Source organism: Sinohyriopsis cumingii, chromosome 10, assembly GCF_028554795.1.
Source record: "Sinohyriopsis cumingii isolate HCF-2022 chromosome 10, ASM2855479v2, whole genome shotgun sequence".
Lineage (NCBI taxonomy): Eukaryota > Metazoa > Mollusca > Bivalvia > Unionida > Unionidae > Sinohyriopsis > Sinohyriopsis cumingii.
Window position 1 is genome coordinate 16747177 of NC_142970.1, and position 72089 is coordinate 16819265.

Consider the following 72089-nt stretch of genomic DNA (forward strand, 5'->3'; position numbering starts at 1 on the left):
AGAATATAAACTTATATACAAAATGGTCCTCGAAAAGTTGTTATTCACTTAGCACGTTTATGAACTGAAAGCATTAGAATGAAATTCATGCAGATATTTTCCAGATTGGAAAAAACAGAACACTGCCTTAATGTAAAAAGTAATTAAATAAAAATGTTTTCCTTGTGCAGTAGAGCTGTAGAATCTATCTCGATCCCATCTAAGAACCGCAACAATGACAGTAAAATTATAATTTTGACAATCATGAATATATCTTGGATGAATACCAGTTATATATTTTAATATCTAATGTATATGACCTTATACTGTAATTAGGACATGGTTGACTAGAACATGCTCGGTTGTGGTCTTAATATAATGTAATTAAATGTTATTAAGCTACTACTTAATACCAAAGCTGGTAAATTATATGTCAACATAATTCGATTTTTGTTGATGATATTCGCTGAAGTCGCGAACTGGAAGATGTTGTCCAAATCAGAAATATTATGCCTAATATATTTGCACCTGACAATGAATTTTATATTTAAGCTGATCTAGTGTTTCAAACCTTTTACAACTATTCTCGGTTGCACTTTAATATATTTATCCCACTCGATTGCTCTTTAATCTATTTATCTTACTCGATTGCTCTTTAATCTATTTATCCCACTCGATTGCTCTTTAATATATCTATCCCATTCGATTGCTCTCCAATATATTTATCCCACTCGATTGCTCTTCAATACATTTATCCCACTCGATTGCTATTTTATGTATTTATCCCACTGGATTGGTCTGTAATCTACTTATCCCTCTCCTTTTCGTTTCAATGCTTGCCAGATATTTTACTTTATTTTACTATACTTAGTTGTAATTCCAGTTTATAGAGAGGAATTATTATGGTTTCCAGAATTCATTAAAGTCTATTCATATATTATCAGAGCAACATACGTTTAATTAAAGATTGTTATCATTCACAAAATGTTTAGTCGCAAACATTTTCATTTACATTATGGGATAATCTATTGATATTGTGATCTGTAAAAGTACAAATGTTTTACAATGCATACTTTCTGAGAAGAGATCATTCACAAGAAATGACCCTAATTAGATGAAACCGATAAACATGAGTGTATGTTTCTAACCAATAGCATACCTAAATCAATATTCATCGATATTTTATGAATTAAAATCATACATTATTTTACCTTTATTTTAAGGACGTAACATTTATCAAATACATTATTCAGAAATAAAACCGTTTAGTAAATTCTTACCCATGAGGATGAAAAGTTTTTTAAAGAATGATTTATTTGTGAGAAAAATCTTACAATTCTCCTATGCATAGTCCAAAATACCGTATATTTAGACTCTAATACTTAATGGAAGTACAATGTGAAAATCATGGTTATGGTAGGTCCTCATTTGTACCAAGTATCAATTACATACGATCCGTTAGAAAAATATGGTACTTTATGTTTTCCAAGTATTCACTACATATGTCATCATCGTTACAGTGTGAGGAATGTAGAACTTTATCAACATATGCATATAGCAAAGTTACCCCTCCATCAATTTAAACCTTTCAATGGATCATAGAGACCCACTTATGATTTATATAATGACCTATGGTCAAAATTTAGCGAAGGCGTGAATTATTTGTGTACAAAGATATTGACCAAAAGGCAAATATATCACTATATAATCCTATCATTTTGTTGCTGGGTACACCAGAATCACCCACCTTATCTTGGAACCAGAACTTCAATAAGTCATATGATGCAATTGTGTGTTCATTTTCATGGGAAGAGCAGGTCAGCTCTTCACTCTCTTGCAGTCGCAAAACGGGGATAATGGCTTCCAAACATTCTGCTGGGGATTGGGGGCACTGTATATACCTCTCGAACGTCAGGTTTTGGCACATGTATCCAATGAATGTTGCCAAATTATCATCAATGAATTTCTTAATTTGAATGCAAACATCGGATGATGGAAGCTTGCAGATTTTACTCATCCTTGTCACTCTTACGAAAATAACATAGTCCTTCAAGTGTAAAGTTAGTTTATGACAAGGGTCGACTTCAAAAACGCAGCATCCACAGAAGATCAGATTCTCTGATTTCTTCTTAGCAATAGGCCATTGAGACACACAAGCAGCAAGGAGCCTATGGAAAATTGGAGACGGCAAGTATTTTCCAGTGAAGACGTAGCAAAGGACTGACGAGCTCTCCATTTCAGGATGGCGTTCAGGGGAGATAATATGTATTGGTGTTTTTTCGCTAAGCATGCACGGTACAATGAAGCAATTCTCAACCTAAACGTATAAAGAAAAACGAGACAAGATTAGCATTATGTTAGGGTATTGCAATCATAATGTTGCTATATCAGTGTTTTAATCTGAGAAAGATACTTTGAGATGATGTGTAGTCTAATGAAATATATTTAGATGGAGAATAAGACGCAAACATTTACTTGATGTCACACACCATATTCGCATCAAACAAATAGCATTATGCAAGAGACAATACAAAAATTGTATACATGGTCAGTAGCGTGTATAATATCATTAATAGTTAAACGAGGTCTTCATGAAAAATTGCAATCGTTCAACTATAGTAAAATCCTATTCTGTTCAGCAGGTTCCATTGTGTATTGAGATAATGTAGTTCAATGACTTCATTCTACAAACTGCCGACATTGTGGAAAGAGGAAACAGTGAATATAAAATATCCGTTTATGAACATGTAAGAAATATGCACTTAAAACGTCCTTCTGGTTTGCATATTTTCATATCGAATAACTGACACACTGAAGAAAAACGTATAAATAGTTACACTCTTATTTTGATGTTGTTTCAACAGTTTTATGTATGATTCGTTATGGCATCCTCATACAAGGTTGCCATTTACAATCAGCAACTGAATATATCGTACGAGCAGTTTCTTCGTACTTCAGTAATGTAACTAGTAATAACCTAGACACGTCCAATGAATATAAAATTGGTTTCTGATGGGTATATATCAATGCGTTTCCTTATTCGTTCCCATTATTATGTGTGGATGTACAGTATAAACTCCAAACATAGCAATATTAGATATTGCGTTTATGGTTATAAACTATCACCATAATTTCAGAGCAAACACTTTATTTTCAAACTTTCAGCCTTCATCTTTGAATTGGAAATGGACAAATCTGAAGTAGCGAAGAACACAGCATCTTAGTCACTAACAAAGTCTACCTCCTAACAGGTGGAACAGGACGTCATTGATTCGCTTGCGTTCCAAATGCGGGATCTGATCGACTATCGTCAGGGTCAGACACAGGTGAATGTTTTGAATTACTAATGCCATGACAAGTGCAACATGGTGTCCTTATTATAATCACATTGTCTCTACGGCAATATCCGGTTTCATCCACTAAGTTCCGTATATCGAAATTGAAATAGCTGAGGGTGAAATATGCATTGACCTTTGAACTGTCCAGCTAACTAATGCAAGTGATATGAACTCCGAGAACGTCAACGAATACAAGGCATCCTTCATAGTCTCTATATACCCAATTAAATACAATACTCCCTGTACCTCCAGAAGCAAACATCGAGATTGTCTTGACGAAAATAGCAGAAGGTGAAACATGCATTGGCGTTTGAACTGTCCAGCTAACTAATGCAAATGATGTGAACTCCGAGAACGTCAACGAAAACTAGACCTCCTTCATAATCTCTGTATATCCAATTGCATACAATACTCCCTGTCCCTCCAGAAGCAAAGATCGAGATTGTCTTGACGAAAATGATTCTGACATACAAAGTGTACTGAACGAGAAACGTCAGATCTAAACCATGCTTAGATGCCAAATTAAATAATGAACGAAAGCCATCTTCAATTAACACTCAAAGTACTACAAAACTGGAAGAACGTTTCAACTGTATCGTCAATCAACAATCATATATCAGTTAAGAACATTTGTACCATGCTGAAGTCAATATATAGTTATGCTGGCCTCCGATGAAGATTTAACTTTGAAATACAATTGTTATGGTGTAGATAAGCAAATCATCCAAAGCAGATTATATGCTAGCATTTGTCTACAGAGCCGTAGCCTTGCACGAGGCACACAAAAGGACCGCACCCTGCCAGTCAGTATGGACTGAAACAACTATACCGCAGGAATATGGTAATCGATCAGTAGTCCAAGTATATATGTGTATAGCAAAATGACAACCATGCGACAACCAACGATTTCCGTGCTGTTAAAAAGGCAGCAATTTAATTGCTGTGCATCACATAGTACAACGGCTCGGTCCTGAGTACATGTATGGCTACATGAAAGTACGAGGTACCACAATCAAGATGTTTGCGCCTCGTCAGATGCATAAGAAATTCCAAAAGCACATCTCCATCCTGTACATGACATTCATTGACCTTGCAAAAGGTATTGACTCAGCCGATCATAAGGGTGACTGGAATATCATGACAATATTTGGTTATCCCAATAAATGTATCATACTGATTCAACAAATCTATGATGGCATGCTCACGTGGGTCATAAACGACGTCGAGTCATCAGAACATTTCCCCGACACCAAAAGAGTTGCGTCCTGACTTAATTCCTCTTTACTATGATGATCTACGTCATACTTACTTATGCCTTCCATGATTATCACTCTGGAAACTAAATAAGATACCATATTGATAACAATCCTGTCAATATAATGCGACTAATTGTGGAGACACGCTTCCATGAAGTGAATGTTTATGATCATGCTCCGCTGACGACTGTTTCCTGGATGCCAGATATGTGTCTGACACACAATAGAGTACGTACCAGTTCTCTTCCGTTTATATTATTATGAGACAGGAGTAATGAACCAGCTAACACTAGAACAATCTAATGTAGAGCCTACCATCACAGTGAATGGCAGAATCCTCCAGAAAGCGGACAAATTCATATACAACGGCAGTACACTGTCACGTGCGTTCCCTACAGATAATGACACCAATTGTAGATTTGCCAAAGCAAACGTAACCTTTAGCTGCCGACCCCCATATTCGACTCGTTAAACCATACTGGAGCTAGTGCCTATGAGCTTTGGAGACTTGAAGAAGCACATAAGCATAAGTTGCGTAAATCCCAGAATTGGAGCATAACCTATACTGCTAAAGTATCCGCAACCGATATATATGAACTATATTTATGTTTTTATCATTGGAAGCCATATGCGTCATAAATAGAAAACATTATAAAACAAAGTCCTTCAGTTTGGATGTTTTCTATTTAATTTGCGTTAAAGATAAGGGTAGTGTAACGGTCATGATTACATTTTGCATGCAATTATGAGGAGGATTTTATTGATATAGTCTATGCAGGGTAGTCCTCTGGGATGGAATATTAACATCACTTCTAAATAATTCAAGATATTATTTGACAGAAACGGCAGTGTTATATTGTCAAATTCATTTGATAGTTCGTCCCAGAAATCGTTTTAATCATGCGTAGTTATAATGCACAAATTAGGACGTATTGGCCTAGTGAAAGGTCTAAGTTACAATTTCCTTTATTTTACTTGCATTCACACATTTAAATCTTCCGACCATAATCTTTCTTGCCAATTTCTTACTCTACTTCAAATATTGGTATTGCTTTTATATTTATCAAGAAATTAGTAAATATTCAGCCCGAAGAAAAAATGTAAAATGTCCTCTTTGTACATGACATAGATCAATGCCCTATGATCCATTTAAAAACAGACCCTTACGACTGAGACTTTGCAAATTCAGATAATTTCATAATGTTACCTTGACCTCATCTCCAACCGTAATGATTTCCCTTGACCTGGTAATTATATTCAACTTTTCCATCAACAGTAAGAGCAGGTCCTTGTTGTCGTGAAAATCAGAATTATTTTCTTTTGTCCAGATGGCATCTAGAAGTAGAACATGTCATTGCTTAAATTATATTTTCTGAACAAGACTTATCTTAGAAAATAACATGTAAACATTTTCTGCCTAAAGAATACATTGCTGGTTAGTTTTAAATAGTAACATCCCTCCTCACCACATTATTCTCCATATATGCATCAGTCGTATACTTTATATCACTCATAAATCAGTCTATCTCAGTCCCGCTGACTTCAATACTATCAGTGTATAGAATCTATTCCACTCTTGATGTCTGCTACATTACGACTCACTGTGAGTTCTGTAACATGTTAAATTACTACACTGTCTGACAAGGTCCCGCTCACTGCAATATTATTATTCTCTGCAAGAGAAATGCACATATTTTGTAAATGTTATGAAGGTGTCTCGATCGATAAAAGAGACCTTAGAAAGAAGACGTCTATTGATAACGGAAGCAATTAGCGTGTTTAACATTATAAATGATGCAATGAATGCATGATATACACTTGTCCCACGTATAATAGTTTTTGTTCCTGTAGTTTAGCATGTATAGGACACGTATGTCACTGAACAGCATCGATTATTAATAAGAACAACATTGACAATTAATTTGTAACCTGTAAACACATGGTTCTTTCTTGCACACAACGCGAATTATTTTAATTTTTAAAGATGGAGAAAAATGCAAATTGTCATGTAAAAAACATTGGTTCCTATTTTTATCATTACAACAATTAGGCTAAATATAGCGATCTATGTAACTTATTACACTTGTATCCAACGAAATTTGCCTATTATGCAGACGCTGAAATTAGCGACTTGTCCAGCGATGCAAAAAAAGTAAATAAATGAATGCATAATTAATGCGAAAATGTGTAAAGATCTATTGGCCACATTATTTCTGGTAGTTGTATCTGAATATAAAATATAGATGTGACTCGTCTATCACTGATAATTGAATATACATATTGATGTGACGTTGTTCTAGTAGTTGTATCTGCATAAAATTATGTATGTGACGACATTATAACTGGTAGATATATATGCAGCGATACAATATCGATATAACGACGTTATTGCTGGTAGGGGTGTCTGTGTACAAATATTGACGTTACAATATTAGAACTTGCATTTGTATATGCATATAAATGTTAGTGTGAAAATATGATGATTGGTAGTTGCAACGGTATAGAAATATCGATGTGACGACCTTATCAATGGTTTGGGTGTCTGTATGGAGATATCGATATGGCGACATTATAACTTAAAGTTATATCTGCATATAAAAGCTATCGATATGATGATATTATCACTGCTAGTTCATTCTCCATAGAAATACCTCGATAGTATCGCTGGTAATTCTATCTGTACTATTAAAGTTAAAACCTTCAACATACTGATAAAAAATGAGCAGTCAAATACTATATGCACCGACATATAATCCATGTCATTACAAATAGTCCATGTGCTGACATATACTGTATGTGCTGATACACACTCAATATACTGACACAACTATGCTGTCATATACTGTATGCGCTGATACACACCCAACATACTGGCACAAATATTCTGAAAAATACTCTATGTACTGATTTTTACTCAACACACTGACATAAACCTCGTCAAAAGTACCCTATCTGCGCTCATAAATGCTATATGTGCTGACAAATGCACAACACACTGACAAAAATGTGCTGTCAATTAATCTATGTGCTCACAAAGACTCAACATGCTGACAGAAATATGCTCTTAAATACTCAGTTATGTTTACATGTTTTTAGTTCCTGTTCTCATTGGTCTGAAACAAGTTCGATCCTGTTTTTACCATTTGAAGCAATTGACAGTCAAAACGTGCACTTGTAATAAGGAAAGAAACCAAAACTATAGTTCTCTCCTTTTACAACTAAATCTCGTTTGTGGAGAATCCGACTTTCTTTGTTCCATTATTTTCCAAGTTGTTTCAACAGAGCGAAAATAAAGTGAAGAATCTATAAAAACATTAAATGCAAATCTGAATGCATTTCGGAGCTCGAAAATGGAAACATTAAATTATGACACGATACATAAACGGAAACATAAATTGAATGCAAAATTAACGGAAATATAGCGTATAAGCCTACAAACGAAATGGTTTGTAATTACTATATAAAATGTTTGTATTGAACCCCATTTTAACTTTCGGCTGATCAAATTACCAATCAAGTCTTGCTTGAGCTTTCCGGTTTTCCTGAAGTCACGCCACATTTGAACGACCTTGGGCTTTTTTATTTTCTTCAAGATGAAATCCTCAGCCGTGATAAGGGTTCTCAAGGCATATATCACCCATTGCGAGTCAAGGATGATCTGTTTCTTCAGTTCTTCTGTCCTGAAATTGACACCAATAATTGAACATCATTGAACACCTTTTAAATAAATACGTTAGGTTTTACTGAATATATAATGAAACAATTGAGTATTTGAGACTCAAACTAATAGTCCTTGGTATACTTCAATATTTATGCCAACGTAACCAAAGTTTAGAACTAATGTAGCTTATAGTTGATAAGACCTTTACATTGATGTCAATGTACACTAGAAGTGCATCTAGTTGGTAAATGTAAATGCAATGTCTTAGAAGACCCACCATTTATCCAACTTTCAACGGATATGTCAACACATAATTTTAGTAACAATTAAGACCTGTACCATGTATTATTTTTTAAAATTACCTGACATTAAATATCCTTCCTAAATCTATAAATCTTTCCTATTATTGCTACTGCATTCACTTATAAATTAGCATACCCCCTCCCCAACTTTAATTCCAGAAATGCCCTCTTATGACCGCCATAACTCAGTTTATTATAATATAACCCCACTGAGAAGAGAAGTAGTTATAATGATGATCTCACATGGACAATAATAGGTTAGTATGACACTTGATTATGTAACTATTCACAGCATACATTCGTCTGGTGCTATACCTTTGGGAAACTAAACAGCAAGACCGAGTACCCAACACATAACACATGACCAAGTATGCTGATTAATTACTGCACCCAACACATGACACATGGCCACGTATGCGGATTAATTATTGTACTCAACACATAACATATGACCAAGTATGCTGATTAATTACTGTACCCAACACATGACACATGGCCAAGTATGAGGATTAATTAATGTACCCAACACATAACACATGGCCAAGTATGCGGACTAATTCCTGTACCCCACATAACACATGACCGAGTATGCGGATTAATTACTGTACTCAACATATAACACATGACCAAGTATGCGGATTAAATACTGTACCCAACATATAACACATGACCAAGTATGCGGATTAATTACTGTACCCAACAGATAACGCATGGCCAAGTATGAGGATTAGTTACTGTACTCAACACATAACACATTAGTCTAAACGAATGATTCATTATTTTTCCTAATCGTTGAAGTACTTCAGCTTGTCACTTATTCTAATAAAAACAGCTCTGACATCCACTAAAAAGAAATTTTGTAAGAATATTTTAAACTTTAGAACATATGATGTTAATTATTTACTCAAATAGTCGCCATCTTGAAAATATTGTATTCTTATAGTTAGTTGTACGGTTCTATCAGTTCAATATATGGATGCATGTTTTTCTTCTAGATATCAGCTTAGTTGTAACTGTTACATTGCTAGCTAATTTGCATAAATATAGACACGGGTATACATTAAAAATACACATCTGCTGAAATATGTATAATTACATGCAACACGCCTTTCTATTTCAATGAGGTATTATAACCAATATAGAATATGCCTCTTTTGTGTTTAATGCATTTGTATGTAGATAGTAGCAGGGCATGGCTAAATATAAACAGTACTGACCATGACACCTGTTGTTTTTATTTGTGTTTCTGAGAATGTTTGTCTAACCCACCAAATGCAGCTTATTTCCATCTCTTATTGCTAAGTTGTCAAGCTGTCTAACCTACCATCGATAGCCTGTTTTAATCACTTATCATTTAGTTGTCAAATTGTCTAATTCGCCATCGGTAGCTCTTTTAATCCTCTATTATTTAGTTGTCAAGCTGTCTACCCCACAATCGGTAGCATGTTTAAATTATTTATCATTTAGTTGTCAAGTTGTCTAATTCGTCATCGGTAGCTCTTTTAATCCTTTATTATTTAGTTGTCAATCTGTCTAACCCACTATCGGTAGCCTGTTTAAATCACTTATCATTTAGTTGTCAAGTTGTCTAGTTCGCCATCGGTAGCTCTTTTAATCCTTCATCATTTAGTTGTCATCCTGTCTAACCCATCCTCGGTAGGTTATTTTAACCCCTTATCTGTTAGGTGTCAGATGTCGATCCCGACGCCTTAGCTATTATCCATACCTTAACATTAAGGTGTAAGCTGTATAACCCACCATCAGCAGCTTGTCTCCATCTCATAGCACTAAACTGTTATCTGCCTAACCCATCGTCTGTACCTTATCTCCATCTCACAGCATTAAATTGTCGGCTACCTAACCAGTCGTCTGCTGCTTGTCGCCATCTCATAGCATTACATTGTCAGCTCTCTATCCCACCATCAGTAGCCTATGTCCAACCATTAACATTAAATTGTCAGTTGACCATCCCACCATCCGTAGCTGATCTATATCCCTTAACATTAAGTTGTTATCTGTATAAACCACCTTTTGTAGCATATCTAGTTCCCATTAATTTAAATTGTCCATCTGTTTAACCCGTTGTTTGTAGCTTATCTCTATTACTTAAAATTAAGTTGTCCATCTGTTTACCCAACCCGTTGTAGCTTATCTACACCCCTTATAACTGAGTTGCCCAGCTGTTAACCCTACCCGTTGTAGCTTATCTCCATTCCTTATAAATAAGTTGTCCAGCTGTTTACCCACCGATTGTATCTTATCTCCATCCCTTATAATTAAATTGTCCAGCTGTTTATCCGACCGGTTGTATCTTATCTTCATCCCTTATAATTAAATTGTAAGCTGTTTACCCCACCGGTTGGAGCTGATCTCCATCCCTTATAATTAAGTTGTCCAGCTGTTTAACCCACTGTTGTAGCTTATCTTCATCCCTTATAATTAACTTGTCCAGCTGTTTACCCAACCGGTTGTAGCTTATCTTTATCCCTTAAAATGCAGTTTTTTATCTGTTTAACCCGCTGTTTGTAGCTTATCTCCATCCCTTATAATTAAGTTGTCCAACTGTTAACCCCACCAGTTGTAGCATATCTCCATTCCTTGTAATTAAGTTGTAAAGCTGTTTAACCCACCAGTTATCGCTTATCTCCATCCCTTATAATTAACTTATCCAGCTATTGACCCCACCGGTTGTATCTTATCTTCATCCCTTAAAATTAAGTTGTCCATCTGTTTAAACCATTGGTTGCAGCTTATCTCCATTCCTTATAACTAAGTTGTACAGCTGTTTAACCGATCGTTTGTAGCTTATCTCCATCGCTTATAATTTAGTTGTCCAGCTGTTTACCCCACAGGTTGTAGCTTATCTCCATCCCTTATAAATAAGTTGTAAGCTGTTTACCCAACCGGTTGGAGCTTATCTCCATCCATTATAATTAAGTTGTCCATCTTTTTACCCCACCAGTTATAGCTTATCTCCATCCCTTAAAATTAAGTTGTACAGCTGTTTAACCGATCGTATGTAGCTTATCTCCATCCCTTATAATTAAGTTGTAAGCTGTTTACCCCACCAGTTATAGTTATCTCCATTCCTTATAATTAAGTTGTAAGCTATTTACCCAACCGGTTGTAGCTTTTCTCCATCCATTATAATTGATTTGTCCAGCTGTATAACCCGCTGTTTGTAGCTTATCTCAACCCCTTATAATTATGTTGTCCATCTTTTGAACTCGCTGTTTGTAACTTATCTCCATCACTTATAATTAAGTTGTAAGCTGCTTACCCCACCAGTTGTAGCTTATCTCAATCCCTTATAATTAAGTTGTCCAGCTGTTTACCCCATCGGTTGCAGCTTATCTATATTCCTTATAACTAAGTTGTACAGCTGTTTACCCCACCGGTAGTATCTTACCTCCATCCCTTATAATTAACTTGTAAGCTGTTTTCCCCCACCGGTTGTCGCTTATCTCCATCCCTTATAATTAAGTTGTACAGCTGTTTAGCCGACCGTTTGTAGCTTATCTCCATCCCTTATAATTAAGTTGTCCATCTGTTTACCCCGCTGTTGTAGCTTATCTCCATCCCGTATAATTAAGATGTAAGCTGTTTACCCCACAGTTGTAGCTCAGCTCCATCCCTTGTAATTAAGCTGTCCATCTATTTAACCCGCTGTTTGTAGCTTATCTCCATCCCTTATCATTAGGTTGTCCAGCTGTTTACCCCACCAGTTGTATCTGATCCATATCCCTTATAATTAACTTGTCCAGCTGTTTACCCCACTAGTTGTAGCTTATCTCCATCCCTTATGATTAAGTTGTTCAGCGTTTTACCTCACCAGTTGTAGCCTATCTCCATCCATTATAATTAAGTTGTCCATCTTTTTGCCCCACCAGTTGTAGCCTATTTCCATCCCATATAATTAAGTTGTCCAGCTGTTTATCCCACCGGATGTAGCTTATTTCAATCCCTAATCATTAAAGTACGAAGCGTACTGTGTGATAGTCATGTTTTCATTATCTGAATCATTGTAAACTATACGTTATTTGTGCATATTGATAGGCTTCTTTCTTACCTATATGTGTAAGCCATGAAATCTTTTCGATGCTAAATCTTTCAATAAAGTTATTGTGCAGAAATCCCTCATGATGTTTATTACACTATGATCCTGACATTTGATCTTGATATCTGCAAATCAATAGACTTCTTTCTGAAGTAGTTCATGATGTATTTGAAGCTCTGAGTGACTTTAACATTTGCCCTCTTCATCATAAGTGGAAGTCAACCATCAAAGTTATCGGATGTATAATGTATAAAGGATAAGCTATCTCACAGAACTCAATATCTCCTGCCAGTCACGGTAACTTTGACTTTTATATTTGGGCCTCAAAATCCATTACTTCGATTCTTCTTTCAAACCCCAACTATCGATACAGTTTGATAACTTATCATGGCCATCATCTTAATTCATTATTTGGAAAAAAGAGAATGATTGATGAGAAAACATACAAATGAATGAAATAGAATGAAACACTTTATCCTCTATAATGCATAGAAAATCAAAATGTCCATAATAGGATTAATATATTTTATAAGCTCATCTATTTGGAAACGTATGCCATGCCTAGCCATTTCGACTACCTGCCCTAATTTGAGCCTTTGACAAATTGCATAAGGTTAAATATTGATGTCTATAAAAGCCATAAAAGGTGACCACTACAGGAATTTACATCATTCCCAACTTCTAACAATATATCTTTCTAGTGTCTGTTGTTTTTCCCCACAATGATTAATGAAGGACATTTTCTTAACTTCAAAGAATAATAAATGTACACGAATCACTCAATAATTCGCGATGAAAATGATCCTTAAAGTCGACAGCAGGCAAGAAACAAATCTGAGAAGGTGACATAAAGTAAAGTTTTTGTAATCACTAAATATTTGTGGAGTTGAGACTTGTACTCTCAACATTTGTTGATACATAGGAATTATAAACTCTTTCTCATACACGAATATTTATTTAATGAATATTAAGACCCAGTGACACAAATAAAGCTAATATACATATGTATAATTTATATGAATATTAAATGCATTGTTCTAACTGAAGAACACATATTTATTACATTGATCTAGGCGTTGAAATATAACCCTAAAATGAACTAACGATTCCTATCTATAAATGTCAGAGTTAAGCCCATTCATATGTTTGCACTGCTTCATTCCTCTGCCAGTGGTTTTCAATGTTACCTTACGCGTCTTGATTCGTAGAACATTTGAATGATCACAGTCTAACTCCATGAAGTTTCTACCAATAGAGCCTTTATATGACAACTGTAATGCCCTGGAGTACTACATATGGATAACATAATAGAAAAAGGAAAGACAATTTTTTATGGCGAGCAAATCAAAATGATTTCTACAGCTCCTCATTACAAGCAATACTGCTGCACAAAATTACAAAAGGTGTTTGACTTCATTAACGTTCTACCAATCGTCACGTGGGGCTACATATGAGGTTGTCGTTGTTGCAGTTGTTTGGTTTTAAAGTCATTTTACACATGATGCATAGTTACCAGTGTACTTGATGGAGTAAAAAACAGGAACAACATTGGTAAGAACCACCGACCCACGGGATATTGCTGACAATTTGTTCACATACCATCACTGGCCGAACCAGAGCCTCGAACTAAATGGGACGAAGGTGAAATAATAGTCATCGGTAAAAGCGATTGCTTTAAATCCCTCAGCCACCCGGCGACTGCAAATATGATCTATCTGACTATTTTATTTCTAGTTTGATAGCAATAACATTTGCAAAACCCGGAAGATTGCATATCAATATGCACCCACAATAACTTTAGCAATGACTTGAGAGTAATGTTTTCTAAGCTAGACAACACTTTTAATACATTATTCCAGTTCAATACTAATCCAAGTTGCAATCCAAGAGCCCCTCATTACCATAATCTTCTTTACAATTTGGCAAACCTCTGCGTTGAATTTATGTATTTCGTGCCTGTATTGGACTATTTACGCCTCCAGCCACCACATAGTTATGAAGCTGTCTGAATTTGAAGCATCAGACACATACATCTCTCCTTCAAGAAATGATTTATCTTACCCAAAATAAAGGATATTTCCAATATCATGCTGAAACCTTAGAAACAGATTCAATTCCTCTCTCGACTCTATTTTCACGGCTCCTTCATGGTTTATCTTCTCTAGGAGACTGTATGCAATCACCTGTATATGAGAAGACAAACATTCCTTAAATTACTATTCACATATGTCTTGAAAGTTCTGGGACACAAACATTACTTCGCTACCACTTATTAATGTACGATTACATCAGAAAGATACGAGAGAACGTGTTTACTAATGTCTGATGTATCAAGCATATTCGGTGACATTTTGCCAACCGAATAATGTCACAAGATGGTATACAAGTTGAAACATGGTTTTGAGCTACATAGTACATTAGAAAGTTTGATGCGTTTCCTATTGTAAGCCAGGTTCCCAACTTACACAACATTCTGGCAAACGTTTCGTTTAGAAATATTTTGTGATACAGTGAATATTAACTATCCACTTATCTCAGATATGAAGAAGACAGGACCCCTGATAACAAACTTAAAATATAACGTACTGACAGACGACGGACAACAAGGCGTTCGATAAACAGCCGCGGTCTATGACAACTAGACCTAAAAGTGGAAACAATGTTTGTCATTTTAAAACAGATCTAGAAACTCTTTCACCAGATTTTTTTTTTAAGAATAGGTAAACAAAAGTAAATTATAACAAGTTGGTTGCAGTTCTAGTAAATTTAGACGAACATTTTGTATGGACTATTGCTGGATTCTAGTAAATTTAAGACGAACATTTCGCATGGATTATGGCTGGATGGATGCAAGGTACTTATTCATTTGAGATACATATCCCAACGGTCAGGTCGAGAGTATGAAGAATGTATCCATGTATTATTAGCATTATTATTACCAATAATATTAGAACAATGGTTAGCCTATCGCAAAGCTACAGAATCTATTTAAAATATGTAATGGATATTATTATCTAATCTATATGACATATACCACTACTAATGATAACACATGTGGTCCGTACATACATACATACATACATACATGCTCACTTACATACATAGATACATCCTTACTACCATAATACATGCATATGTGGGAGAAATCGTGAGTTGCAAGAAATGTGAAAGGAAAGAATGGTCTGTTGTCAATATGTTAGTTGCAATAATGACAACGTGCAACTATCTGCACACCTAACTACGTCCGTATTACAATAACACTTCAGTGGGTATACTGACAGACTATAATTATCCTGTCATCCTATCACTGTCACCAATATAATGCCTTATCAGTGGCTATAATCACAGATTGCAATTGTCCTGTCATCCTTGATCGCGTCAGTATTATAATAGTGTATCAGTGGCTGGAAGACATAATGTAAGAGTACCTATGCCTCAATCATGTCATAATATAATGGTGATTATAATGACATTGTTTCATTGCCGATATCCATTTTCCTCTTTTCTTGTTTTTTCTTCTGTTTGTACTATGCACGTTAGTTGAAATTATTACTTTCTTTCATTTGTATTACAAGTTGAATGATTAAATAAAAAGTTGATATCATGTATGCGGTCATCATATATACCTTGACTCCTGCATGCTTAAGTCTCATCAGACGCTCCTCCAACAGGAGCCACCTCGCTGGAATTTTTTCTCCCCAATATGGCTGGTTAGATGCAAGCTGTACAATTTTCTTTTTTAAATCATCCAACTTTGGGTCAATCACGGTATTGTCCAGAGCAAAGTCCTCATCAGCAAGGTGAACTATGGTTGGCTTTATACCAAGATATTCACATCTAATGTTCCGGAAGTATTTTTCACACACCTCTTTTCTTGAGTCCTGAGATAATGAACATATTACGCATGGATAGCATTATCGTAATGCAAGTAAATATTGTATTTATGGTAGCAGACACCTAATTAATTATGGCTACAGTGTCAGCATTTTCATTACGGTATGTTAAATACCCTGTTTCAAAGAAATATGATCGTTGATTGCCTGAAATATAATTACTGAATAAGTTAGCGTGGAATTCACGAGAAGCCTATCTGTAGGAACATTTTATCAAGTTGTGCCCTTAACCTTAAAATGGTTTTCTTTCCATTGCTGTCGTCCCAAAGATACTACTAGACGTTGGCAAGAGACACCACAAGTTTGGATTTTAGTGTGAGCACTTACAGGGGCATTTAACAAAATGCGGAAAACACACTGCATATGATACATGATTGTCAGTGTTTATGTTTTTAGGTCATTAATAGAATGTGGACGTTTACGACAGAGATAACAAATGTGAGTCATGATAGCATTCACACAACCCACTCATCACAGTGTTATCGGTCATTTAAAGAAAACAAAAACAAAACGTATTAACAAGCACCCAAACACCCACTAATAGCTTATTAGACTGTTTTAAGACTTTGAACTGATATTTATCTACAAGAATTGAATTGGTCCCGTTTTTCAAAAAGGGTACATCTACCAATATTATACAAAGTCCATGAAACTTTCCTACATGATCATATTCATTACGCTTGGGAATTTGCTTCTATAACCTGACAGTTGATTTGTTTTGTTTTTTCTCCATTATTTTCTTTCAATAGCTAATTTTTTTTATTTGATTATTGATAAGTATTGTCCTAGAAAAATACAGTAGTATAATCTATCGATGAAACGTCTTTCTTTGATATTAAAAAAGATTGTTTAACTAACAATTTATTTTACTTCCGATACTTAACAGCTAGGTCTCTCAAGGACGCTAAAGTGTTATGTAAAATTAGTAAGTTATAAGGTTTGCTTCCCCTTGCAATTGGAATCGTCGCTGTGCACACCCTCCTTTCAAATAAACATTTGTCATGCATGCCCTTTGAAATAAGACAGGCAAACGCTACCTGTTACATGTATCGACTCTCGCTGACCATCAAACATTATTTCATTAACACAATAATATCAACTATATCGAATCGTCTAGGAGCTTAAATAATGATTCCTTTATTACAGTCCTGCTGCAATATACGTGGAAATGTATTCACTTTAGGCAAGCACTACATATTGACATGCATATCCAAAATACTTCTTTTAAAATGTGTAGGTTAGTGTCGAAGTAGAATATATTCTCAATGTTTATTACAACGGGTTTCTAAATTGAAAGCATCAAATTGGTAATTGAGGTACAAAATGACATTGTGCTGGTTGTAAGGAATGGTACTTTGAATAAGATTATTATTATGCAAGTACAATTTGAATTTGGATCACAGTCAAGTATATATGTCGTAGTATATTAAATTATGCATTTAAGGAATAAACATCTCTTAATAGCTGTAAATAATTATCAGGAAATTGATTAATGTATTATTCACAAGAACATAACTCTGTGCATATTAGTATGCTTGAATCTTAAAACATTTATTGCTACTGTCACCACACATTTTCTACTGAATGTAGCCGGAACGAATACCATCGGATAAAATTTTATAATGGGCATTTACGAAAGAATTTTTCTCAAATACGAGGCACGCAGCACATAAGTTTCATCACTTTCAATTTTGTCCTAATGGATAAATATGAAAGCTTGCTTTGCCAATTTTACCAATACAAGGATGATACGTTTAGATAAACGTTAGCAGTATAATCTACTAAAGTTGAATTAGTGGTTGATATCCAACCCTTATCCGCATAGGGACTTACCATAATCACCAGAAATGTGTATGTTTCAGGAGTACGGTGTAACTATTTGGGCGTGTGTGTGACATGACATAACGAGATAACACCAGAAAAACTGTATAACTAGTTGGACTTATATATAACCCTGCCAAGTCGTTGGATCTTAGCTACGTGAGTTCAGTTTCCATAATAAGTAATACTAATAATAATGAGGACTTTGTATAGCGCCTAATCTTTAGCAGCTGTAAGCGCTTTACAACTTTAGACAACACCTATAAGATAAGAAACATAATAATATTATTACAAAAAAAAGACGTGAAATTAGAAAAACATTAAAAAATAAAAAAAATAAAAACATGCTGAAAATATTTCAGGTAGGAAACATTATTAGGTCTTTAAGTTTGTTCTTGCTGTCAAGATAAGTGAGTTTTGAGAGGCCTCTTAAATGTGATCACTGTGTCTTTGTGTCTAAGTACAGTGGGCAATTCATTCCACGTTGCTGGGCCCTGGTTTGTAAAATAACGCTGTCCATATGACTTTGTTTACATACTTGGAATAATGAGTATACGATTGTCAGAAGAGGAGCGTAAGTATCTTGCTGGTGTGTACACATGCGTGAGGTCAGAGAGGTATGTTGGACTAGAGTCCGACAGTGAAACGTAGCACAGAGAACCAATTGTGTGTTTGATTCTGGATCGAATTGATAGCCAGTGTAGGGTACAGAATAGCGGGGAGGTGTGCTCTGATCGTGGTACTCTTAGTATGATCCGAGCAGCTGTGTTTTGAACTTTCTGAAGCTTCTGGAGTAGATATTGAGTTGAACCAGACAGAACTGAGTTACAATGGTCCAGTTTTGAAAGTACTATTGAACACAAAAGTGTTTTAGTGGAATCAACCGAAAGATATTTGCGAATGGAGCTGATGCGTCTCAGCTCAAGATGTGCAGCCTTGCATATGTTCACGACATGTTGGTGCAATGTGAGAGTATTGTCCAAAGTAACACCTAGGTCTCGTACTGATTGTGTGAATTTGATGTTGGCGTTGCTGATATATAGTGTTTTAGGTAAAGGATGTGAATGAGAAAGTCTTTGTGTTGTGATCAGAATGGCCTCAGTTCTATCATCATTCATCTGCAGCTTGTTACATGTCATCAGACATACCTACTGAATTTTATCTACATGAGTTCCCACCATAATTATAGTGTAACTATTTGGGATTATGTGTCACAAACATACCTGTTGAATGTTGCCTATATCAGTTCCCACCATAGTTATAATGTAAATATTTGGGATTATTTATCACTTGGCATATCTGTTGAATTTTATCTACATGAGTTCCCACCATAATTATAGTGTAACTATTTGGGATTACGTATCACCAAACATACTTGCTGAATTTTAACTATATCAGTTCCCACCATAGTTATTTTGTAACTATTTGAGATTATTTATCACCAGATATAACTGTTGAATTTTATCTTCATGAGTTCCAACCATTAGCATACTGTAACTATATGTATGTATCACCAGACATTCATGTTGAATGTTATCTGTATGAGATCGCAACATAATTAAAGTGTAACTATTTGCGAGTATGTATCACCTGACATACCTGTTGAATTGTATCTACATGAGGTCTAACCATAATTGCAGTGTAACTGTTTGGGATTATATGTCACCAGACATACCTGTTGAATTTTATCCACATGAGTTCCCACCAGAATCACAGGGGGAGTATCTGCCTCGGGTGATGATGCACAAGAATGTATGGAGTTCATCCACACTTCAACAAGTTCTAAAGAAGGAGGATAAGCAAGAAAAATGTTATTAGTAAGAGAATGCAAATAATTACTGTCTCTTATTGCATCACTGACATATTGTATTCACAAGAAGTACTATTTTACCATCATATATATGAACATTTTAAAGGCCTTATTGCAATAATAATTCTGTATAAGTGAATCAAGTAAAGACTAGCGGTTTTGGGAATTTACGTTTTATCTATTTTTGGTAACCTCGGTCATAATTGGTTTCAGATCGGCAATATGTATTTAAACTTGAAAGATCCTTTATTGGATGATGGACTGTGTCAAGTGTCGATCAAATTGGTCTAGGGATTTTTGATAAGTTGCAAGCAGCAATTATTGGCGCATGTCGAGCGAATGATGGACGTTGCACAACACTTTGAGATTAAAGGAATTAATTCTGACATGTTGTCTATAAAGTCTTATAATGTAATATATATTTAAAAGTGTGGTGTAACATATATGCACTAGCAGTATGCATCCATTAACGTATGCATGTGCTCAGTATATAACATTATTTTAAGTTAAGACTGCAGCATATTTAAACAAAATAGAAGATTAACACCCATTATGTGGTGTCCCTAAAATATTATTTCTAAAATGCAAAAAGGACAAACATCCACAAAGCTAGAATTTGCCTCTATAGTCCTTGTTCACAGCACTAAGGCGTTAGCACTTTGGACTGAGTATTATAGAGAGTCAATTAGAACGAATTCCTAAGTAAAAATATACCTTCTTGCTAAATATGAAGATTAATCACTCACACAAATTAACCCAAGCAATAAAATGGTAGGTTTCCAGAGTCATTTACATATGTCATTGAAATATTCAAACCGGATCAATTTAGTCATCAAACAAGACATGCTTAGGTCTAGCTACAAAATCAATTTGCTTCTAATGAAGAAAAAAATGGTGATCCTCTGTATTGTTGACAACTCCGAGGTATCCGAGGTTGTTATTAGTCGACGAAGGACACTTATTATGTACATTGGACAGAGTATATGTACATTAAGCAGGGTATATTCACAGGTGAACGTCTGTTAGGGGATTTCATAACAAGCGATCAAACCCTGCATGTGAAACCTATCATCAAAACATTGATACAAAACCTGGACTGCTATCCTAAGATTAAAAATGCAAGAACATGTGCAAAAAATGAATTGTATAGTTTTATAATTCTTTCATTTTAAGTGTAAAGGAAATCGTCAAGAGGTACATGACATACATGCAGATAAAAAGGAAGAACATATGTTATCGAAACTTTAATGGGTGTGTTCATGTGACTTCGACATTTCTCCCGATATCAAAGATTCGAGAAATGATCCTGCCGAATAAAATTGGCATAACTCCATAAAGATTCAGCTCACGTTTGAGAAAAATACATAAAATGGTTTATGAAATATATGTCAATATATATTTTTAACACCTAATCTTCAAAGAAGTATTTTGATGAAGCCAGAAACAAACATTTTATATGGCTGTCAAAACCTGAGCTATGTGGAATGAATTACCATAGCCCCATGATGATTCATACCATCTCTTATGATAACATAACAATTTCTTGTCCTATTCATAGTAATATTTTCTTGATTATTTCATAATTTAATAACCATTCCGCTTAAGAATTTATTTTAGAAATTTAGTTCAAGAAGGATTACCTTCATCTACCGTTTCGTTGAAAATAAACGTAACGTTTCTTCTTGAATACTTCATCACTTCCATGTTTTCTTTTTCTGAGGTTGACCATGTTCTCTAGAAGTGTACCCAAGCTAATCAAAATCATTAAGACATATATGACTGCAAATGAAATTCAAAGTTCCGTGCTCTCTTTGCTCATCAGTACGGTCTACTCATTAAACCGGGTTACCCATCATTCAATCAGTTTAGAATAGCAATGGTTTCATTTGTTTTATTTTCTGTGATCCTTTTAGGGTGCTATACAGCTGCCGCAGATGCAAATTTATTGCATCAGAGGTGAACGATACGATTCAATGGTGCTGATTTAATTGAAATCTAATCTGGTTCTAATATAAATATAAGCGTGGACGTTAAAGCAAACCCATACTATTTCGATATGCACTCGTATTAAATGGCAAACACAAGGCAGAAAGCTGTCAAGAGCTTAGGTAGTTAAATACTATTTCGATATGCACTCGTATGAAATGGCAAACACAAGGCAGAAAGCTGTCAAGAGCTCAGGTGGTTCAATACATTTCGATATGCACTCGTATTAAATGGCAAACACAAGGCAGAAAGCTGTCAAGAGCTCAGGTGGTTCAATACATTTCGATATGCACTCGTATTAAATGGCAAACACAAGGCAGAAAGCTGTCAAGAGCTCAGGTGGTTCAATACATTTCGATATGCACTCGTATGAAATGGCAAACACAAGGCAGAAAGCTGTCAAGAGCTCAGGTGGTTCAATACATTTCGATATGCACTCGTATTAAATGGCAAACACAAGGCAGAAAGCTGTCAAGAGCTCAGGTGGTTCAATACATTTCGATATGCACTCGTATTAAATGGCAAACACAAGGCAGAAAGCTGTCAAGAGCTCAGGTGGTTCAATACATTTCGATATGCACTCGTATGAAATGGCAAACACAAGGCAGAAAGCTGTCAAGAGCTCAGGTGTTTCAATACATTTCGATATGCACTCGTATTAAATGGCAAACACAAGGCAGAAAGCTGTCAAGAGCTCAGGTGGTTCAATACATTTCGATATGCACTCGTATTAAATGGCAAACACAAGGCAGAAAGCTGTCAAGAGCTCAGGTGGTTCAATACATTTCGATATGCACTCGTATGAAATGGCAAACACAAGGCAGAAAGCTGTCAAGAGCTCAGGTGGTTCAATACATTTCGATATGCACTCGTATTAAATGGCAAACACAAGGCAGAAAGCTGTCAAGAGCTCAGGTGGTTCAATACATTTCGATATGCACTCGTATGAAATGGCAAACACAAGGCAGAAAGCTGTCAAGAGCTCAGGTGGTTCAATACATTTCGATATGCACTCGTATTAAATGGCAAACACAAGGCAGAAAGCTGTCAAGAGCTCAGGTGGTTCAATACATTTCGATAAGCACTTACATTAAACATATTGAGGGGAGAACATAATAACATTCCCATTGTGAGTCAGATGGATGAAATACATTCTGTGTGTTCATTTCCTAATATTGTATATGGTTAAACTTACCGTACACTTTACATAATTTTGTCCCCTCAATATCAAAATAGTATTCATCTATCACTGGATCAGTCACTTGCTGACTGATATCTGAAACCAGCAGGTATATTGCCCGTTCTGTTAGAAATGTCTGATGTGTTGTGTAGAATGAGTACTGACCAGCGAAGTCGGCTATTGTGACAGGCACATTTTCATCTGTTTCTTGCTTCAATTTATCAGCCTTATCTCGCAATAATTTCAAAAGTTCCACTGCTGGCTCATCTTCTACCTCACTTATTAGTGAGTCGGGTTCTTCCACCTTAGTCTGATTCTTGCTTTCAATTGAAGTGAGTTTATCTGAAGTAGAACCAGATGGAATATCTTGACCAACATCCTGCCAGTGGGGCTTTTTATCAATTTCACAAGTTACGTCCCGATGTAGATTGCCTGCAACCGTTTCCTCACTTCTGTCCATCGAGTTCAGTTTCTGTAATTTATCATTCATGACATCAGCTAGACGCTTTAGCCGCAAGTTCTGTTCTGAATCTGAAATTAAGCACCGAACCGAATCAATATTGACTTCAAATAAGATGTTTCCTCAGCAGTTCATGATGACAGTTAAATGCTTGCTTAATATTTTATTATGAAGATTTGCTTGCTAAGCTTGTATATGATAAAGCATTCAAAATAATGTTATCAGAAAATATAATGTGTACGTGTAAGAGGGGATAAAGACGGACGCTTAAAAGAAACTCTAATATGATGTTATATGTATAACTATTTAAAATAGTTTGAACATGTAGTTTCTTCAGATGTTTGAATATGATAAAGACACATTGACTCAAATAATACTTCAGCCAAAAAATTATTGCTTAGGCACTCATATGCCTTTTGAGTCAAGTACATGGACTCAATGATTTGGCCAGTCGCATGTCTTTCTCTGTGACATATTTAATGCTTCTGCTAGCGGCATGAATTTCTCTGTAAGGAACATTGACACAATTATTGCTTCGAACAGCCTTCTACCTTTCACCAGAGAGCACTTGACAAAACTATATGTTTCTGTGGAAGGCAAATTGATACAAATTATGCTTTGCTGTATTATCTTCTTTGTGTATTACCTATACATATTTTAGAATCATACAATCCGTTTGAAGTTTATGCAAAGATTTTAATCACACTTTCCCGAATAAATATGATTTTTTTATATTCCCTATTGCACAACCATGAATCACATTCAAATCCGGAATTATACAAAAGTATTAAGTAACAAGACTGCAAACAAGTAAATAAATATATCAATAAATAACTGTGTATATATTTTTCAAAGATTCTGTAAATAATTGATATTTGAAAATTCTACACAAAATATGCATATGTATTGCTTTGATTATTACCGTTTGTCAACAGTATCTCCAATACACCTTTCCAAAGGTTTCTTTTTCTTTAAAATACATTATTAATAAATTTACAGGATCACACACCAATATTTGACGTCAGAACACGAGTAGATCGTGCAATAATTTGGGGCTGACATGTTAAATATATCATGTATTATATATAAGTCATATCACAATTACACGTACACGAATTAATTACTTCTCGCTGTCTTCTCCTTCAAGTTAACTCATATCTTCTTCAAATGTATAGACTTAACTCCAAAACCAATTTCCCTCACTTGCTTTCTCCCAGGCGTTCACTATCCTAGCTTCTCTCTTCCTTCACGATCACTCACGTCTCCATCAAATCAACTTAATATTTCCTGATACAATTTACCCTAGACTTCATTCACTTTTAATTTCTAGCTAAATGAAAAGGTATCTCTACCATTTTTTGAGTCCTACGTGACATGTTTGTTTCACATTTTGTTTCAAAAGCAAATTTGTGATCGATGCCATTAATATCAATTTTAAACAAGATCAATACTGAATGTTGAGTAAATCAGCTAAATTTCAGTTCCTTTCTGTGGAGGGCTAGTGGCTAAATTTCAGTTCCTTTTGTGGAGGGCTAGTGGCTAAATTTCAGTTCCTTTCTGTGGAGGGCTAGTGGCTAAATTTCAGTTCCTTTCTGTGGAGGGCTAGTGGCTAAATTTCAGTTCCTTTTTGTGGAGGGCTAGTGGCTAAATTTCAGTTCTTTCTGTGGAGGGCTAGTGGCTAAATTTCAGTTCCTTTCTGTGGAGGGCTAGTGGCCGTGTATCTAAGGCGATAGCCTGAACAACTCACTCACACATCTCAACAATGTTTCCGAGTTCGAGTATATGATCAGCCAAACTTGGTATGTAAGCATCTTTCATTTGGTATGCGCTTTGATAGAGCTTTACAATGATTACATTGATTGCAGGAATAAAATAAATATGTGTCCATAATATATCAAACAGTGTTATTGGATTGGGACTCTACATCGATTACATCGATAAAACACCATATGCCTATCGTGGTGGTTTTCTTGGTGATTTTCAATTTGCCACACGATATTGAATTATTCTATTCAATCCAAGGATACTGTATATCGACTCTGGCCCTATACATGTATACCAAACGTATTTACAAATGACAATAAAACAAAGCATTCTTTAATAAGCTATAGTATGTTGGAGATATGTGTGTAGAGAGGTAATATCAGAGGTTGCTTCTTGTTGGAGATATATGTGTAGAGAGGTAATATCAGAGGTTGATTCTTTTATACATGTGCATACAAATAAATACGTATCTAAAGTTGTTGCATATTATTAACAAAATTAAATAGTTCTGACTTTTATTATTCCTACCTTATTATCTGTCCCTTTTGTTACTACTGTAAGTGCTGTTGTGAATAGTGTGAAATAATATAATTATGAAAAGATTAGTAGTAGTAGTAGAAGTACTAGTAGTAGTATCTGCTGGCAGAAGAAAACACAATTGGCAGTTTTTTTCCTATTAAATACAAAATAAACATCATATAATTGTTTTCTTTGAGAGAGAGAGAGAGAGAGAGAGAGAGAGAGAGAGAGAGAGAGACCCAATTCATTCTGGCAGCAGTCTAAAGCTTCATGAATATCGCTTGTTAAAAAGAAAGAAGTAAATTAATAAAATCACTCAAAATGAAATGTGGTTTTCCCACAAAGTCCTAATTCGGTATTGATACCTTAACGACGGTTAATTGCCCTGTTTACATTCTTGAATCTGGTTTACTAACTTCCAAATATGCATGTAACATATATGAGATACTAGAACACAGAACTACTACGGCAGCCTAGTGTTCAAATACGCTTGTATCGATGACATCAGAGTGAAAGGTAAATACAATCAAGTCGAATGCTTTCCGACATCAATTAAATTAAGTCTCTTTCGAGATATAGTCACTTATCTTCTAGGATTAAATAAATGATATCTGAGTTTTATAGGCGAATACTTGACTGTTCTCAAGGTGATAAAATAACATTTATTTCAACATCCAGTCACAACAATATAGATGGGCGAGCAGAAAACAGAACTATATAGTTCTCTTGTTTACTTCAACACAACACAGATAATCTTTTTTTCATTTTTACAAAGAATGAATTCGTTATCTGAACCATTTGCTAGAAGCTGTGTAATAAAAGACATTTGAACACTAAATAAGAAATATGTTAAATGCCAGCACACTGCAACTTTATAAATGTATAAATAGATAATTAAATCATCCTTTGGGAAAGCCGAATAGACGAAGGAAAATATTATTAATTTTTGCAAATTACATAATTTCTGATGAAATTGTTGAGATAACTAGCAATAGCAGATGACAATAATATATTAACTGAGCAAAGTAATTGTTAATGAAACATGCTATTTTTAATTCTCCTAATTAATTAGTGATTTAACTGAAAGAAAAGATTTACAAAAACATGTTACGCGTAGATTATGGTAATGATCCATCACATTCAGATACATATTGGTTGCAAAGTTTTGTAGTCAGTGTGACAGCATCAAGTTCACGGTGAAGGTGTTATTATGAAAGAGCATCGTCCTGTCACCAGTGGCAAGGCTTACAAAAGTATAACTTATCTAGGAAGATATAAAACATAAAACTATCAGCCGAGAGACAAATATTTAAAGAACAAGCAACCAAATGCAAAATGATTTAATTAAGACAGAAGCTATACCACCTGACACGACGCAATAGTAAACACCAAACACTTGATATAATGTGCAGTGAGTATAAAATGAACCACAATTACAATTGCACTGAATGCGTTATAGTTATTTGGATCTCTGTAGGAAGAATAATGCTCGTTATCAGGACTACATAACAAACCCACTCCATTATCTCACCCTTACCGTTGACCTACACCCCACGCAGGTTGTAAATGTTTCGAATGTATTATAATTACCTGTCTCTCTCTCTCTTGCAGGAATCGTTTATTGTATGATGACTATATAAATGCTCACCTGGGTTACGATATTTAGAGTTGTTCAAATTATATGAAGAATTCCAAAGGATGCAACTTTATCTAAAGGTGAACATTCCGTTGTTTTTCAACAAAAGCGGAATTTTGGAAAAATACATAATAACATAACCAGCCCTCTATTTTAATAATCATACTCTCACATCAAGATAGTTGTCGAGGGGATTAAAAACAAAACAACTGTGTATTAACGTATGTCTAAATAGATTAAAAATGTGTTTAAGAAACAAAGTATACACAATTTACTATCGTATAACTTTAGTGGATTTGACCTTAACTCTCCCCCACCCACTATACGAGATAAGATAGCCAAAAATGATATCTTATAGATGGGGAAAATGACTTTTATTTACTTTAAACCAAGTGGTTTGAGCGATTAGGAACATACAGATTGACATACAGAAAGACCAAGAGGTAAATATAAAATATTACAAATATTCATACATGAAAATAAGGTATCGGACTCAAATTGAAAAGGCATACCTCCTTTATTTAAACTCCATTTAAATGTATCCCGTGATACCCTGCAGCAATGAACATGGACTATAATGCCCTCGGTACTTCTTCTGTCTGTGATGTTGACCTCCTCCCCTAAGATACGCTTAATCAGGGTTGTTTTACCCACACCCAAGTGCCCCACAACCATTATGCGAATATTGTAGACTCTTACTTCCCCATCTTTCAGCGCCTCTTTGAACAAACGAATTGATCGGGCATCCATTCTCAAAATTTCTGCTGGGATCGCTGCAGTGTCTAAAAGAGAAACATTGTTTGAACTGGTATCAGAGTCATCACATAAAGTCTCACTGGATAGTTTCGTACTTTGACACCCCCTAATTTGTAAGGTACATGGCATGAACCTAATTATCACAAGCCTAGCATTTATATGCTCACACATAAGCTAAATATGTAATGTGGTTTAGATTTACTTTGAGTTAGGCTTGGAAATGGGTTGGCTTGTTGGTGATTTATGTATTTACGTGTGTCTGCTAGAGCGGGAAGGGGCGTGTTAGAACCCCGGCCGAATCATAGCAAAGAGATATAAAAGTAGTACTAGCCACTGCCTCTCTTGACGCTTAGCATTAAGAGGTCAGTGTTAGGATTGGTCGGCCTTGTCTAAGGATGATGTAACTGGAGAGGATACTATGATATATCTCTGAGACAAAATGTCCGAGTGCTAGACATCGCTTTAAACTGCTAAACTGCATATATCGTAGCGATAAGACCGAAACAAATTAGTAAAGTTACATTAAAATTACAGATCAAAGACACATATTAGATGTATTTGTGTGTCTTTTGTTATACACTGGTGATCTCCTGCTTTTATTATTGTGATGCCAAAGGATATCAAAAATACATTGGTAGTTACCACAGAAAGACCGTGAAGAATATGTCTTCTTATGCATACATTATGTTCGTTTGCATTACTTATGAGACAGAGAAAACGATGATTTAATTGTATACATGTTTATAATTTTACTGGTACAATGATTTAACAAAACATGGAAAGGGAAAAATGTCATATAATTTTTTATATACGTTTTCGACAACAAAAACAAAAACATCAATAATAATAATAATAATAACAATAATACTCTGGACTCAGTACAGCGCATTATCTTTAGAAGCTCTAAACAGTATTAAATAACACATAAAAACATTCACACCGATAAGAATACACAAAATATATATAATACAATTGCGGAACAACAAATGCGAATAATAAGGAAGGAAGAAAAATATATTAAGTCTTTAAGTTTGATTTTGTTTTCAAAATAGTGAGGTTATAAGAACACTCTTGAATGAGATCATAGTGCACTTCTATCTAAGTCCTATGGGCAATTCGGTCCAAAGAGCTGGGACTTAGTACGCAAAATAACGCTGTCGGTATGATTTCGCATAAATAGTGTTAGTGACTAAATGTTGAGTGTTCGAAAAGGAAGGCGAGTTTCTAGATGGGGCGTTCATTAGGAAATTAAAATGGATCGGAGCCAGAATTTTCGTTGAGTCTGGGTCGAATTGGTAGTCAGTGAAGGATACAGAACGGGTCGCGATTCTGAGTTATTCGTGTCTAAATGATGACTCGAGTAGCCGCATTTTAAAATTATGAACTTTTTGTAGTAGATGCTGAGACGAACCAGATATAAGTGAATTACAATAGTTTAGTCCTGAAAGTGCTAAAGGCATGCATTTGTTTTAATGGTATAAGTCCAATGAAAATTTGGAACGGAATGGAGCTGACGCGTTTCAACTAAAGGCATGCAACCTTGTATATGTCCATTATATGTTTGTGTAATGAGAACCTACTGTCAAGAGTGACATCAAAGTTTCTTACTGACTGTGCAAATTGAATGTTAGTATTGCTGATGACTACTATTTGAGGTAAAGGATATGAAAGTCTGTGCGTGGTGATCATCATTCATTTTCAGTTTGTTACATGTAGACCATGACTTCATGTCAGAAACGCATTATATGGTAGCCTCAGCTTCAGTTGGACAGCACGATTTGTGTATTTGAGTATCATCCGTGGGACTCTGGAGGTCGCTTTCTGCCACTTGAGAGCGGCTAGGTGTTTGTAATGAAGAGAAATGGAACGAGAACAAAGACTTGAGGAAACACAAAACACAGATCAGCTGTGCTAGAAAGTTTTCCTTTAACGCATACACGTTGTGGTTTTTGTTCACTACGTAGGATTTGAACCATAATAAGGCTGTTTCGTGGATATCAAACATATACTGAAGACGGTAGTGAAGGAATATATAATGATATATTACGTACAATGCCGCAGACAATTTCACGAGGGTGAGGATTGTAACATTTTCAGTATCAAATGCAAAACTTTTGAAAAATTATGGGCATTACCCATATGAGAGAGAAGTATTGATAACAGAGGTTAGACGAGGAAATATTGACTCTAAGCACTCAAGCAGCCATGGTGTCTGACTCGAATCGAGTTCACATGATTCTATAGCTATGACGGTTAACAACATTATTTTTTGCATCTTACCGTTCGCTGACTGCCTCTAGTACAAAATACCTGTTTGACATCACCCTTCTAGATAACTATGTCCCTTTCCTCACAATTGTAATCTCATTATACTCATTATTTGCACGATCGAAATCATATGGATAACTTTGTTTAAAATACCAGGGTCCAACGTCCTGGAACGAAGTGTCCATTGAACTTGGACATGGTGACAGAGTGATCCCATACAATAGTGTTCTAAAACTTTACCTCTTTTGGCTCTAGGAACAGATTTAGCAATGCGTCTTTACCATTCATTATTTACAGCTTGTTTTTATGTGTTAAATTACCGTATTTGCATTTGTAATATTGTCTTCATTGATGTTATTTGCGTTAACTACTACTACTACTACTACTACTAATAATAATAATAATAATAATATTATTATTATTTATAAATTTACAAGTTCTGAAACCATGCCTTAACTAATCTCACCCTTTGAAGATAAAGCTATAAAGGACGCATTTAATACTTCTCATTATTTCAATTTGTACGTTTTTTTTGTAGTATTTGCTGTTCAGTTTATATGCTAGTATGCTTTGTTTGCAGAAAATTGTAACATATACACCTTCTTGATTTTCACAACATCCGGATCCATCTTTTTCATAATTCGTATTTTATTCAATACAAAATTACTAGAAATATTCATTTTAACTGCTCATCAAATCAAATTTAAGTGTACCTTAATTATGATTCTTGCCGTGTTGCTATTTTTGTGATGAATGTAATTACTTTTCCGCGATTAATATACATAAACGCTATCAATTCATTAGTACATGTAACAAACCCTTGACAAATTTCATGTTTTCAGTATATTTTCCGTATTTTGTAATACCTATAATAATTATGCTGTTACATCACACGCTAAATTCATGTTAGGTTCTTATATACCTCATTTGTCGTAAACTCTACAACCGCAGTTTAATTAAGGTTTTGTATTGTCTTGCCAATAAAGATTTTGGCGGGTATCCACTTAGGTCAACCGTTTTTAAATGTCAAAATTCCTACAATTATAATCGATAGTATGTTGGATTGTAATGATGTACCTTCTTTACGACTCCATTCAGTAGGCGTTTATACAAAAAGCCAAGCCAGTTAATGTAAGTGCCACAACACCTTAAATATAATGTTGCAATGCATGTGTATTCACTAAAGTTTTCACGCGTAGGATTAAAAGAAACGATAAACTATACGAATAAATATATGCAATATATAATACCTCGTGTCACTTTTCAAACAGACGATTATTTGGTCATGTTTGTGAAAATAATCTTAGCAGTAGTTTTAAACAAACGTTTAAATCAACCGATAACGTATCTTTGGGATCCAATTAATACTACAAAAACCCTATACCCCAAATGCACATGCATATGAAAAATACCGTATTGTTCTGTTTAACAAGAACAGCATAGCCTACATTTATACATAAAATTCTAGATCAGCCACACCATAAAGTAAAAATAAATAACTTTATGGAAGGATTGTGCTATTGCTTCTGTCAATTAAAAGACTTCGAAAGAATGAACTCAGCGAACATGATTAACAACGCTCACGAGTTGTTATTTCTAGTTTCCTTTTCATGAGGTCAGCGAGGTAATTGGAAACAAGTATACATTTGTATTTATCTTTCTGCGTGTCAATGTTAAACATTAAGTAAAAACTGTTGATTACCTTGTGTATCCCTCCACTCTATGCGGAATCTCGAGAGGTCATTGCTTTTGAAGCTTGTTACGATGAATTCATCTTGATTTCCTTCCAAATAAATAGCAAGAGGAAATGGGGAAATCCCTTCTTTAAACACAATTACTGGTTCTCCTTCTTGTGACACTAGGTGAATACAGGCAGGGTAACCGCAATTGCAAACATATATGTAGCCCTTGCTGTCCACACAAAGCCCCCTGGGGTTAGCTAGGTCACTATGGGTATAGGTAAACTTGTGTTTCCCAGTCTTCGTTTGATATCCGTACACTCCGGTATTCAGACCAGCATAACAAGATATGTAAACATCACACTGATCATTACTTGTACACAAGAAACCACCAAAACCTTTGTATTCGCATACCCTTCGTATGGTCCCAACCTCTCCGTCTAAAACAGAGAGAAGACACCAGCAAAACATCTGCTGGTATACACCGCTTAGTACAAGATTACCATGGGATAGTAGGGATCGCATTCCATAACATTCGTCCAGCTTTGTTTGTATTCTCCTCCCCGGTTTAATGACAGTCGACGATTCGGTTGATTCAACATACATTATTTGAACAGTTCCATCATCTAATGACACGGCAAATTCAGATTCGTTCCCATCCAATACACAGACATCCCAGGGTCTTGCCCGCAGTTTTTCGGATATAGCAATCAAAATTCCAGTATCACGGTGATACATGCGTACATTATATGCAGTATCATGGCTGTCTATCAACAAAAGACGGTTGCAGGATAAACAAATTATGGCAGTGTACCAGGGCTGAGCATGGCCACCTAGGGGATGAAGTGAGATACATTTTATCATATGTGTGGTTTCTTATGCACTGCATAATAAGAACAAAGCTATACATTGTGAGTCATTTCGACTGGTGTAATTGCTATTCATACTAAATTGGACGATATATATATATAATATGCCTCACTACTTCATATGGACACGCGGTATTGTAAGGAAATATTGGAACTAGCGTGGAAATTGGTGACCATGAAATATTTTATATATGGGAATAGGTGGCTAGGATTGGCTGATAATGAAAGTTATTTGTAGGAAAAATAATATTTTGAGAGATTATCCTAGTAGTAGCTTAAAAGAAATAGACATTGTTTTCGTGATGGAATATCAGTCCTTGAACAGTCTTGAGTTTGGAACCCTGGTTACTGATGTGTGTGATGTGATTTTGATTTTTAACGTAGCTTTAACATTTTTTCAGTCATATCGCTACGATGTCTGCAATGTGGCAGTTTATAGTGATGTCTAGCACTGGGGCATCATGCCGCAGACATGTAGCATGATGTCCCACCCAGTCACATCATCCTGACACCAGGCCGACCAGTCCTAACACTAACCTCTTAATGCTGAACGCCAAGCGAGGTAGTTGTTAGTACCATTTTATAAGTCTCTGGTATGACTCGGTCGGGGATCGAACCCACGACCTCCCTCATCCGAGGCGGACGCTCTAACCACTAGGGCACCGGAGCGGTAATGGTTACTGAAATTAGTATATGACTCTATTGTGCGAAATTAAATGCAAATATTTCAAACACATGTCCGTAATAAAATGCCACGACTCATCATTTTCTCTACACAGAATCTGTAATCCAGGTTTCGTCTACACTGACGAATATAGGTTTGATGATGAGAAGTCAGAAATTTAAAGTTATTATATTTTGAATATCATGGAGTTATTTAGGTTTACTATGGAAACTGATTTAGCACCCTGACCTAATGTCTATGATAAATACAATGAGTAAAAAAGTTTGTATGTGTCAAATAACTCTACAGTGCAGGAACACATCGAACCTCATCACTATCAATGGTACCGATGAAACAAGAGCTCTTAATCGTACACTTTATAACGAAATATGATCTACACATAGGAATTCGCTGTAGTGTGCAATTGGAAGAATAATACAAAATTAAAATATGACAAATATACATTATTATATTTAAGTCAGGCTTTTAACATATGTTTGAAAGAAGGTTTGGTAAGTAATGCATATTCCAAACATTTGCTACTACATTTACAGAAATTAATACACAGAGAAAAAACAAAAATATTCAAAATGGCACAAGCTTTCAATTTTTACGCGTATGAATATACTGCCCACATATGCATAGATAAGAAATATAGCTCGTATACATGATTAAGGCAACAATGCACACATATGCATATATAAGACATATAGCTCGTATAACACGATCAAGCAAACAATGCACACATATGCATAGATAAGAACAGTCACAAGTATAAATCGCGCTTCATCTTCCTGCTCATCAATGATTTATCGAAAATGAAAATTTTAAATTCCCCAAAATCTGGAACAATATTAATTTCGTCACTCTATCTCAAAGGTCATACCTTATGTTTTCAAAAGTTCTACTTCCCTATCATTAAACCTACATACCTGATTGTGCTATCCGGTATGAATATGAAACAGAACCGACCGGATGACTATAAAGCTTAAAAGAGGTGTTAAGTTGATAACGAATGTACTAGAAACAATTGTTTTAACCCATATTTATCTCAAATGTAATCCACTTGCCTGTTCATGTATCTTTAAACTGAGGTTAGGATTAATAACACTATTTAAATTGAGGAAGACTAGTGGAAACTATTTATTTTATACAAACAAGGCTCAAAGCTAATAACAGAATTTAAACTGAGCAAGTCGAGTAGAAAACGTTTTCTTCATAATGTCCAGTTTAGTGGTTGTTGTGGTATTATCATAACAGGATTTTAATATGGTGACACTTTCATCAGTCTGCTTTGCATAAGGTCTAATGTAGTGGTTGTTGTGGTATTATCATAACAGGTTTTTAATATGGTGACACCTTCATCTGTTTGCCTTTCATGATGTCTAATTTAGTGGTTGTTGTGGAATTATCATAATAATTTTTTAATATGGCGACGCTTTCATCTGTCTGCCTTTTATAAGCTCTAATTTAGTGATTGTTTTGGTATTATCATAACAGGTTTTTGATATGGTGACACTTTCATCTGTTTACCTTTCATAATGTCTAATTTAGTGGTTGTTGTGGTATTATCATAACAAGTTTTTAATATGGTGACACTTTCATCAGTCTGCTTTGCATAAGGTCTAATGTAGTGGTTGTTGAGGTATTATCATAACATGGGTTTTAAATGGTGACACCCTCAGCTGTCTGCCATTCATAATGTCTAATTTAGTGGTTGTTGTGGTATTATCATAACAGGTTTTTAATATGGTGACACTTTCATCAGTCTGCTTTGCATAAGGTCTAATGTAGTGGTTGTTGTGGTATTATCATAACAGGTTTTTGATATGGTGACACTTTCATCTGTTTGCCTTTCATAATGTCTAATTTAGTGGTTGTTGTGGTATTATCATAACAAGTTTTTAATATGGCGACGCTTTCATCTGTCTGCCATTCATAATGTCTAATTTAATGGTTATTGTGTTATTATCATAACAGGTTTTTAATATGGTGACACTTTCATCTGTCTGCCATTCATAAAGTCTAATTTAGTGGCTGTTGTGGTATGATCATAACAGGATTTTAATATGGCGACACTTTCATCTGTCAGCCTTTCATAATGTCTAGTTTAGTGGTTGTTGTCATATTATCATAACAGGTTTTTAATATGGCGACACTTTCATCTGGCTGCCTTTCACAAGGTCTAATTTAGTGGTTGTTGTGGGATTCTCATAACAGTTTTTTAATATGGTGACACCTTCGTCTGTTTGCCTTTCATAATGTCTAATTTAGTGGCTGTTGTGGTATTATCATAAGAGGATTTTAATATGGCGACACTTTCATCTGTCTGCCTTTCATAATGTCTAGTTTAGTGGTTGTTGTCATATTATCATAACAGGTTTTTAATATGGCGACACTTTCATCTGTCTGCCTTTCATAATGTCTAATTTAGTAGTTGTTGTGGTATTATCATAACAGGTTTTTAATATGGCGACACTTTCATCTGTCTGCCTTTCATAATGTCTAGTTTAGTGGTTGTTGTCATATTATCATAACAGGTTTTTAATATGGCGACACTTTCATCTGGCTGCCTTTCACAAGGTCTAATTTAGTGGTTGTTGTGGGATTCTCATAACAGTTTTTTAATATGGTGACACCTTCGTCTGTTTGCCTTTCATAATGTCTAATTTAGTGGCTGTTGTGGTATTATCATAAGAGGATTTTAATATGGCGACACTTTCATCTGTCTGCCTTTCATAATGTCTAGTTTAGTGGTTGTTGTCATATTGTCATAACAGGTTTTTAATATGGCGACACTTTCATCTGTCTGCCTTTCATAATGTCTAATTTAGTAGTTGTGGTATTATCATAACAGGTTTTTAATATGGCGACACTTTCATCTGTCTGCCTTTCACAAGGTCTAATTTAATGGTTGTTGTGGGATTCTCATAACAGTTTTTTAATATGGTGACACCATCGTCTGTTTGCCTTTCATAATGTCTAATTTAGTGGTTGTTGTGGTATTATCATAACAGGTTTTTAATATGGCGACACTTTCATCTGTCTGCCTTTCATAATGTCTTATTTAGTGGTTGTTGTGGTATTATCATAACAGGTTTTTAATATGGCGACACTTTCATCCGTCTGTCTTTCACAATGTCTAATTTAGTGGTTGTTGTGGTATTATCATAACAGGTTTTTAATATGGAGACACTTTCATCTGTCTGCCTTTCATAATGTCTAAATTTGAGGTTGTTGTGGTATTATCATAACAGGTTTTTAATATGGCGACAATTTCATCTGTCTGCCTTTCAGTTAGTTATTCAGTCCGTTGATGCTCTTAAGTCGATGAAAGTTAAAGTTCTGTTTTAGATATTACGGACTTTATTCTCCTTCTTCGTTTTCTTCGTTTTCTTCTTCTTCTTCTTCTTCTTATTATTATTATTATTATTAGTATTATTATTATTAATATTATTATTATTATTATTGTTATTATTATTACCATTAGTAGTAGTAGTATAATTATTATTATTATTATCGTCATCGTTGTTATAATTATCACGAACTTTGTCATATTCAATATATCAATTATATTAGTATTGGCTTTCCAGGAGAATTATTAGTAATTAATCACAATGTAACATAAATCTATCATTTAAACCATCACAAGTCAAACTATTGATAATAAGGATAACACGTGTTGTTCTCTAGCCACCTAAGGAGATCGTTAAAATAAATGTGAAACATATTATTGATTAAATAAGCGAATAATCTGTTACACTACCTGCTGGTTCCAGATTCCCAAGTCTGACAAGTTTAATGTCATCATCTGCCATAGCTGCAGCTGCTGTTCAGGCTGCTATTCTGCTGCTCTTCCAGGACAATTGTTTTCACTTTTATTCAGTAACAGTGATTCTGACATGACGTAACTTCATAACCAAGACAGTCTATAACAGTGATACTGACATGACGTGACTTAATAAAACAATACAGTCTATAACAGTGATACTGACATGACGTGACTTCATAACACAATACAGTCTGTAACAGTGATTCTGACATGACGTAACTTCATAACACAATACAGTCTGTAACAGTGATACTGACATGAATTGACTTCATAACACAATACAGTCTGTAACAGTGATTCTGACATGACGTAACTTCATAACACAATACAGTCTGTAACAGTGATTCTGACATGACGTAACTTCATAACACAATACAGTCTGTAACAGTGACTCTGACATGACGTAACTTCATAGCACAATACAGTCTGTAACAGTGATACTGACATGACGTAACTTCATAACACAATACAGGCACCAGGCTTTAGATGCAAATTATTAGCGAACTAGTAATGATCCTAAGAAATATTATTTTACCTGGACAAAAACACTGTCAATGGTGAATCTTTTCAAATGTTAAAGTAGACGCTATTGCTCAAGGCTTTTGTTTGAAAAAGAATATTAGTTTGCAAAATTATTTACATATGTATCGGCTGATCAATCAGAATATCAGATTCACACCTATAAGATTCTCATTAATTCTAAACTGAATCTTGAAATTAAGAGATTTAGTATCAGGCAATGTCAGTACAGAACCGAAAAGTCAAACATGATTATCCCGCCTGAAATTATCTAGATTGTAAATTCATACAGAACCAGAGCTGTATATCCTGGCCGTGATTAAGCGCTACTAAGACCGTACATGCATGCAGAATCAAAAATTGTATATCCTGCATGAGACACTCCACCACCAAGACTTTAAAAGCATACACAGCCAGTGCTGTATATCATGACAGATGCACAGCACTACGAAGACTAAAATCATACACAATCAGTGATGTATATCCTGCATGAGACACACCACCACCAAGACTCTAAAAGCATACACAACCAGTTCTGTATATTTTGACAGAGACAAACCACCACCAAGACTGTAAACACAATAGTACTACCGAAACTGACGAAGACCGAGCTTTGTAGATTCTTCCTTAGCCGTGGGTGTCTCTAGCTTTGTTTAACGATTTATCAAACATAGTGTATCATATCGCCCCTCTCAAAAGTGTATACATGTGCATAGTTCAAAATAATCGTCTCGCCTGGTCCTTATGGAAAAGACGTTGCGCGTCTAGTGGAGATGCCATTTCCTGTCTGCGTTATCAAGGTTTCAAAGACCAAAAACGTGACCAGCTATGAAAACTGTCTTTATATTGAAATAAAGCACATGTCGAGGAGAGTACAAAAATATAAAGCAGGAGCAAGAACAATACTTAAATACAAAGATTGTGGTGGAATAATTAAATTGGGTGTCACTTATATTCGTCCATGTAGCATATTTTGACCGGATCGCAAAGGGTAAATTTGAACATTAAAGCTTAGTATAAGAAATATAGTTGCCAAAGGTTTTTTGTTTTGCAAGTAAGTTAGCAGGCGTTGTGTGGACCATTAAATCAAGCAGCAACAAATATTTTGCAGGTAATTAAAACAGTGAATTAAGGCTATTAGTTTTGAAAGAAATGTCATCATTATGTATATATATGTGTGCCATGGAAATTCATTCTCTGTATCTAAGATTATGAGGACTGATGATACAAAGTGAAGAAAATTAAATGTTTACTTTGTCATGATTGATCAACAAACGAATGGAGTCATCAGCGGTAAATACAAATATTCAACCTCTGTTTACATATAGACGGAAAATAATGTGAAATAAAAAAGTTATTATATACAAATGTGGAAGGACCGCAAACATGAACTCCACATTTTGGGTCACAACTTTATAAAATAATTATATCTTTACAATCAGTTAGTTGAGTAACACAAAATTACTCCAAATACGCTCTGCTGGAAAACGACTCTAGAGAGTTAAATTGTATAATCAAATCAGGTACGAAGTGTTACAAAATGATGCACGCTAGTGTAATGTTTAAAAGACCGTAGATGACCCGTTGAAACAGCAGTTGTCCTGGATAATGTTTGCTGACCGAGGCCAAGACGAAACAGAGAACTTTTAGAACGCCCTTTCTAGCCACATTATCGTGTTATGAAATATTACCGGCAAGCATTCTCAAATACCCATATGTGTGTGTGTCTGTGTGTATGTGTGTGTGCGCGCACGTGTGTGTGTGTGTGTGTGTGTGTGAGTGAGATGTTTTGCAAGGCAATGCTGTTCACTCGAAATTAGTGAACCTTAGCTTTGTTCTTGAATAATCTAGTTTTAAACACCACAGTTCCATTCAACTGGTTCCTGTTTAACTCCTCTGCTTTATCAGCTTATCGATAGAATGATATAGTCAAATCTCGACCAGAAGTATATATATCCGACAACTGGTTCAATAATTGTTCCTGAGATCACTTATTGCTTAATATGTTCATGTAATATGACTTGTTTCTTTTTGCATGAATATATATCCTATGTTGCACGACCTCATGTCCGCTTTCACCAGAAACCGTCTGGCTATGACGCCGAGAATATGAATGCGATGGGGTGATAATTGCGTGAACAATTCTGACAAAGACTGCAAACACTTCCGATTATAAGTGTAGAACATGCTATAACTTCTTTCTAAAGTGTCATAACATGTGTATCAGAAATATTTGCAGATACACTTTATAAATGGCTTAGATGTCCGAGTACCTCAGACCCTGATCTGTACGACAATTCAAACAGAGGGCATTCCCAGGGTTCAGATTTCGTCATCGTATCATCATTTCCTTTTCTGATATCGTCACTTACCTAGGATGATGGTGTAATTTTATGAAAACAAGTTTTAAAGGCAGTTTAGCCCGTGCCTTATATGATGTGTGCATACAATCATCAGATATAAACTTCTATAAGTATGCGAAATAAAACGGAACAGACAACTAAAACAATGTTTTCACGATTTCAGCTGAGGTTGACTATGTCCCTGGCTGTATTGACTAGCTAGGTAATTCCGGCCAGATAGGAACACTAATGAGAAACAATGATTAATTTCAGATGGAAAAAAATAATTTAAAAAGTCCCATGCACCCGTTCAACCCTCTTTTTCTCATCTACTTGGACTGTGTATTAACTAAAATAACTGTTACTAAACTGAAAGGAAAATTAAAATACACAGAACTGCTTCATCAATGTATGTATTGCAAGTACCCACTTGTTTTGGCGGAAATGCTTACTTGTTTTGGTCGGAATTGCTGACTTGTTTTGGTCGGAATTACTCACTTGGTGTAGGCGGAATTATCCACTTCGTATTTGTAATTAACCCATTTAAATTGATTACATAAAACAACCTTTGGTCTTGTATTTATAATTTTCTCAAATGTTACTTTAAAAAACCCTGCAATTACAAGTTACAAGAATGTTGACTCCTTACACGAAGTTGTTCATTTAGCTCACACTTTCATCGACAAGGCAAAAATGCCTCTCTAAGTCTAGGTCCACAGCTTGACTTAAATATGGGTAAAAAAATGCACCACTGTTCAGTTGCATCCAAATATTTCGCTCATACTGACCATTCTAGATGTTTAAAATGTTTTAAGGTATAATGTACATATACAATGTAATTTGTTAGGAAAATTTCGAATGTCATGACAGCGTACCCCCACCCACTCGGATTGTTTATCATTTTGTCATCTACATAACTTTGAGTATTATATTATCTCATGTTTGTCTTTCTTTTTAGAGTCGAATTAGGTATTTTTTGTTTACGGCATTATTTTATGCTGACGTTGTTACCCTGACAAACTTAGTTTTATCTCAAATCTAGATCGTCTGTAATTAGGCTAAGTATAGTTTCCTTGATAATATGTGTAAGACTATGGTTACACTTTTCTTTTTATCTCATCTAGCATGCCTGTAATTTAGACATTATTGTGATATTGTGTGCTTCTTGCATGCCTGTAATTTAGACTTTATTGTGATATGGTGTGCGTCTTGCATGCCAGTAATTTAGACTTGATTGTGATATTGTGTGCGTCTAGCATGTCTGTAACGTAGACTTTATTGTAATATTGTGTGCGTCTTGCATGCCAGTAATTTAGACTTTATTGTGATATTGTGTGCGTCTAGCAAGCCGGTAATTTAGACTTTACGGTGATGCTGTGTGCGTCTACCATGCCTGTAATTTAGACTTTATTATATTGTGTGTGTCTAGCATACCTGTAACTTAGACTTTATTGTGATATTCTGTGCCTCTAGCAATCCAGTAATTCAGACTTTATTGTGATATTGTGTGCGTCTAGCATGCCTGTAATTTAGACTTAATTGTGATATTCTGTGCGTCTTCCATGCCAGTAATTTAGACCTTATTGTCATATTCTGTGCGTCTTGCATGCCGGTAATTTAGACTTTATTGTGATATTGTGTGCGTCTAGCAAGCCAGTAATTTAGACTTGATTGTGATAATATGTGCGTCTTGCATGCCTGTAATTTAGACTTTAATGTGATATTGTGTGCGTCTGTCATGCCTGTAACTAAGATTTTATGGTAATACTGTGTGCGTCTAGCAAGCCTGTAATTTATACTTTATTGTGATATTGTGTGCGTCTATCATGCCTGTAATTTAGATTTGATTGTGATATTGTGTGCGTCTAGCATGCCAGTAATTTAGACTTTATTATGATATTCTGTGCGTCTAGGATGCCAGTAATTTAGACTTTATTGTGATAATGTGTGCGTCTAGCATGCCTGTAATTTAGACTGTATTGTGACATTCTGTGCGTCTTGTATGTCAGTAATTTCGACTTTATTTTGATATTGTGTGCGTCTACCATGCCTTAATTTTGACTGTATTGTGATATTCTGTGCCTCTAGCATGCCAGTAATTTAGACTTTATTATGATAATGTGTGCGTCTAGCATGCAAGTAATTTAGACTTGATTGTGATAATGTGTGCGTCTAGCATGCCAGTAATTTAGACTTTATTGTGATATTGTGTGCGTCTAGCATGCCTGTAATTTAGACTTTATTGTGATATTGTGTGCGTCTAGGATGCCAGTAATTTAGACTTTATTGTGATAATGTGTGCTTCTAGCATGCCAGTAATTTAGACTTTATTGTGATATTGTGTGCGTCTAGCATGCCTGTAATTTAGACTTTATTGTTATATTGTGTGTCGTCTAGCATGCCTATAATTAAGATTTTATGGTGATATTGTGTGCGTCTAGGATGCCTGTAATTTATACTTGATTTTGATATTGTGTGCGTCTAGCATGCCAGTAATTTAGACTTGATTGTGATATTGTGTGCGTCTAGAATGCCAGTAATTTAGACTTTATTATGATATTCTGTGCGTCTAGGATGCCAGCAATTTAGACTTTCTTGTGATAATGTGTGCGTCTAGAATGCCTGTAATTTAGACTGTATTGTGATATTATGTGCGTCTTGCATGCCTGTAATTCAGACATTATTGTGATATTGTGTGCGTCTAGCATGCCAGTTATTTAGACGTTTTTGTGATAATGTGTGCGTCTAGCATGTCAGTAATTTAGACCTTATTGTGATATTGTGTGTCGTCTAGCATGCCTGTAATTTAGACTGTATTGTTATACTGTGTGTCGTCTAGCATGCCTATAATTAAGATTTTATGGTGATACTGTGTGCGTCTAGCATGCCTGTAATTTATACTTGATTTTGACATTGTGTGCGTCTAGCATGCCTGTAATTTATACTTGATTGTGATATTGTGTGCGTCAAGCATGCCAGTAATTTAGACTTGACTGTGATAATGTGTGCGTCTAGCATGCCTGTAATTTAGACTTTATTGTGATATTGTGTGCGTCTAGCATGCCAGTAATTTAGACTTGATTGTGATAATGTGTGCGTCTAGTATGCAAGTAATTTAGACTTTATTATGATATTCTGTGCGTCTAGGATGCCAGTAATTTAGACTTTCTTGTGATAATGTGTGCGTCTATCATGCCTGTAATTTAGACTTTATTGTGATATTGTGTGCGTCTAGCATGCCTGTAATTTAGACTTTATTGTGATATTTTGTGCGTCTAGCATGCCTGTAATTTAAAACATGATTGTGATATTCTGTGCGTAGATCAGGCCTGTAATTTAGACTTTATTTTTTATATGTGTGCGTCTAGCATGCCTGTAACTTAGGCTTTATTGTGATATTGTGTGCATCTAGCATACTTGTAATTTAGATTTTGTGACGACTTATGTGTATCTGGCGTACCTATAATTTAGATTTTATGGTGATATTATATGTATCAAGAATGCTTCTAATTTAGCGTTTGTGTTACTTATGTGTAGCACACCTTGGACAACCAATGCTGATCATTCCTCATCGAGTAATATCAAGAGTCATTAATTTTGTTTTGTTTTATGTATTGTATTTACTTTATCGTGTCCCTCGAAAGTAATGATGCTCTACTAAAACTACAGCAACTTCCCTGATATTAAGACAGCTTTGTTAAATTTATTTTTGTGTTGAATATTGAATCTATTTCTGTTATTATTCAACTTCTTCAATATATCGAACTTAGTATTGTGTGTTTGATTTAACATGTTCGCAATATATATGTAAGTGCGGTATAAATATATAGCTTGACCTTGAACTTGATATCCTGGATAGAAGACATTTAGCGTATCATAATGCACGGATTTATCGCTTACTGTATTTGTATGGGAAAATATAAACAAGCTTTTCAGAAAAATACTGCAAGATCTTGTGATGAATGAAGGAATTAAACATATCACATTTGTAAAGAATTATAAATTAAATTACCAGTCCCATACAGTATAAATGCAATCAGAATTGAACTAAAGTTCGTAGCTGTGTACTTGTATATTCAGGCTAGTGACAGAGTCATTAGTTTTGCATATATGTAGCAAAATGACCAAGTTTCATTTAGGATCAACTAGAATTTCAGATTAATATGTGTACAGTATGGCTTAATTACATTTAGGACCAGTTAGACGTTCAGTTCAATATGTGTACAGTATGGTTTATTTTCATTTAGAACCAGCCAGATTTTCAGTTGAAAATGTGTACAACATGGCTTAATTTCATGTAGGACCAGCTAGACCTTCAGTTGAACCTGTGTACAGCCTGCCTTAATTTCATTTAGGACCAACCGAAATTTCAGATGAATATGTGTACAGTATGGCTTAATTTCATTTTGGACCAGCTAGACTTTGATTTGAATATGTTTACAGAGTTTAAGGGCAAGTCTCGAAATAGGAGAAGCAGTAATAATAACAATATTTTACTACCGGATGGATGATCGACAGTTGGACAACAAGCAGTTTCATATAATCTTCTCACCTATGACAAGTTCAGGTAAAATTGTACAATGATTCTACATCTGAATTTTGCATAGAATTTATTTACATTGTTACGTATATTTTCTGTAGTATCATTTTCGTTTGGTCAAGAGAGTTTGCAAAGTTCTGCCATGTTATGTATTTAAAATTTTAAAATGCAGAGGAAACAATCAATCAATGGAACAATTTTGTTTTTATTTGTAAAACGTCTTCATTGGTGGAGCACGGCATTTACCATATGTATATCAGACAATCTTATTAATCCATTGTTACACTCAAAGTACAACATAAATTGTAAAATAAGCTAACGTGGCACAATAATTATAATAATAATAATACCTTTTTCTCACAGCTAGATTCTACAGGACAAATTTTTAATTTGTTTTGTTTTTAATTATTTTTTTTATTTTTGTTATTCACGGTGTGTTATTCATGCAGGAACTGATACCAATGCTTCTGAAGCTTTCCAGTTCTACGTCAGTATTGCTAATAGCAAACACTTATTTTTTAAATTACACCCGAAATAATTTTCGGAACATTACAAGTATCTGATGATCTCACGAAAAGATCATAATACTTAAAAACACTACAAAATATAATAATAATAAATAAGGATTTATTTTAAATATCCGATCTTTTTACTGATCCAACCAAAATTTCATTGTTCCTGATAAAATCAATAATAACCAGTCGATTTTCCCATTCAAATTTGCTCTTCATTTATATCAAAGACGCCCGTATGGTCTTAATATCGCTACCTAGTTTAAACAGTTGTAATATGTTTCTAATCAACACAACTTTACACAACAGGTACTAATAAGCCTACACTTTGAATTCTTTCCATGCATAACGGTACAATCAGTAAATCAGGTTCGTCTTAATGTCATCTACAATCTTGATATTATAAAACCCAATAACTAAGTTTTACAAGAAAGAAATAAGAAACAAAACATGTAAATAAAGTAACATTTTCTGCCATACGATCAACTCACGATCATGGTCAGACTTGACTCGTTGTAAAACTGGTAAAATACATGATGATTTATGTAACAAGTACGTGGAAAATCCAATGCAATTCAGTCTAAAGATTTGTGCCAATCCCAGTCAATTAGGAAAAGATAACATTGGAAATAAGTATTGATTTTATTGGAATCAAACTTATCGGATATCATGACAATACATTACTATTTAGCAACTTTTGTTATAGCCTGACTAAAAGAAGAGGCATGATATTTTTTACCGGCTTGGGAAGGAAAATGAAGTTGTTAGAGAGTTAATAAATTTAGGTAATCACATAAAGTCATTAGAGTGTTTGCAAGCTTGGATAATCAAATGCAGTCATTTTATTGTTTACAAGATTAGGTCACCACACAGTCATCAGAGTGTTTACAAAATTTGGTAATCAAACACATAATGACCTAGTTAATATAAATGGATCTCATTATGAGACGTACGTGGGGCGGCCTTTGTGACATATATCACAGTAATAAGGTCTTCATTGCTAGATAACATCATGTTGCTAGCATCGGAAAATCCAGAACATTACGAAATGGATATTCTGATTTTAATCGCAAGACCTGATCTAGCAATCAAGACTGAATTACTATGACAATTATATGCCTGTCATACTCAAATCAATTTTCATGTAAATATACTGAATTAATATGACAATTACATGCCTGTCATACGCAAATCAATTTTCATTTTAATATACTGAATTACTATGACAATTATATGCCTGTCATACTCAAAGCAATTTTCATATAAATATACTGAATTACTTTGATAATTATGTATTTGTTACAAACATTTGTATTTTAAGATACCCAAAAGAAAATGAAAAAAACAACAGAAATTCCTTATCATTTAAAAGCTTAACAGAAATTCCTTATCATTTAAACGCTTCTGTAACATACAATTCATCTTAAATCATAAACCAAATTTAATTTTTTGGACAGCTGATATCAGCATGAATGTTAGCTTTATTTTATGAGATCATGTAACACATTCACTTTCACTACTATCACTTAATAACACAAATCACTCTTTCCATGGGAATAGCATACCCATATATGTGATATACAGCTATTGGGCAGTTGTCAAACGTTGCATTAAGGAACAATCAACAGCTGGGTAACTAGATAAGTTACAATTTAAGGCCCGTCTGTTAGTATTTTGAACTGTTCTTGGCAAGACATAGAGATGATGAAATGGAGACCTGGCGTGATAACGGCATCATTATTTTCACATTTGTTTACAGTGAGATGAATCAATTGCTGCTACTTGTAAAATAGAATCCTACTTATTTCCAGTTTTGTGCCAATCTGGCAACGAAATTGTTGTTTGTCTTTGTTTATTTGTAAGCAGGACATCTGGAGGAAAAGTAATTCCCCTCTCATATGAGAGTACAATAATATGAATCCAGTAAACAATATTATCATTTTCCTTCTTTGGGGCTTTGACAGAAAAATTCTTGCTCGTTCTTCATCCTTGGGTGGAATATTTATAGGGATGTTTTAAGTGTATATTTCAAATTGGATTCCGCTGGGCCAAATTGGTAAGGAACTCAGCAGGTCATGTACAATATTAAAATGTGTAGATTTTGCTCATTTATCAATATTGTCTGGGTCATGAGAATACAAGTCACTATTCCAAGTATGAACAAAACCAGATTAGAAAATTAGGGTTTACTGAATTATATCAAGCTCGTTCAATGAAATGCAATATCTTCTCGTAACTATACCTCCCACTTGCTCATTATTCAATTTATGTCAGATCGTGACAATATTAAATTAGAAAGATTGGCAACACGTTTGGGCATTACATTAAATATTACCTCAACAATATGTAAGGATTGTGTTCATTCTTAAATTTGTCTGAAATGATACAAGTTTATGTTCCAAGTCATTGATAAACGACAACCCATGCTGGGCCATGATATAAGCTCCTTTGACCTAATGGTCTGTTTAGCTAATCATTGATCAAAAAGCTATTTTGAATGAAAATAATTTTTAAGACTTAATGAAACGACACTCTTGAATACTTGAATAAAGCATCAATCCAAATTACAAAACATCTTTTTCCTTATGTCAGTCATATTTTTCTGTGAGATTTGGAATATGGTTCCATACAACTTTCAGCAACTAAGAAACAATGATGTGTTAGTATAATATAACCATTGTGAGATCAATACCAACTGACATCAACCACTGGAGCAATATTGTAACCCGTATCAGAACATCTCTCTCTTTCTCTTTCTCTCTCTCTCTCTCTCTCTCTGTGTAATTCTCCACTGGCTTATTTCTCAGACCCTTCATAACTACTTGTGTATTCTCGCTCTCATTCTCTCTCTGTAATTCACTCATGATGTCGGATATGTTATACCACAGGTACAGCTCACAACTGTTTTGATACCAGAATTTAGTGATTATGACAGATACAAGCATATTGCCAAATCTTACCTAAAACATTTATATAGTAGTGAACTTACATAGGTAGGTCAGATTTATGTTTTTACATTTCGACCTGTTAAATTGGAGTTTTAAGAGATAGGTAGGAAATAATTATGTTTATACATATGGACCTTTTCATTGGAGTTTAAAGAAATAGGTTATTTCGATTTATAAGTCCCACCTTCTACATCTTCCATATTGATTTAACAAGGTATGTATGTCAGATTCATGATTATCCACTGTAAAGGAGTATAAAGAGCAAGACTTTAAATAAAAGAACCATACAAAATATGTCCGGCAGAAACGAAATATAAGGTATGAGAGAATCACCTAATTATGACTAGTATTCTAGTTTTAAAATTCTTAGTAAATTGAATCTTAAAATATGTTACCACTGACTTTGCTAATGTTCCGTTGAATAACACCCATTTTTTATCCAATGCTCAAATAACTTGCCAATGGCATTGCTAATGTCCAGTGGATAACACATCTTTGTTATTTAATGTTTAAATACGTTGCCACTGATATTGCTAATGTCCAATGGATAACACGTGAAAAAGAGGATTTGTTGCAAAATCTGAACTTGTATACAACTTAATGTCATTTCGAGTTCGAAGGAATTTTCCTGCCAATGTAGAACATAAAATATATCCAAAACAAAGTAATAAGCTTGGAATAAGTAATGGTCACAATGCTGCCATGGAAAGATGTTTACATATATATTTATAATGTGATCATTATTAAACATTGCTGAGATGAATCTTCACTAACGATTTGGTTGAAATGTAATACCACATGTAGAAGCGACCGAGTTCACAGTTTTGTGAATTAACAATGCCTCTCCTACATTGAACACGGGTCATAACAATATACACTCCTTTCCTTATATTACATTGATATAATCAGCAATACAGAACACATAAGAATATCTGAGCTAAAGATCAAAAGTCTCACATTTAAGACGCAAACCTTAAACACGAAAAATTTAGATCAAGGGTCCAAGTGCCGAAAAATAAGTTAGATGTTACCATCACAAGATATCTGGGATATGTGATGTGATGTGACGTGATTTTGATTTTTAACGTCGCTTGTGGCAGTTTATAGTGATGTCTAGCACTGGGGCATCATGCCGCAGACATGTAGCATGATGTCCCACCCAGTCACATTATCCTGACACCAGGCCGACCAGTCCTAACACTAACCTCTTAATGCTGAACGCCAAGCGAGGCAGCTGTTAGTACCATTTTTTAAGTCTCTGGTATGACTCGGCCGGGGATTATCTGGGATATGTAAGAACCCTTAATCATAACATATGACAAAAGGTCACTTAATTAGAAGCTATAATCATGACATATCATGACCAAAGGTACAGGTATTGACAAGAGAGTTGCAAGCCACATTTATATCATGTCTGAACTAAAGGTCCATGGGCTGGTAATTATCTCTAAGCCATTATTGTGATTTGTCTAAAATCAAAATCCTAGGGCTGAAAATGAGCTCTGAAGACACAATCGTAATCTATCGTCAACCAAAACCATTGGGCTGACAATTAAGACTGAAGCCATATTGTGTCATTAAATTGAGGTATACACAATGAATCTTGGAAGGTATTGGTTGGCTATTGTATATATTTAATCATTTCTTGTAATTGACTCATAGTATTTCCATTGTTTCCAAGGAATTTTTAGGACTTCGTGAACAAATCTTATTCTAATAATTAGGAAGAAGCCTGTTCTAAGCACTCAAAACAGCGAAGGATATTTACTGCTAAGCAAACAGATTTTATCATTGGCGTCAGCTGAACGCGAATGTTTAACATCCGTCCCGTAACTCAGAAACTGCAGGTAAGGATGAAAGCTGATGTGGCTGATACTAGGACGTCATATCACCTCCCATTGCTTATTACCGCGTCATGCCTATTACTGTGGCATTCGAGCGTATGACAAAACCACTGTCATCATGCGTCACCTCTTAATACTGAGTTACATCTTTGCAATCACACTTAGCTACCTACCTACATAGCTATCTACAAACCTACATACATACACGTGTTTTGGAAAGTCCACGTTCCCACTGTGGCCCTTAATTAGTTTCATGATGTGTCCGTCACGGTAAGATCTTCGTGATCGTCGTGGATTGACCACGCTGTGGCTTGTTGCGGGTAAAGTTGTATAGCCTCAGTTGTTGGTTTTGTTCTTATAGGGTTCAACGCCATTTTTTAGCACAAGATAGGCTATACCTGGCGGCCAGTATAAATGATGCAGGAAGAAACCAACGAGCTGCTACCGGCAAGCTTTCCACTTATCCACATTGGCCGAGCCCGAGAGTAGAACCCGGACAGACAGAAATGAGATAGCAGTGATCCGTAGCTGTGAGCGCTTTAGACCAGTCGGCCACTCGGGGCCCCATATTGACTCAGACGTCGTAGCAAATGGACTACAATTCATCCACTACAGCGATTGCAGTACATAGTGCAGGTTCCTCTTTTTACGTTGTACACAATGCCATTTATCAGAGATTACAGATTTTCCGAACAAAGAATGTGGGGACAGTTTAGATGTTTGACAACATATACAAATTGTTATAGTAATTTTAATAATATCAGCGAGAGTGTATGTTTGTGTGTGTGCATGTGCGGTTTAGATTTTTAACGTAGCTTTAACAATTTTCAGTCATATCGCTACGATGTCTACAGTGTGGAAAATTATATTGATGTCTAGTGCTGGGGCATCATGCCGCAGACATGTAGTATGATGTCCCACTAAATCACATTATCTTGACACCAGGCCAACCAGTTTTACCACTACCTCTGAATGCTGAGCGCCAGGAGAGGCAACTGTAAGTACCATTTTTATAAGTATTTGCTATAACACTGCCGGGGATCGAATACACGACCTCCCGTATCCGATGCGGACACTCTAACCATCAGGCCACCGGAGCGGTATGAGAGAGATTTTGCTTTAAGGAAAATAGAGGAAGAAAGAAAGAAAGAAAGAAAGAAAGAAAGAAGAAACAAAACAGCGTATGTCTTCCCTGGTTTGACTCTAGCAATCGTTTTGACATGTTCCCACACAAAGAAATATATACAGTGCTATCCAGTATGCGGCTACTGCTAGGCCAGACTGTTTAATACATGCAACCCATATAAATGCGTCCGTGCGTAACCATTTCTCAGAAACTAGAGACGTATTTACTTTTCCAATTTACCTATTGTTTTTAAGCCGGTTCAACGAGACACGTGATGCCACATTCTATACACAATAGCTTAATAAATTTACTTACAATAGCTGGTTGGGTTATCTAAGGAGTTCACATGTAATATTATGTAAACCGCTGTTTATTAGTTTTATTTTTTGTGTGCGTTTAGTATTTTGGTGCAGGGCCGTAGAGAGCGATCAAAGACCCTGACGTAAGAAACACCCGAGCCTCTCCTAGTTCTTATTAAAAACAAAATGTTTCTTTTATAAAAATTAAAAAGTGTTGTTCAGGCATGGCCCCCTTGTGGGCCAGGATCCCGGGTATATCATTATTATGCTCCTTATCATTTTGTGAATTATCCGTGTTTGATAGATTCGTTAACATTTAATTATATATCTATTTCATGTGTATATCTTGAAGGTGTTCTTTTTCGTCTTCTTGTTCTGGTGATTTATTTGGACATCATCAAGTCTGATTACAGTACAAGAATCCACAGAGACATAACTTTATTATTTCTCCCATATAGCCGCTACATGTATTACGATATGGATGTGGGAAAGGTGTGAGTAAGTTAAATGACTTCAGTATCTTCATTAGGAAATAACCTTGCATGTATTATTTTCAGTTAATGCAGATGAAAACTGAGGTAGATCGAAATTATTGCAGTAGCGATTAGTTTCTTCAGTGCATACATGTACATCAGATCTTTTGCAATTCAACGCAAATGCATACTATAATGCAAACTTTGTTGTGAAATGGGTATCTACGTTAGATACGATTGAACTTACAGCAAAACAAATATCTACCTTTTTAAGCTTTATCTAACTGGAATTTCTTCTTCTTCGTAAATCTTGTCGCCATGTTACAGAAGTTAATTTCTCCAAGCATCCATCACACCATATTTTACAATTCAGCAACAATAACTGCTATTGTGCAAATTTAGTTGCGAAATTGGTATCTGCAGTTGATACGATTACCCCCAATTCTTTATGAAAGTGGATTAACGCCATAATTATATGCATGTATTTTCTAACCAAACTTGATGCATTATTGTAAATAGCTGCTTGCAAGTGCTACTTTCATAATTTTATTAATGTATATTGTATTTTAATTGACGCAGCTTGTACGTGGCAGTTTGCTAGTGCTACTTTCATAATTATATCAATGTATATTGTATTTTAATTGACGCAGCTTGTACGTGGCAGTTTGCTAGTGCTACTTTCCTCCTGCATTATTGTCAATGGCTTCTTGCAAGTGTTACATTCATAATTCTAGTCATGAATTTTCTATTCTTCATTGATGCAAGCTGTACATGGCTGCTTGAAAGTGCCTAGATCTATTTTCCTTCTGCGTCATTGTATCTTGCAATTTGCCAACTACTGAACTGAATCTCTAGTTTTTGTCGTATGGCAAATCCTGTTAGTTATTAAAGTTTTGACATTCTATTTATAAACTTGCTATATCATAAGTTACATAACTTGCACTTTCCAAGATCATGACTGTAACGTAGCATCAAGCACGTTGCAAGTTTGAATCAAGGAAGTTAGCATAAAATAATGCCTCATTAGGACAACAGATGGCGCTGTGACACGTCAGTTTCTTACAATACGACTACTCCCCTGACTTGGGCGTCTTATTTAAAATATCATTCGAATTAAATTACAGCAGCTGATGTCTCAGAGCATTAACATTTGGAAGAGAGGTGATCTGCAAGTAGCACAAAACAAATTAAATATATCAAATTGTATACAGTTAGATGTATTTACACAACGTTGTATTTCCGCTGACCCTTTCCACCCCATTTTATTTGAACAATTGTGTCTGTTTAGTTTACCGTTGCCGCACGGTGGCAGAATAGTGTAGCCGCTTACAAGCAAGATTTAAGGCCCTAACTTGTTTATATATTCTCACTCACCATGTTATTAACATAGAGCATATTTATTATTTTAGAGTGCAGTGCAAATTCTGTTTTTTGTAGCAGTAAAGACCTCATAAAGTTTGAGCAAATTGCAGATAATTGCACCTCGATGCCATACTTTCATTTCTTCTTTATTCACAAGAGAGAGAGAGAGAGAGAGAGAGAGTAAATTAGAGAGATGAGGATTGTTTATTCTCTCAGCCCTATGTAATTACATTTTACAGTTAATCTGCAGTGGCAGTTTTATTATATATATATATATATATATATATATATATATATATATATATATATATATATATATATATATATATATAACAAGAAGTAAGGTAAATAGTCAAATTATACAGAATTCTTGTATATGTAGGGCATGGATGATTATGCAATAGCCAGCAGGTATTGTCACTAGTTGTCTGTGACAAGTATGTCATATCTCCAATTTCATTTTAAATCTCAAATTCCAATACAATAGCAAGAGGCAAATGAATTGAAACAAAGACATCACATACAAAGCATATATGCAGCAAAATATGAACTAATTTTATTATATAAGAAAAGAAATTCTAAGAGTATAAAAGATATTTTACATATGTAAACATAAAGAACAATTCCATACAATTATGATATGCTTTATTTCGACAGATATCAAACATGAAACTACATGTGTTTATGATTTAAAACCAAATTCATCCATATATGAAGCGATATTTATAGTACAGATAAGATGACTGATTGAATGGTACCTTATTGATAAAACATCAGACTCCTTTGGTAGTAATTATAAAAAATATATTGAATATAAATAACATTGCTACCGCTACCAGTAATCAGCTCAATTCCTTTGTATTTTTACTGCTACAATACAGTATTACAAGTGCTTTATACATCTGGATGTGAAATTAATGTAGTAATTAAAAAGATTAATACAAATATTTACATGTATCTTCCCCAGTTTTCTGTTAGAAAAGTAAGATACACACCACATAATTTTCTAAAAAATTACTTGTAAAGTTTGTAAGGCTACTCACAGCTCAGGCTGTTGTAGTATCCACTCCACCCCACCCCACTACCCCACAGAAACATCTTCATTTGTCTGTGATTTTATCATTATTATATCTTGTTTAAAATATAAGTTAATATTGTCATGATACAAGAAATATCAACACAATACAAATATGCAATAAAGCAAAATAAAAAAATAAGAACAATATGCAGTCCTATGTTTAACTTTTCATAGGAAATATAACATAAAGAAAAGTTTAATTTAAACCGGCATTCATAAAAACAATATTGTTAGATGAATTAGTCTGAAACAACAATTATCATACAGGTAAGCAATTATAAGGAACAAATACCTGGATTGTCTTGTTACATTCTTATAGATTTATTTGCCCATCCTTTTTGTTTTTCACTTTCACATGAATAAAAGATGGATGAAGACGAACTTTTCACGCAATCTGGCTTTTGGATTGGACATACGCTCATCATTGCAAATTCTGAGGAAATAAAACTGCAAATTTTCGATTGGCCAAGACACATTACCTTTTGTTTACCACACATATTTGTAAATTATGAATCAAGAACAGTCAGGTTATGTTCCCTAGTGTCTGTTTCAAGAATTATTTCCCCAAAACATTTCATTACTGGATCTGTATTCAATATATACACTGTAAAAAAAATTCTCACTTTTTGGAAAATTTATTTTGCGGGTAGTGCAAAAAGTTGTTAGCATTTGCTATGAACAAAACACATGAAATGGATTGTATTTTATTCGCTAATTTGTTATCTCTGATATTTTGACCTTCACAAAAATATTATATTTACAAACCCGAGATGAAATTTTAAATTTGGCCTCTTATCCCTAATGTATGTCCCTTGGAACAATGGATAAGGTAAATTCCATAGTTTAAATGTCTTAATCTCTCAGCAGAGAGAGAGAGAGAGAGAGAGAGAGATTCATAAGTAAATTAGTTTCTTCACAGAATAATAGAAACCGCTAGCCAATTTCTGACTGTAGTTGTAAGATATCTGAGCAGAAAGTAACAGCTACTTGATAAGCATGCAAGTCATTTTAATTTTAGTTATCGGCCCCCAAGTACTATTCCGGAGAGAAGACACAAGACTGGGTTTTAGAAATTAGAGCCACACAAGTACCAGTTTGTTACTTTGTGAAAAGCGGGGTCCTTACGTGAAAATGAAGACACCTGATGTACCTGCTATTGATAAGTGGTCAGTGAACAATCAGATTGTTGTTCCTAAGTCATATAGACAGGAAATGCATAGTCTAGCCAATAAAACTCCTTAAGCTGGTCATTTTAGTGTCAATAAGACTGATCACAATATTCTCAATCAGTTTTATTTGCCGAAAATTAAAAGTGATGTTTATAAATACCATAGATCTTGTCACGCTCGTCAAATGGTAGGAAATCCCAATCAGAAGATATCTAAGGCACATCTACAATGTATTCCTGCATTTGACCATTGGACAAGTCATTTAACAGAAAAATGGTCGACTGTCGGTTCTTTGCCTAACAAGTCAAGCAACCAGTAATTTTTGACGATAATGTGTGCGTACTCGAGATTTATCTAGTCTACTCCTTTGAAGAATATTAATGCGAAAACTGTTCTAAAAGTTTAGACAATGTTCTTAACACGTGTTTGTCCCTAATCTATCCAGCAAATATTATGTTTGATTATTTCCAGCACCGTATGAATCAAATAGACATCCAACAGTTTAATTTTTTTTTGTCACACTGAAAGTTATTGGGCTAATTCAAAACTGTCCAAAAACACTCTCACCTACCCGGGATACATGGATACCATTATATTGCATCAAACCTTAAAAAAGACAGTGATCAGTAAAATCCTGCTTTGAATAATTATCAAGTAAGATCAGTAGAGATTATTGTTTCCTTGATAATTTGCTGACGACTGTCCAAAAACACATTCATCGACCCAGGATACACTTATACAATTACAATAACGTAATGAAATATGCAGTTTTGGTGCATTATCTCTCTTTATATCTTTCTTTGATCATATATAATTCACCAAACCACTTTCATATTGCAAAGAACAGCACAATTAACAAGTCAGAATCATGCGTCACTACATTCATATTTCAAAAGTGTTTTAAAGCTTATTGTAAATCTGTAATGTGACAAAGTTCAGCTGAATAATTAGAACCTAAGGGTGCTATTTTTATATTTTGAAAAGTCTTGAATCAAATTATTAATTCTAATTGGTTTGATAATGGTAAGAATTACAGTAAATACAAGTAAAATCTCCTGTAACATCTTTTGTCTCTGATTATTTTCACTTTTAGAGACAAAAGTTTTAAAGGATGCAACTCGGTTTTAAAGCCGTTGTGGGTTTTTTAAATATAAATATATGCAAAGTTTGAGGTTCTGTACATAAACAATGCAAATTAAGTATTGGAAACATCCGTACACTAATCTAATACTTCTAATTGCAAGTAAACATTTGTATCATGACACGAACATGATTTTCCATAGTTTCATTATTTTCGCTTTTGCGGCAAAATATGTTACAAAATGAAGATCGTGATAAGAACACCTTTATGCAATGCTTAATTTTTTATATCATTTTACCTATGAACATTTTTTATGTACTATTGATGTTGCTCTAAAATATTTTATTTCGCGTAGCTTATGTACAAGAGTATCACAGGAAAGATAGATGCCTGTGAGGTGCATCAAAATGGATGACGTACAACACAATCCCTACAACCAGGGTTTGTCTGATGAAAGCTGGTTAATAAGAGTACCAGGGAATATACCGTTGTCATTTCTGATCCATACTAAATTAACTAATGTCTCCAAAGTAATGAGAGATATCACTAAGAAGTAGATTTCTTAAACGGTAAAGGTAATTACTTAAATGCGTCAAAATTGGGGTTGAAAAAGATGGACCACCCTGCTGAAGTGTATGCGTTTTTGTTTTCGTAGGTAAGGTGTTATACATTATTTAGATCTTCGAGAACAAATATGGTTTTAGAGACGATTCCAACTTTGTTGCTAACGTACACCTTAAAAGAAGGACTGAAAGAGTTATCGACACAAAATGAATGCCGTAAAGCTCCGTAGAGAGCATTGATTATTTCTGACCACCGTCTGTTGTCATAATGCCATGCTCATCTCTAGTATGCCATTATGACAACAGATGGCGACACAAGTTGGACGACTAAGACGATACTGATACAACTTAGTATTTACACTGTCGCAAGACCAAATCTGTATGAAAGCAACAGATGGAATGATGTAATTGTAAAGTTTATAAACAGAATATACAAAGCTTGTAATATTTGACATAGCGTTTGTCATACGACAAACTACAGAATGAATTCAGTAGTTGGCAAATCACAAGATACAATGACGCAGCAGGAAAGTAGGTCGAAACAAACTTTCAAGCAACAATTTATAGCTTTGATCAATGAAAAATAGAAAATTCAAGACTAGAATTATGAATGTAGCACTTGCAAATAGTCATTTACAATAATGAAGAAGGAAAGTAGCACTTGCACACTGCACGTACAATTTGCATCAATGAAAATACAAAATACATTGACAGAATTATGAAAGTAGCACTTGCAAGCAGCCACTTACAATAATGCATCATAGATTGGGAAATACACGCATATAATTATGGCGTTAATCCCCCTCCATAATTCTGTACGTCGCGTTGGTTTAAGTGGAATTTATTTTCTCCTTCATAATTCTTGCATACACCCCTCCATCGTTCCACCCCGTTGTTTAACTTGTTTGGTATTAAACACAAGTGATGTCTCCAATAGATTAATGGTTAGAACGTCCACCTCGGATGCGGGTGGTTGCGGGTTCGAACCCTGGCCGAGTCATACCAAAGAAATACAAATGGTCTCTAAAATAAATGCCGTACCTCTCTCATAATCAATGATATTTTCAAAGTTTAAGAATAAAAGTGCAGATAAAATAAATGTTCGTAGTTTAGTTAGTGTTTTTGTTTTATTTTAATATATGACGACATGTTTATTCTTGTAGCATAAACTTAGAAATTAATTATGACATGGAAATATTAATATTCTAATGTTCTTGATCTTACATGTGCGATATAAATAGTACATAGCTGGTTTCTTATCGAATTTTATATGCACTACTGCATTCATTAGTTTCTTTAATGAGGCTATTGGAAATAATATAGAAATACAAGAAAACTGACAAATTACTATTTATTAATGATGATAAATTATTAATGGATTTATGACACGTACGAATTGTTACTGAACGACACAGACGAGCGAGCCACTTCGACGCATGATAAGGATCGTGTGCTAGGACAGTTTTATTTCAGTGTGTATCTCTCTTCCCCTCCCATCGTGTAGCTGGGCTAATATCGTTGTCTTTGTTGTTACTGTCGGTTTAACGTACGATTGGTTGTACATGGCGGCAAGTATTAATGGTGGCGGAAGAACCCGGAAAATCCCAGGAAAGAACCACCGACCCACATGAAACTACGGGCAAGTTTTCTCACATACACACATTGGCCGAACATAAGACTAGATTTTTTCTTCATATTTTAATGTAGACATATATGTTTAATATTTTTGGGTTCTTTGTTTAAAGTTTAAATCAGTTTTTTCACAGACAACGAGTCCCCCTGCTTCAGATGTATTATCGTCTGCCAAGACAAGATCGTCGTTTTAGACTTGCATGCGTCTAATGTCTAGATTCATCGACTCCATGACGGAAAATTCCTGGTCACGTCAGACATACTGAAGTCAGAACCACGCGACATGTGTCTGAGGGCCGATATGGAAATGTGATGGCGAACGTCTGATATAAATTATGTCCATTCTCTAGAGACATGTCACTTGTTTCTACAATGGCCAGGATGTCACTTGTTTTTACAATAGCAAGGATTTTACGTCTACAGGAAGTATTGGATGAATATTATGGTGTTGTCAGATTCATGAATAATCTTGTTATCAGTGGTGTAACACAGAGCACGATGTACTGGTGCATCGTGTCACTTGAAGACGGACATGTTGACACGATTCACCCGATCTGTAAAGGATACACTAGTTCAGTGACATCAAAAGACATTATTTATTATCTCGTGTAATGTTGGTTATGAATCCCCTGATAGTTGTCTATGGATTCCACATTTTGAATCCCAGTCATTTTAAATATAGTTACAACCATCAAAAACGTCAACAATGGCCGAAATCAATCATTATAAATAGACGGGAATATTTTCGCATGTAACGTTGGATTTCATGATGATTCCATGATGATCCCTGTATTTATCAACTTGCAGCTTCATGCCAACTTGTCTCCATTTTCACATGGAATTCCATCATGGATGTTACCCTATGCCATATTTTCGGACCATGGACGTAGGTCACATGCCATGGGAGTCATGACATTATTGTTTTCCGTCCCGATTATCACGGTAATTCATATTTGTTATATTTTATCGACATTAAAACTTTTAATGACGTCATAAATAAAATTATAAACTTAATTTATTGACAAGTCTCAAAGATTTTATTTTTAATTTATAAAAGGAAATGTCAACATGACAGTTTCGTCATGCACAGTTATAATGCTGACATGAAGTTAGAGATAAATAAATAGTATTCACTCCCATATTGTTAAGTGGTCTACATTTATTTATACTATTTATAATATTTCCATTCAATATTATTTAAAATTATTACAACTTTTATAGACAAAATGTATTAACGACTAGATGAAGACTACCTTTTGTACATTTTATCGTCCAGGTGTCGCTTTCATTCCAAGCGCGTAACATTCAATCAATTTTAATCTGGATTAAAAAGATGGCTGTTGTATGTCTTCACTTGTTCTATACACGGTTTAAGAATCATTTACCAAAAGAGTGTTCCGTATTCTCGTTTTTCGTCACGTGTAAATCGTTGTTTGATTCTTTACCTTGCTGATATCATCTACGCTGACTTGTATTTGATTCCATACCGGATTTAGAAGTGCATACTGATGGTGGTGTTGCTGGTGGTGGTTGTGGGAGGGATCTGAAAGTGTGCACTATTCTACAGCGGGATAGAGATGGCTGAATACCCGAATGTTGAGTTATGTTGGACTACTGGTGTCTATTGGTGTCTCTTGATACAAAAATGTTATATGATGAAATGAATGAAACTGAAAAATGGAACGAAAAATGAAAAACATGTTCGAAAAGAACACTAGTAATATTGCCTAGGGCGTTTGCCCAGATATGTCATAAGTAATTTTCAAACCAGTTGCATTTTCAAGCATGATACTAGAATGCACATTTTCGGTTACTTTTCCCTATTGGGACATTTTCATTCTTTCTCGTGCTTTTCATATGCTTTTCATGTTTAACTTTTTTAAGAACATTTTACAGGCATGTGCCACTGCACTCAAGTTAATTTGTGTGTTTTGTAAACTCCATGTTGCGGGGGAAGTCATATCCTTAGATAATATTATGATATGTCAAAAGTGTGGAATAAATAAAAATGCCTATATTGTCTCTGATGCTACAATCTCAATTTCTTTTGGGGGGATCTTTCGATTTAAAGAATAAAAAAAATTGTGTTCTGTTTAACATGTTAAAAGATCCCCAAGTAATATACAATTTCTTTGGATGTATTACTAAAAGATGTAAAAAGAATTGGAAAAGAAATATATGCATATAATCTTTATCAGGATATTATCTAAATTGATTTTGATTTTTGTTTGTGGATTTGCTGATTTTTTTAAAAAGCTTTGTGCCTGTGGCAATATTTATATTCTGTTGTGCGGGAGGTATAATTTACTTTGGCGGTATGTTTATTATTATTGTAAGTTTTCAAAATATTGGAATATCAAACAAGTGCATCTATTCTCCATCAGAGTACTATCTAAACTGCTTTTGATTTTTGGCTTAGGCTTTGCTAGGTTTTCTTTAAGTTACGTTACGTAATGACATGTAGGTTGCTTAGTTCGAGCGAGTACTGATTTGATAGGTCATATATATATATATATATATATATATATATATATATATATATATATATGGGTCATTTTGATGTTTTGATTTGTGCGTGGACGTGAATGAAAACACTGTCACTTTTCTGTTGCGTTCATTCTGTTTGCTTAAATGTGGAGGGGGAAATATTGATATCTTACAGCGGCAGAGAGGGACATGTGTCCCTTTTTTAGATGCACCTGCCTTTGAGGTCGAGTTTGCCTTATATCCATCATTGTTTCTGCCTTTCCATGTAAGCTGACTTAAAATATGGGGGTGTCCTGGTTAAAATATAACTTTGGATTCCCTTGTAGCTTGTGTTTATTTTAGCCATTAGTTTTCATTTTGTTACACGTTGATCAAGATTTTCTTACACCTGTACTTTATTTTCTTAATAATTACTTCCATATACTTTTATTATTGCTATTGCTTAGGTTTCCCTGTGACCTTATTGACAAACGTAAAATCCAAACCCAACATCGCGTCTGTACAGGGTATTAAACTTTATATCATCTGTGTCATTTAGCCCGGTAGAAAAATCACATTGAAAATATAAATATCCCATTGTTATATTTTCGTTATGAACCCGTTAGTTCTGGAAGATCTGTTGCAAGCTCAAGGTTCACGCTGAGCTTTCTCCTTGATTAGAGGGTTTCACTAACAAGAATTACGTAGATTTGATTGTGTAAGTTTCCTTTATAATTTTATGTAACCTTAGGGCAAGTCCCTTATAATTTTGCGCAACATTTTGGAAAGTTCCAGACATGCGTAGCATGTTGTGCAATGAGAGTCAAAGAGGGAGGGTTATTTTGCGATGCGCCATGACATTCTGATATCTACCGTATTATGTGTTGATCTTTCTCAAACAAAAACCTATTTAAAACATATTGATAAAGGTACTCTCTAAAAAATATACGTATGTTAAATTTGTTTTCTTATTCATTAGGCCCCACATTAATACGAAGTGAAACATTAAGTCATCAAGTTTATGAAATGCAGTCAAAAATACAGCAAAAATAACAACTTTATATGCGGTATGTCAATTTCATAAAGTACTGATATTCAGAGTTTCTATTCATCATTTTTTTTACAAGTGTTTACATTTGACGTTGTCAATAGTTCCAGTTCTTTTGGTAATATCAGCTGTCTTTAGTACAAAAAAGATCTTGCTGTAATAGGTCCTGACCAGTATCATTATCATCATAATTAGACATTCTGTCCTCAAGAAACTGGAATTAATAAATGTTTTAATAATGGCTAATAATACTCACTGTATCATGCTGCCTATGTGGTCCTTATATAGAATACCTGCATTATTGAAGAATATTGAAAGACAATTGGTTGGCATTATCCAAAACATCTGTACAGCATTTATTACGCAAAATTGTATTTCTACTCAATGATATGATACTATTCTCATGGAGTCATTAGGACTCCATAGTTAGATTAATAAACAAAACATTTGGTAATAGTTCCTGCTGCAGAAATCAAGCAATTGTGTGGAGAAGGAAATGTAATGGACATACATTGTCATAACATAATGCACTTTCCCTAAAATTAGGTGCATACAGTTTTAGCTCTTGCTTGAACACAAATGCTATTTTATTGAACTATAGTAAGACAGCCACACTGCTAAATATGGTTCAAACCCTGCCTACAATTAATATTAAAAAAGCAACACGGAATGGTCAGACAAATGGATGCCCTCAATATCAATTATTTACCATTGCACACTAATAGAAGGTAAAATGTCAAGTTAACATTGGAAGGTCTCCATTTGCTAGTGCCAACTTTCCATTGTTAATTGAGATTTATACCCTCCATCATTGCTTTTTTGCTACTGTACCAAACAAAGTTATGAAATAAAATCAAAGAGAATATTCAATACACTTGCTTGCGGACAGAACCAAACGTTTATAAAGGAATAGAAGATGCATATTCTTGGGTACTAACAAATTCAGGCTTGTATAGATTACTAGAATGTACAAAACAGTTGGGTACTGACAGATGCAAACTGGTATAGATTACTAGAATGTATAAATATATTGGGTACTGACAAATGCAAACTTGTATGGATTACTAGAATTTATAAAAATATGGGGTACTGACAGATGCAAACATTTACATATTACTGGAATGTACCATACTATTGCATACTGAGAGATGTAAACTTTTACAGATTGCTAGACTGTACAATGATCTTTGGTTCTGACAGATGCAAACTATTATAGATTACTAGAATGTGCCATTCTCTTGCATACCGACATATGCAAACTTGTACAGATGACTAGAATGCCCCTTATTCTTGCTTACTGACAGATGCGAAGATTTATATATTAGAATGTACTATACTATTGCTTATGATATGTAAACTCCTTTACAGATCATACAGAACATACTCATGCATACCGACAGATGCAAACATTTACAGATTCATCCCAAACAGCATTATTCATTGGAACTATTTGCTGCCAGCTTGCTAAATACGACAATTAGAAGTAGACTTGTATATCATACCTTAGAAGAATTATATTCACAGTATATATTGCCATGACTCTCCTTTCTTCACACTATTATTTAAACCATTTCTCTCGTTTCCCTTTATGCCCACTAATATAATTAACATTTACCCACTAATACAACTACAATTGTTCAACAAATAGAACTAGAATCTTTTTCCACTGATTGTCCTGTTCCCTCTTATGTAATTACCTTTTATACACTAATGTAAATGTCATTTTACTATTAGTTATTGCATAAATTTCCGTTTTATTTGTACCACCCCTTACTGATTTTAATAGCAAAAATATATAATGTGGTAGAAGATGTACAGAGCTTACTCAAGATGAAACATTGTGGCAAATTTATTTGATATCTAGACATGAGTGCTGATATTAATAGATCAAATTGTTTGAAATCTAGATATGAGTGCTGATATTAATACATAAAATTGCTTGAAATCTAGAACTGAGTGTTGACGTTAATACATCAATTTGTTTGAAATCTAGACATGAGTGCTGATGTTAATACACCAATTTGTTTGAAATATAGACATAAGTGCTGATGTTAATACATCAATTTGTTTGAAATCTAGACATGAGTGCTGATATGAATACGTCAATTTATTTGAAATATAGACATGAATGCTGATATTAATAAATCAACTTGTTTCAAATCTAGACATGAGTGCTGATATTGATACATCAAATTGTTTGAAATCTAGACATCAGTGCTGATATCGATACATCAAATTGTTTGAAATCTAGACATGAGTACTGATGTTAATACACCAATTTGTTTGAAATCTAGACATGAGTTCTGATATTAATACATCAATTTAGTTGAAATCTAGCCATGAGTGCTGATATAAATGCATTAATTGGTTTGAAATCTAGACATGAGTGCTGATATTAATATATCAATTGGTTTGAAATCTAGACATGAGTGCTGATATTAATACATCAATTTGTTTGAAATCTAGACATCAGTGCTGATATCGATACATCAAATTGTTTGACAGCTAAACATGAGTACTGATGTTAATACACCAATTTGTTTGAAATCTAGACATGAGTGTTTATGTTAATACATCAATTTGTTTGAAATCATAACATGAGTTCTGATATTAATATATCAATTTAGTTGAAATCTAGACATGAGTGCTGATATAAATGCATGAATTGGTTTGAAATCTAGACATGAGTGCTGATATTAATACATCAATTTGTTTGAAATCTATACATGAGTGCTGATATTAATACATCAAATTGTTTGAAATCTAGACATGAGTGCTGATATAGATAAATCAAATTGTTTGAAATCTAGACACGAGTGTTTATGTTAATACATCAATTTGTTTGAAATCTAGACATGAGTGCTGATATTAATACATCAATTTGTTTGAAATCTAGACATGAGTGCTGATATAGATACATCAAATTGTTTGAAATCTAGACATGAGTACTGATGTTAATACACCAATTTGTTTGAAATCTAGACATGTGTGCTGATATTAATACATCAATTTAGTTGAAATCTAGACATGAGTGCTGATATTAATACATCAGTTTAGTTGAAATCTAGAGATGAATGCTGATATAAATGCATCAATTGGTTTGAGATTTAGACATGAGTGCTGATATTGATATATCAAATTTGTTTGAAATCTAGACATGAGTGTTGATATTGATACATCAAATTGTTTGAAATCTAGACATGAGTGCTGATGTTAATACATCAAATTGTTTGAAATCTGGACATGAGTGCTGATATTAACACGTCAGTTTGTTTGAAATCTAGATATGAGTGCTGATATTGATACATCAAATTGGTCAAAAGAGACACAAACACTCCTGATTTTCAAACTTCTATCAATGCTATAAACCATCATTGATCAAAACATTGATTCATAGAATTATGTAAGTAATTGTTGCATATTACATCAAAAACCTAACATACATATTTACCTTGCTGAAATATAACGAGACCAGACACGATGTAATAGACATACCGAGAATAGGCACGATGTAATAGACATACCGAGAATAGACACGATGTAATAGACATACCGAGAATAGACACGATGTAATAGACATACCGAGAATAGACACGATGTAATAGACATACCAACGATGTATTAGACAAACAAAAACCAAGCAGAAAAAAACATACATACAGTCAAGAGATAAGCAGTCAACACATGATTTGTCTTTGCAGCAACCCATCTGATATGGACATAATATTATTACAAATACCAAAGTTACAAAAGAAATAAGTATTATGCAAACCATAGTCATACCACGATTGTTTAAACAAATGATCACAGTTCTTAATGTGAATGATGTTTCCAAATGAAACAGATAGTGTACACACATGTAAGCAATTAAGGCATTTATTCAGAAAAATGTTAACTCAAGGCCATACGTTATATGTCCATATGTAAAATAATATAATCAAAAATCTCAATGAAGCACATCTGGAAAAAACAATGCATTGAAATACAAAATGAAGTTTCTATTTACAATGACAAAGATTCTTCTGATTCATCATAAGATAGTCATATAGTAGCAGACCTGCCAACCCTTACAATTATGCCTTAAGGCTTATGTAACTGACCCTTAAAATATGGACTTACCGAATAAAAGCAAATACTATGGACAAACAATTGTTGCCGAAAACTCCGGCAAATTTGTTCGTCCGTGTTTGATTTGGATCCAGGTTCCGTATCAAAATTAGTGGAATTAGTCAGGGAAACTGACTAAATTAACAGCAGTACCTCAGACGCTTTAAACTGCACATATGTTGCCATGCAAAGCGTCTGCTTGATTCAGCTGTTGACTATATATATATTTTAAAAAATGGCGTCAATCGGACGAGGCAATTTAATGATGAAATAAAAAGAGGAATATGCAGAATCTTGTGAATAAAAACACGAAGAGACAACATTATGTTTATTGGACATCAGATGAATATGTCTCGTGGTGGGAGATGTAATTGTGGTCATCTGAATTGGCCCAAAACATTTAGAATAATTATATAAAGTTGAGAGATAGTATCAAGTCACTGAGCTGCATATGTCATTAGGCTGTGTTGCCTTATTGTATGGGTGGTGTCATTGTGCTGTGTTGCCTTACGGTATGGGTGATGTCATTAGACTGTTGCCTTATTGTATGGGTGATGTCATTAGGCTGTGTTGCTTGATTGTATGGGTGATGTCATTGGGCTGTGTTGCTTTATTGTATGGGTGATGTCATTAGGCTGTGTTGCCTTATTGCATGGGTGGTGTCATTGTGCTGTGTTGCCTTACGGTATGGGTGATGTCATTAGGCTGTGTTGCCTTATTGTATGGGTGATGTCATTAGGCTGTGTTGCTTTATTGTATGGATAAAACTGACTTGATAACTTTAGGAATCTCTAATAATGTGATACGGTTATCAAGATAAGATGACTTTGTTCAGAGATCATGCATCATCTTTCACAAATTGCCCATTCATCAAAATGTGTATTCACTTTGAAGTTATTACTTTTCTGGCATTACTCAAAATAAGCAATATCATTTTTCTGTACAAATATCAGTCACAATATACCTTACATTCTTCTAGACAAATATTAAAGAAGCTTGCGAGATCTTAGATGCATGGGGTGATATATTAAGTGTGTTCTGATATTTTATTGTACCGAAGTACAAACAGACACAATTGCCACGCACCACATTAGCTAACAAAGTGTTTTTGTACGAGGGTCTTTAAGTTAGGTTTGACTGTACATTATTGAAGTGTTGTGTGACAAGGAAATGGGGTCCTATTAATTGTACCTGGTACAAGTAACTACTTGTACAAGAGCCTTCACGACAAGTTTGACTGTGCACATGAGTATTGATAAGCGAATACTTAATACACAGTTAGCATAAAATATGCATAGAATATTCATTGCATATTCAGTTGGATTGCCAATTCTCATAATGGGAGGACTCCCCACCACAATCGATGAGTTTATAATCCAGAGTAAAATGTAACGGAAACCTTTGCCTATCTCTAGTACTTATGCAAATGGATTGCCCCGTCTTAAAGGTATCGACAGGTTCATAATGTATCATAACGTTACCTGGAACTTCCACATATTTCCATTACATGTTTGTAAGGTTGATTGCCGATTTTCAGGTTATAAATTACCCCTCTACAATGGCATATACCTGTCTGGGTAGCCAAGTGATTAAACTGATCCACTGGACACTTCAGGCAACTGGCCAAGTATGTAACACACTCCAAACCAGGCATGCGATGACCCGCATATCTTGATGAAGGTATATAGTCATGCTTGCTATGTCTGTGGAAAAATTTGTTTTCAGTCAGTGACCTTGGATTTTAACCTTTAGACTTTAACATCCTCTGAATCATTTATTCGTCAAGAACTTACCTGGAATGTTTGGTAAAGGTACGTGCTTAGGTTATCATGTAGAAAAGGGAAATACGTATGGACAACCAGAGATAGTCACAGCATTATATACTTCTACATTAAGACATGGCATCCAGCATATATATTCAACGTGGGGATGAAGACACTGGCCCAGCAATTCATCCTCGTAATATGGTCTTTAAAGATCAGGTCCTCAACAAACTCCATGACCAGGTTAATGTGTTCCAGGTTGAATAAGTGGCTCTGGTAAAGTGAAGTCCTTCTGCCTGTGCTGGATGCTATATCTAGGTCATGACTCATGTAGCTCTGGATTTGGTGGTAACTGCAGGCCAAATTGTATTTGGTTTCCTCGGCCTGCACCATATTGCCTTTGAGGTTCTGAGTCACATCAGTGATATTGAGTTTGTTGTACCTCATTGAGTTGCATTCATGGTTGTTGCGACAAGGATCTGGCTAGGTGCAGAGAAGCCATGTTGGATGCCGATGTGCCAGGAGATTCACCTGCCATCTACTCTCTGCTTGTTAAAGACTTGAAGGATAAAGTTGAATATGCCACATTTTGTCACTAGTGTCATCGCCATAGCCTGCATCAAGTCGGTACTCTTCATGGTTGTGATCTTGCATGCAGACATGGTGTTATTGTCAGTTGTGTTCTTGTGGGTCAGAGTGGTAGTGTGCTTGCCTTAAAATATGGCCCGGAAGGCGCCAGTGATCCGGGACTCCAATAATATCAATGTTATTAACTTCTCATTCACAAGAAAGCCAAAAGACCACATACACAACGAGACCAGCTGCCGGATCGCATCCGTACACTGTCCCCAAGCATCTATGCATACAGTTGCTGACGAATCTTCTACAGCATGGATTGGCAGAAATGTTATAACTCCCGGAATCAGTTAAAGTACAGTTATTTTAGAGCCGGTCTGACAGGACGACCTGGATGGGACGAAAAATATCTTAGTCAATGACAAATGATACTAGAGCAATGAAGAATATCACTGATGTGGGTAGCTCACCTATCATTCAGTGCTACGCTTACATCTTAAAACTGATCCAACATAGCGCCAACATAGGTGTCCTCTTCTGAGGAGCAATGCAAATAGCCTATGAGGGTTAGTCTATACTTACACAGTAATAAAGCCAGTCAGACTCACTGAGGGAGTCTGTTGGGATGTTTGGAGCGAATGGCAGCCTATAGAGTAGGATGCAAGGAAGCCGAACAGCCAAGAAGAAGGAACTAATGCCGCTTAGGATGCTGCACAAAATAAACAGAGTCACTCTGCTATCCCCACCTTTACTGTGCGCAAGATAAAAATAACCACACATCTAAAACCTTTTGCAGAGAATATTTCCAATTATATCAATGGGAAGACACCTTGAGATACCTGCAGCTGACAACAAACATGAAACAAAACGTAATCTGAAGGAAACTGGCAGATTACACAAAAGACGCCTCTTGAAAGCAAGCCAACGTGGATGAGGCATAAATCCTGCTGTAAAAGACAGGCAATATGCCAAAATCTTGATTAGTTCATGGAAGCCACAATAGCCACCAGGCACAAGGTTCAAGGACCTTGTGTGCTTCCTAGCCATTAGTCCAAAATGCCATGGTTTTCAGGAGGCTATATCACCCGGCAGATTGCACATGCTGAGTCAACACTTTCAATGCAGTAGGCTACAGAGATGACCTGTATCGTTACAGAAGCAAGTCAACTCCTTTGATGTGATTCTCACCTTGGCACCCTCTCCTATATTTCTTGTATGGGTTGAGGTCTCACGCTACACTAAGCCTAATACATGGTGAAAGCGTTCTGGAGAGTTAAGAGAAGAACCCAATTTAAGCACTAACATGGGAAAATGGCTTCCTGTGCTTCTGGCCCTGCAGAGAATACAATGAGAAAACGAGCTGACCAGCTACCTAAAAATGCTAATGGGGGTTACCAGGCAACAAAACCCGTGACATGGTCAATGTGGCCAGAGCCATCTGCCAGCAACTGCTGAAAGACACTATCTTGTTCAGACCAAATTCGATGTCCTGATTTAAAAAATTCACAACAAGTACTATGACTCAACTTTCGACACCGAGGAGATTGCTCATGGACAATGCAGATGGTGAGCTCGAAGAAGCTGGCGTAAGATGACAACTTTCCAATGCCAATCAAGGCACTTCATGGACACAACCTCGAGATTACACCGTCACGCAACCTGGACTGTAATAACCTATCCAACATCTACTACGGATCTCCCAGACAACAACCAACGCACGTTTTCTTCAGAACATATCACCTAGAACAGCATGCAGCTACCGATGGGTGCCAATTAGACTAACATTATCAATCTGTAAGCCCAGCAGCAGACCTCAACCCATACAAGAAATAAAAGAGATGGTGCTAAGGTGATAATCACGTCAAAGGAGTGACTTGCTTTTGAAACGATAAAGGTCATCTGTATGGCTTACTGCATTGATAGTGTTGACTAATCATGTGGAAGAGGATAGGGTGACCCATCATGGTAGGTTCTGTAATGGCAGTCCTCTGTCTGGGCTACAATGCTGCGCCTTGCATCACACTTATTACCACCATGACCTTGCCATACTTCATCTTCGTCGCCATGCCAAATTTTCTGTGGAGTTGAGCACCAGCGATTGGGCTAATCCTGCCCATTTGCTCTAAAATTTAACCCATGACCAAAGCGTCATTTATGCTTCCACTACCTGCCATGCAAATCCCTACATCACAAACGCTGAGCTTTGCACTGACTGCCAAGAAGATTAACCTATATGACCAATGCAGGCTTTTGCATCATCTCCATAGTCCACTTTAAAACAATGCTCCATATTTATATTCAGCTGCAGGATCATATGATCGAAAATTAATAGACTGACGATTTGAGAGAGAGAATGTGTGTGCATGTATGTTATAAGAAAAAATTAGTTATACAATAGTTTGAAATTAAATGAACATCTTATTTATGCTATGAAAAATTGATCTTTGACAAGCAGTCAGTAATTTTAAATATAATATTTTGCTTTAAGGTCTTCTTGATGAAATTGACAAGTTATTAGTTTAATTATAATCTTGCACCGTAATATATTTTTCTTTGCTTACAGTCTTCATTTTAGAGTGATGAGCTGAATCACCACCATTTCGAATTCATCCCGGTAACCCAGGTTACCAATTATGTATTTTCACCTCATATCATCAATTTTATTGCAGCAATACTCAAACCCCTCCTGGTTTATGTTTTCTACCACTACCTGTATGTGAGCAGATTCTCTCTACACTCACTACAGAATGATTACTGATATTACCCCTATATGAGCAGTTTATCTCTACACGCACTCAAAATGACCACTAATACTACCTCTCCAGGAGCAGATTCTTTCTATACTCATTACAGAATGACCACGGATCATGCCCCTATATTGAACAGGTTATCTCTACACTCACTCCACAAT

General features: G+C 35.0%; 1 protein-coding gene across 1 annotated transcript; it reads right to left on the reverse strand.

Moving 5' to 3' along the window:
- Nucleotides 1–1621: 1621 nt before the first annotated feature.
- LOC149789656 (uncharacterized) lies at nucleotides 1622–38881 on the reverse strand. The gene is made up of 10 exons (XM_089973086.1): nucleotides 37665–38881; nucleotides 32389–33198; nucleotides 28253–28444; nucleotides 23299–23814; nucleotides 19983–20089; nucleotides 16220–16474; nucleotides 14655–14776; nucleotides 8084–8253; nucleotides 5781–5908; nucleotides 1622–2296 (listed from the first exon to the last, which is right to left on the reverse strand). Exons 1-10 carry the CDS (start codon nucleotides 37714–37716, stop codon nucleotides 1622–1624), a joined length of 3027 nt encoding a protein of 1008 aa, XP_089829212.1. The 5' UTR covers nucleotides 37717–38881.
- Between the last annotated feature and the right edge of the window lie 33208 nt (nucleotides 38882–72089).

Excerpts from the sequence above, each read along its gene's own strand:
- LOC149789656 (XM_089973086.1), bottom strand. The coding sequence starts at position 37,716 with ATGGCAGATGATGACATTAAACTTGTCAGACTTGGGAATCTGGAACCA. Across the intron at positions 28,445-32,388 it reads AGAGTGGAGGGATACACAAG|ACACTGCAGCGATCCCAGCA; the intron begins GTAATCAACAGT and ends TTTCTCTTTTAG. Across the intron at positions 2,297-5,780 it reads CGGTTGGAGATGAGGTCAAG|GTTGAGAATTGCTTCATTGT; the intron begins GTAACATTATGA and ends TTATACGTTTAG.